We start from the raw sequence: 72,089 nt of genomic DNA, 5'->3' as shown, positions 1-72,089 counted from the left end.
AATGAGCCGGAAAGTCCGTCATGAGATAGACAGAACTAAACATTAGAGAGTACTCGAATGATCAATTGTACACTCAAAACATAGGCCGACAAGGCATACAATCATCCATATACATGACATTTGTCTACAAGTGTAATGACCTGGCTGGTCGTTTTGAGTGTTGTAGCCCCGTTCCCCCATTTACTGCTTATTCTATGCTAAATTATTGTTAGATGACTTGTCGAGGTAGTTGGTTCGGTTCCGGAGATATTTCAGAATGAGTTGAGACACTTAGTCCCAAGATTGGAAGCTTAAGTTGAATAGGTTGACTTATGTGTAAATGGATCTGGAATGGAGTTTTAATGGTTACGATAGCTCCGTTGGGTGATTTTAGACTTAAGAATGTGTTCGAATAGTAATTTTGAGGTCCGTAGTTGATTTAGGCTTGAAATGGGGAAAGTTGGAAAATTAAAGGTTTTGGAAATTGAGAAGTTTGACCGGGAGTTGACTTTGTGATTACCGAGATCGGATTTTGGTTTCTAGAGCTAGAATAGATATATTGTGTCATTTATGACTTATGTACAAAATTTGAGGTCAATCGGACGTGATTTTATAGGTTTCGGCATCGATTCTAGAAGTTGGAATTTTTTAGTTTTCGTTAGGCTTTAATTGAGGTGTGATTCGTGTTTTTGATGTTGGTTGATGTGATTTGAGGCCTCGACTAAGTTTGTATCATGTGTTAGGACTTTTTGGTATGTTTGGTTGAGGTCCCGGGGGCCTCAGGTGGAGTTCGGATGGCTAACAGATCGAAGTTTTGAATTAAAGGATTCCTGAAGTGCACTAGGTCTGGTGCGATAGCACATGCGAAGAATTTGGTCGGAGGTGCGCGACCACAGAAGTGAAAAAGTCATTGCAGGAGTGGATTTAGTTGAGCTGGGGAGTTGCGCAGGTGCGAAGGGAATTTCCGCACCTACGAGTTCACAGATGCGGAAGGAGCATCGCAGAAGCGAAAGGAGGCCTGGTGAGGCAGGTCCGCAGAAGCGAGGCCGCAGGTGCGGATTAGTGACCGTAGGTGCGCATGGTTGGTATCCAGTGTAACTCCGCAGATGCGATATTTTGATCGCAAAAGTGGAACCGCAGGTGCGGTTAAATGACTCGCCGAAGCGAAAAGGGTTGGGAAGTGGTTAAAACTCGAGGGTTTCGTGATTTCAATACAAGAAAGTGAGGATACAGCGACATTTATTTAGTGACATTTGAAATAAATGTAGGAAAAAAATAAATTTCTTGACATTTATGAACAAATGTCATAAAAATAATGACATTGGATACAAAATGTCGTAAAATAAGTGACATTTGATACAAAATATTATACAAAACAATGACATTTGATATAAAAAGTTGTAAAAACAATGACATTTGATACAAAATATCGAAAACATTATGACTTATATTTTAAATATCATATTAGTAATTGGTAACTAACAATATTTATATCTAATGTTGGAAATTTTACTATATATTTTAATTGTTAAATCGTACTTTGTACAAGAAAAAAAGTCATTTTTTATATTTATTTAGTGATAGTAAATGTCGATAAAAAGCTTGTTTAAAATATTGACATAACAATAACGACAGAATAGTGTAAAAACCGATAACAAAATTTTTGATTTTGATCTTAAATCACAATAAAATACAATTTAGTGACATTTAGAACTAAAAATGAAAAATTTACCGCATTTTTAACTTAAATTTGATAGATGGATATTAACGAAATTTTAAGACTATTACTGAAAAACAAAATTAGGAACTCTTAATAAAGGCCTCACTCTAATTCTTTTCTCTCAAAACCCTAACCGCCTCTCACCTTTCCTCAACCCTTTCTCACGATTGATTTGGGATTCCTTGAAAACATCCAGATTTCCATTTTGCAAAAGCCAAGAAAATATGAAATTGGGGAAGGACATCAACAAGGTATTCTGAATTTTAGGATTATTATCAACTTGTCAGCTATCTTTTTTCTCAAGAGGGGAGTATTATTTATCTTTTTGTTTGTTTATGTTTTAACGAGTTACAGGTTTAACAAGTTTGGATTTATAGATCAGTGACCTAGATTGTGGTACTGGATACACAACTTGGGTGACGATCTGTTTCAAGGAAGGCTTCTAGCTAGCCGATCAATCAAGACCCCCTTTCGATGTTGTTCCAGTGTTATGACGGAAAGTCGGTTATTTTGGAAGATTTGGTTTTGAGTAATATTCTCCAACACGGTACGAGCAAGATAAAAAATGCTTGAAACTAAGTTTAGAGAAAGTTCTTGCCCCCTATTGCTGATTATTATTTTCTCAGACTATAGACAATCTTAACTTATTTTAGAGATGTATAAAGAAAATTTACATTTATTTGAGAACAATTATCTATTATTACATTGCTTACAATATTTTGATAATTACAGTTTGTAGTTCTTTACAAAAAGAGTATGCATAAGTGGCTATTTGTTTCATTTTTGTGATGTATGATGTTCTGAAATATCAAATGATTATTTCATCATGAAGAATTTTAAAATTCATTATATTATTTTAATATAAAAATCAAAAACAGAAAAACTATTGACGAGACATATTTTCCGACATTTCTATATTATGTCGCTAGCTAGATGAGTCGAGAGTACATCTTATTGACATTTGACAACATGTCGTAAGACAAATGTCACTAATTATTTTACGATACTAATGTAAATGTCGGAAAATTCCCGACATTGAAATTTCTGACATTTATTTTAAGTGTAAAATAAATGTCGGTTAAGCATTTTGTGACATTTATGTGATCTATGGCGATATTTTGTCATAGCCTTATTTTCTTGTAGTGTTTTAATCATTTTGGACATTTCAAGCTCGGACTAAGAAGATTTTTGAGACGCTTTTTGAGGGGTTTCTTGAGGTAAGTCACTCTTGATCATTTTTATTCAATAATATTATTTTTCCATTGAATTTTCCACCTATATTGTGTGTTTGTGAGGTGGAATTTTGGGAGTTCTAGGCTAGGGATTGGTGAGTTAAATTTGGGGATTCGAGTGGCGATTTGATGTCAGAATTTGGTAAATTCTGTATGGTTGGACTCTTGGATTTTGTAACATTTATAGATTCTGAGACGTGGGCCCGGGAGGTGACTTTGAGTTGATATTTTGACTTTTTATTAAGAATTTATCATTTTTCATATGGAATTGATTCCAATAGTTTGAGTTGATTGTATCGAATTGTTTGTGGCTAGATTCGAGGCGTTTGAAGGCTGATTCCAATAGCTTGAATTGACTGAATTGTTGTGATAGTCATGTGCTTTTGGGTGCGCATACGCATGAGGATGAGCCCATGTGCGAGCAACGGGACTATATATTCATGTTTGGGTTGTGCTCGGGCTCTTATAAACCTAGAAATGACTGTTAAGCTTTAAGCTTTGATATCTCACATGTTTTAATGGTTTATATGGTCTAACTGACCCGTGATGAGGCTACTTAGAGGTTTAACCACTAAACGAACTTGATAAATGCTTTTCATTGATGAAATTGTCGGTTTGAGCTACGATAGCACACTTTGGACATGCCTACACTTTAGCATATCACTTACACCATTCCAGGGATATGAGAATCTTATTTCATTCATTATATACCTGTATACTTGCTTTATTGTTTCTGTATGATATGTTTGGACTGGGGCCTTCGGCTATGCCAGACATATTATGTTATTGGCACGTGAGTTGTCCGTGCGGATCTATGTATTGATATTATTGGCACGTGAGTTATCCGTGCAGATCCATATATTGATATAATTGACACGTGAGTTGTGCGTGTCGCACGTGAGTTGTCTGTGAAGGTTCTATTATTAGCACATGAGTTGTCCGTGCAGTATATGGAACTTGTATTTTCTTGATCATTTATTTGATTTACTTTTTTCCTTCCTCTATATGCCATAATACTGTTTGAGCGGGGTATTTGAGAAACAGTGCACATGCACACACGGATATTCTTCTCACGAAGCCTTATGAGTTAGTTTTAAATATTGTGTTGTTCTGGCCTAAAAAGGCAGAATTACACCGGAATAACTAGTATCCTCAATAATTTAAGTATCTCTTACCTTTCCTTGTCTATTTCGATACTTATTAAGTTGGTTTTACTTACACTACACCCTGCACCTCATGTGCAGATCCAGACATTTTCGGGCACGGTGGTTGTTGATCGTGGAGTTTTACCTCTTCGGAGATTATCGAGTAGCTGCTTTGCCGTCCGTAGACCTTGATTCTCCTCCCCTATCTCTCCATTTTGATTATTCTGTTCTACTTTCTTAGACAGTCTATTAGACTGTGTTACTATATAGATGCTCATGTACTCGGTGACACCCAGGTTTTGGGAAAAACTTTTGTAATAAGTTGAGGCGTTTCCATCCAGGTTTATGAGATTTTCACTTATTTAAACCTGTTTTAGTATATTTTTAAATTGAAAGTGTTGGTATGTGTGAGTTGTCGTCTTGCCTAGTATCATGATAGGTTCCATCACGACAGGTTGAGATTTGGATCGTGACAACAAGCCTCTAAGAGTACATTAGCATCATAAAGGCCGGGACAGGGCCCCGCCATACCTATCAATACATGTCCAAAGCATACTGACCAAATAGGCAATTCCGAATCAAGTGGAGTGCACCAACACCTTCCGCCGAGATGATAGCCTACTAGGAGGACTATCAACCTATCTATTAGGACCTGCGGGCTTGAAACGCAGCATCCCCAGGCAAAACAAACATTAGTACAAATAAAGTACCAAGTATGTAAGGCATGAAAATCAGTATATAAAAGACATGAAAGAAATATGGAGTAAAGAACTCAACCTGTAAGTCTGAATAGCTCAGTGAATCATGAAACCTTTATAGTATTATGAATTTGCGTATAAATGTCATATCATGTATAGGTATATGCATACATAACATCCTCAAGTCTCTGAGGACATCCCATCATATCACACAGGCCTCAGTGGGGGAAGTCATCAACGTATTCCAATTGATCTGGTGGTAGTGTGTATATAACGCCGTAACTTTTTCCCGTACCCCATATACATATAATATACGCATATATAATGCCATCCAGTCATAGTTCAATGTAAATGTATAAATGAATGCAATGCATAAAGAAGTAAGTTTATAAGATCTCTCTAAATGTCATAAGATAAATATGCCTTCGGTTAATATCATGAAATAAACTTTATCAACTTACGATATCATGAAATAAACTTTATCAACTTACGTATTTTATGAGACCCATGAACAAACAATATTAATAATAGGACATATGGGAATCAACAACATAGGCATCACTAGTACTTCTAAGAATATAGTCATTTGTGAAAGTTCCGTGTTTGCTCATTTCGTTTGTATCATATGGATCATGTGAAAAGGGGAGAAGGGATAGCCTTAATATACCTTATCACAACCTGTCCAATGACCACGTTGAACTCATCTCGTCGCACTTTAACCTACAACAAATAATACTATTGTTAAGCTACGAATGATGCAACTATCGTACAACAAATGACAAGCTTATTTTATATTAAAACAGACAATATCTCCCATGTTTTCCTTGCTTTCCCCAAGTACATCAAAACAACAAGAACATGTACAACATTCAACTATATACTTTTAGCACCACAACACACCCAACAGCCAACCAACACAATTAACTCTACACAACAACAAGTGCACAAATGTCACCAACAAAACTACTATTAAAAAATGACGGGCGGGAAGCTTGGATTGCATCTAAACTCCAACTCTTTTTCCCATCTCCCCTGTACTTACAACACCATCAACAGGTCCAGCATATAAACATATATATTGACATGATATTCCAACCTTATATCCATCATAAAAGTAACATCAAACAACCCAACAAGATATAACAACATGGACAACTTCTAGGTATTGTGTGGTTGCATCTTCGCCTAATTACAAACATCATCAATATCCTCAACATTTTGAAAAGCATAAAAATAATAAGAAAATTTTAACCAAGCTATTCCCCATGATTTTCAGCCATATGAAGTCATATACATAACTCCAAAATAGTCCAATAAGAGACAACAACTTCTTATACAACTTCAAGTTCTATCTTGTAATTCTTCATCCAAATAACTTAACCAACATGTAGATAAGATTAAGCCCAAGCAATAGGGTGTTATAAATACCTTAAATAATGAGAACAAACTCAAATGGGAGTCTCATTGGGTGTTATACATACAAAACAATGAGCCGTCCAACCCTTTTAAAATGTTCTAGGGTCGTCCACCGCCTAAGTGAGTCCCATTGGGAGCTGCTTGCGCGGTCTCGCAAAAATACAAATACCTCTCTACTCCAATGTCGTATCAACAAACGGTTAAATGAGTTAGAAACTAGAATCGTAGATCTTAAATTTTGTAGGTATATAATCGCGTAATTCCAAGAATATATGTATAAAAGCTCAGCTACATTTGACCTAAATTTTAGCATATTTATAAATGTAACTTGTGATGACCTTTGCCAACTTTTATTCCACAACTCGCTTGACTTCAAAACATAACACACGACTATCATACAACTAAAATAACTCATAACGTAAACCTTTTTATAATGTTAAGCACCATAGTCTCATCACAAAAGTATATGTTATAACATTCCAACTTGTCGACATTCAACGAAACTTATTTTCTTCAATTCGTTTAGCTTCTAAGCCTTCCAACCCTTTTGGTACTTGGTATTCATGGTCTTAAATATTTTTAACCTCCACGGTAAAATTATTAACTTAAAACCTTTCAAATATGATTTCATTTCTAAGCTTACATCAATTGACTTACGACGTACTCTTACGTACGAAAAACATGGGGTGTAACATCATGACCCCCTTTGGAACATTCGTCCTTGAATGTTGACTGATGCACTTATCAGTCACATAACCCATAACTCTTATGAATATTTTAATAGTGTCCTTGCCATCTAGGCAATTGTTCTATGAATAAATCCAAAGGCAAGGGCATTCCCCCCCTTTAGGCCTCTTTCTCACACCAAGACTTGTTGTAGGAATTCTTCCAATCTCGTAACTGTTGCTAGCTTGTGTCATGCAGCCTGGACGACTCTGACCTTGTATATGTGCCTATGCGACTCTTCTATCCTTTTTTCTCCAGCTTTTAGCCAATCTCTAGGCCTCACTTTGTGAACATATACAGAACTATGACAAGCTGTCCCTCTGGGAATCTATAGGTGTACTGAAGTTCTTCGTTCTGTACTTGTCAAACTTACGACTATTGCTATCTTGTTTCATAGCCTCGGTTATCTATGCTTATAGATTTACTACATCTAGGTAGCTTATACTATACCATAACACTTACTTCGATTTATTATTACCAAGGTCTGCTACCCTACTCCAGGTTACTCTCTTGCTGCTTATCCTATACGTATAAATCTAAGTCCCTTAATGCTTCCTCATTACTGTTCATCTTAAGAATGACAGCCTAATCTCATCTCATACTTTGGAACTTTCATCCATCTATTGTTGATTCACCTTAATGTTGATCTATAATCGGCCACTGATAACTTGAAGCCTCTTATGTAATATATTGTCACTAGGGCTCACGTCTCATCGAGGAACATCTGGAGTTATTTTTCTGATCCACTTTGGGACAATACTATACTTCAACAATAGTATTTCATAGCATCCCAACGTGATTCACCTTATGGGGGTATTTTAATCCTGTACAATTCATGAAATCCCCTTTCTTTGAATCATTACCCAATCAAAGGCCTAAACGTCATCCTCTTATCTATCGCAATTACACCTTTATTCTACCACTAGGGAAGCATTCCATCTATTTTAAATGCTCCTAGTCTTAAACTCCTCTGAGTTCATTCAGGCTATACTGAGCTTTTTATAACATACGTAAACCATCAGCTCTCTTGTTGTGATGGGTTTAATACTGTGGACTTACCAATTCTCGTCATTTTCTCACTCACCTTTTCTTAACCTTACTCCTATCTACCTAAAACCTTGTCGCCCTACCATACTTTATCTTGCGACCTACACATATCAATTTATACTACTCGCAACCTTCATTTAACTTGCTAGCACTATAGATTTCCTTATGTTATTCTGGAACCTAAAGAGAGACATCACGCCATCTCTAACTCTTGTTTACCCTTTTAACTAAACCTCTCAGTACCTGGAAACTATAGGGTGGAAGATATGCTACTGACGACACTATTATCATTTCTGGATACTAAATCACAACACTTCTAGCCCTCTATCTGAAGCATACACCATTCATAACCTTCTACCCTTGGGCATCTCATACCTTCTTCACCTTTACTTACTTACCTTTAAATCTCGCATCGTATCTTGTATATTTTTCATAACCTCCCTTACACATATGTGTAATTCACATCCACACCTTAAAGCTCTACTATAATACTTGTACCTCTAGTGCATACACAATCCAGCGGAAGCTTCATACTGACTTCTTTTGAGGCTGGTACTCTTCTAACTAGATGTATCGTAGAGCCACTATAGAATATGGCCATTGTACTATCTCTTTTTTAACTCTAATATTTAGAGTGATTCTATAATGTTCTTAATCAGTATTATTATAATTATCTGGGTCTAATAATCTGACTCTTGATTCACTTAGCTAATGTAACTCTTTAGTTTCCTTTTCTCTCTCAGCCTTTAAGTAAGCTTAAGCTATCTTCCGATCCGCGGCTTAGGGTATTAGTCATTACTTTAGCCTTTCGTGGACACTATGTAACATCCATGATATAACCTTCTAACAATTCAAGCCTTTGTCTGTGACACAGACTCAATTCTTTCTTTTAACTTATATCGAAGTCTCCTATAGCTGTATAAATGTCAACATATATGCTGCATGGATAACACTCTGAATTCTTAAGTGCTTTCATAATGTAACTAACTCTGGGTCATTGATCTAGTAATTCCTTCTGTGCCTTCTTAATTTTCTTTAAAAGTAAGCAATTACTTTTCCAGGTCGTTCTGCCACTTGTTGCATGAATACTTGGCTTATCTTAGTGCCCACATATATTGGAATTTCGTGCAACCCATATGATCTCGAATGTTAGTTTTGATTTTACTTCCCGTTCATTAATCACAATAGGTGCCACTTTCTTATGGAGTGCATATGATGTTGTAGTGAGACTGTTGTTACGAGACCATTATTTCTTTAGGTCACTATACTTAGGTTGAAGCCTTCTTCCTTATTTCCTCAAGTATTCTTTCGTTGTAGTAATTAGGGGAGCCCTCTAACTCTTGTAAATCTGCGAGCTTATTACATCGTATACTCGGCGGAACTTTTGATGTTCTTACTCGCTTATAAATATCCCTAGTTACATACACCCATCTCCTGTGCTCATAGGGTTACTTCTGAACTCAAATTTTGATGGTCTCCTTAGTGGGACTCTCTTATTTTCGTAAAATGTAAATGGTACCTTTAACTACCGCAACTCCTATCTGAAAAGTTTTCAAGGATTGTGATCTCGTATCCGCTAGATTGAATTCCCTATGCTGGAGTTCACTACGTTTATCTTGAATGATCTGTTGATTTATCTGTATCTTTATTTCTAGACATAACTAGACTCTTCCTAAATCAACTACTAACTACTCGTTGGTCCATTCTCATATCTATATTTCGCGTAATCTCTCTTGGGATATTTCCTTTATATTAACTTACCTCTCGTACTGGCTCCTTACGTATCAAGTATTCATTCACACTTATTTATCAATAACATTTGATATGGGAACCCTTACTGCCTCTCCCAGGCGTCGTGCTTGCATAATGTTGTGGAGTCGTAACATATCTATATGGTCTAAATAAATACAATCTCATTCCTTTCACCTTTTTACCGAATTCTTCCTTTTCTATTCCATAGTTACCTCATCATTTTTGGCATCTTTTCATATCTTCACTAACATCTTACTCGCCTTGCGGTAACCCTTATGTACCAAGGATAATTGAATATCTTACGCATGACGGTGACACCTAGTGTAACAGGCACACTTAGTCCCTTAAGCTTAACTCTGCTCATAGTACTTGCTTTAGGGAAGCATATTCCTAAATGACCTTTAAAGGTTATTCTTTTGCTATCCATTCTATTATTACCGGAACGCTATCTCTGAAATTCTCACGATGCCGACTATTATCAAGTCTTCCGATCAGTAATTCATGTTCAGTTTATCTTGTTCACTAGCCCATACTAATTTCTATTGCTCCGGGGGGTCTAACTTAGCCTTCTGGTAATCATGTTCAAGTCACCAACTCATTTCTCGGAATGAGGGAATGACTCTAAGTCTTATACAATTTTATTGTCTCAAGGCCTGTCACCTCTTGTGTTTTCCTTCACTTGACTATAGACTCTGTCATTCTGTCATATTTCGATTTACCGTTATCACCCATTTATCACATCTTACTCATAATGCTTCATTTACTCTCATCTTATTCTCTGGCTAATATTTCTGTCTATCACTTTATTCTGAAAACTTCAACAAAACATTCTTTCACTTTTAACTCTCCTTGCTTCATTTCATTGGCTCTTCGGGACGCCTAACATTCTATCCTTTTTTTACTAGGGGCTGGAGTCATACTAAGGTAAATATTTATCCCTTCTAGGATTCCACTGCCTATCTTCTAAAATTTCTGAATATTCTAGTATTCATATCTGACTATACTATTCTAGAGTGCACCATCTGGGTGTCTCACAAGGAGATCTATTACCACGTTTGCACTATCATTCGAAAATGTTAGCTAATGATAACAATCCATCAATTATTTTGGATTACTCTAACCCCAGCTGGATACTAATATCCCATCATTCACTTAAACTGTATCTGTTAGCTCTCATAAGGCATAACTGAGATGGGTGTTGTCAAGTGTATATATCTCTGTTACTGTTGAAGGTAACTCATAATACTTATATTTCTCTGCCTGAATTGTAACTGATAATCTTTACTAAACTCTTCTTCACCTTGCTCCTTTTACTTGTTGAAACTTTTATCTACCTTCTGATAATCTCGTTGCTTTTTTTTTTCCCATATGGGTGGATAGATATTCAGGCCTTAGGGTTCCTTATCAAGAAGCTTACACATCTTAGTATACACTTGATCTGCTAAAGACCTAACATTTACTCATCATAAGCATGATGCAAAATTGAGTTCCTTGTAAGGCCCCATAAAAATTTTCCTAAAAACCGGGGTTCCGTGATGCCGGGGTTCGGACTTTTTGGATTGAACAATGCGTTGGGGAGTTGAAGGAAAATATTTTGCAGAAATAGGTATTTATGCGGCCGCAGAGTGAAGCAGCTACTTGGGCCATTTTTTATGTCAATTTCGCGGCCAATTATGCGACCGCATAACTATTTTGCGGGCCGCACTTTTGTCGCACAATCATCCTTAGAATATTTGCGAAGGGAGATTCTGCGGAGCATTATGTGACCGCAGAACAGGTCTGCGGGCCGCATAACTGCCGCAGACCAAGGCAGATGTTTTCCAGTTTTTGGCACTGAATTATGCGACCGATATGCGGATTGCATATCCATTATGCAATCGCTTATTCGACCGCATACCCTGTTCTGGAGCTTCATTTTTGGGTTTTTATAACCCAACCCTACTTCATTAAGTAGACGATTTGTACCATTTTTGAGGTAAAATCTGATATTTTTAGAGTGAGAGAGTGATCTTCAACAAATTGTCCTTCAATTCTTTCTCGAAACTTTGAAGATTAACAAGGAAACTCACTAGGTCTTCATCCTAAAGGTAAGATTCTACACCCTAATCCTCAATTTTACATTTTGTCTAGAATTGGGTAATTATTAAGTTAATTTTGGGCATGTGAGTTGTTCATCTTGCATGCATATGTTATCAAAGGGTGTAAGAAGGTTGTGAGCTAAAAATGGTAGAGACTGGGTTAGGGAATGATGGAATCTTTCACAACAAGGGCCTTAAAAACATTAATGCACACGTAATGTTTGATAATGTGCTCAAATGAGCTATAATCATGATCATATTCCTAATTTTGGTTCAACTTGTTATATTTCTAAAATAGATTGAAGTTGCTAAGAATTCTGAAATGTTTTAAAAGTTTAGGGAAGCTCAATTGAGGTATGTTGGTTAAACCCCCTTCTTCTTAGAATTGAATCCCATGGTGTTCATGTAATTGGTGTAAGTTCCAAATTTATCATAATAGAATTGGCTATTCTGAATGTGCTTGTGTTGAAGGATATATACTCAATATGTATTTTAAATGCTTCATCATATCACCTTATCCTTGAGGATGTGTTCAAAATATGGAATATGTGTTAAAAATATTAAGACTTAGAGTCAAGATTGAAATAAAGGTTGTTATGCCAAATTGTATGAAAAGCCTCTATGTGTCTAAGATTCCCAAATTGCTCATATATGAATTCAATATCTTGAATGGGAAGCCTTAATGTTTTTGATAATGATAATGATGTTTGAATGTGGAAAGGGGAACTGGAATTATGAAATACGACCAAGTGCCAAGAATGACTTTATAATTGTGGCCACTAGTGCCAATGAATTGAAAGGATGTGAAAGAAGTATGATGTGATATGATTGACTAAAAAAGGTAATGTCTCGGGTGAGACGGCCTAACCGATCGGGTCGTGATCGAACGCCATGCCGCACACATGGTGGTGACTGTGTTGGAAATTATAATGAAATTGTGGTTATGGTTGATGCCTCAAATGAGACGACTTAGCCGATCGGGTCGTGATCGGACTCTGTGTAAGAACACGGTGGTATTATGAATTATGGTATATCGGCACTATAGATCACCCAACATAAAAATATGGAAATTGACTTGAAAACTTATGTGATCCTTAACTTGATATTTTAGTATTATTTGAAGATCTTATTGAATTCTTGACTGTTCCCCCGTGTATTATTATTCATTCTATTGAGATGGTGTTTCGTTTTATATACTAGTACTATTCGACAGTACTAACGTCCCTTTTGCCGAGGGCGCTGCATATTTAAATAGATGCAGGTGATTCCATAGCAGGCAGTGTTGATCAGCGATAACAGTACACCTTCTTCCTAGCAGACTTGGTGAGCCCCACCTCATTCCGGGGTCATGTATCTTTTATACATTTTGTTATCATGTTTGGAGGTATAGCTAGAGCCTTGATGCTGGCAATATCATTGTACTTATTTGTATCTTTTAGAGGCTCCGTAGACACTGTGCGGGTTGTATGTCAGTGTTGGGGGAAGTCAAACAATTCATGTTTATGTTTGAATGAATTACTTGTTCCACTTTAGCCTATAAAAAGGTGTGAATTTTGAGATATTAAAGATGAAGAAACTAATAGTAAGGTTTTGGTATTGTATTCATGATCTCCCTATTGTCTAATTAATGAATATATGTCACCTTTTTTTCCATGAGTGAGTTTGGGGTAGAAAGTATCTAGTAGGCTTGCTCGGCTGGGTTCACTCGGTTGAGCGCCGGTCGCGCTCCCCGAGTTTGGGGGTGTGACATTCCTCTGACTCAACACTTCCACAGCCATATTCAATCTCTCACCATCTATCTTTCTGGATGTAGGTATCATTGTATTACGAATAAAAATTGAATTTAGGAGTTTGAATTCTTACATGTAGCCTCCTACTTATAAGTGTGGTACACAACACATTCATAAATAAGACTCTACTAGACACAACTTGTACACTCCCTAGGACAGAACTGCTATAATACCATTTTTGTCATGACCCAAACCGAAGGATTGTGATGGACTCCCGGTGCCTAACTTAACCGAGTACCAACGTGACATATCTTTCTTATCATACTATCATGGGTAAATGAGCCAGAAAGGCCATCATGATATAACCGGAACTAAACATAAGAGAATACTCGACATAAGATGACTCAACATGGTATACAAACTTATACATATATCTGTCTCAAATGATGGAAGTTAGTGAAAGTGTAAGGTATGGTTGAGAAAAAATACGTCAAATCAGTGGAAGATGTACAAAGCTAGATTGATGTATCTCTGAAAAGGATGGTGGAGTCTGGACGATGGTATGAGTATAAGGATGGCCATAAAGACCGAAATGAGTATGCGTGTTTTGAAAGGTCCAAGGTTCAATACAAGTCAACCAGAGTTTAGTCAGATAGATAGCACCTAATAATGGATAACAAACAGTATGTACATGTAACAAGTAAAGGATACATAACAATGGCAGGAAAAGAATATATAACAAATATACCAAGAATATGCAGCAAGTAAATGATATGCAAGGATTAATTCAGCTAAAGCAAGCTGCAAGATTGTGTGTATAGTAACCTAGGAATTCTAAGAGTACATTTACCTAGATTCGGACATGAGTTAAGGACAACTGTGAGATGATACACAGTTAACCTTGCCTGCCAATCTCTGAAACTAGAGAGTTTTGAAAGAAGGTTCGGAGGGCCGAAAAGACATCCCTCGCGTGACATGTGTGTGATTGTGTACTACCAAATATTGATAGAAAAGTTATGACAATTCAATAAGGCAGCACCAAAACATGTGACAAAGAATATAAAACATGAGAATGTATGAAAGCATATACAATATGTGCATGTGTAAAAGCATATACAACACGGGCATGTGCAAAAGCATATACAATATGAGCATGTGTAAACACATATATAACATGAGCATGCCAAAGAATATACGACCTGAGGTACGAAACAGAGAATACATGACTTGAAGCACGCAACAGAGACTATGCGACTTGAAGCACGCAACAGAGAATATACAACTCGAGGCAAATGACAAAGAATATACCACTTTAAGTGCATTAAAAAGAATACACCGCCTGAAGTGCATCTCAAATAATAGACTAATTGAGGCATGCGGCAAAGTATATACAAATGGAAGTAAGGAATATACAGCTTGAAACAAAGAGTATAAAACATGAAACGGAGAATATACGAGTTGAAACATGTGATGGAAAGAATAGAAGTTAGAGTATTGGACAACCTGTGATCCCTCAAATAATTGATCAAATCCGTCGTGGTAAGAACCTAAAGTGTCCCCAGCAGAGTCGCCATGTGAATGCTCCCTATTTTGCAAGAGACAAAACAAACTACAGCTTATAGTACTCTATAAGGTTAATTAAAGTTTAGAGTCGCCACCTAATGTTCAAGGTACACTAAGATACCTATATTATACTACATAATGTACACTTCGACTATGGTCTACGAAATCGTTGAGATTTAGAGTAAGGGTTCAAGTTATCTCGAAGGGAAAGTGTTAGGCATCCCTCAAGATCTACAAAAATGTGATTCCTTTGGACTCGATCAAATAAGGGAGGGAAGGTTCAAAGATAATTAACAAATACTCACAACTATTGCAAATAATAAAAGAATAATTAAAGTGTACTCGAATGGACAGTAATGATATTAAATATGTAATGAATTATGTGCAGATGAAGTATGCATGTATTTTTGAAATGAAATGAGTAAAATATATTGGCTCGTATGAAATATATATAAAGTGGACAAGGGAATCGTATTCCAAAAGATAAGTTGAGTATAAAGTGAGTTCTACATAAGAATAGGAAAATATTTGTCAAAATATGTGCAACAAAATGTAGTATGTGAAAGAATAAAAAAGGATATTAAAGAATGGTATTTTAGTGTAAATTGAATTATATGAAAAGAATTGCACTTAAAGAATGCATATTAACTCAAAGTGTTTGAATAAAATCTTGGACTTATAAGAATAAGCTTTAAGAGAAACGACTCACAATTAGAGTTTAAAAGTTTAGATGGATGACTACAACAAGAAAATATAATATTAAAGGATTGAGAAAAAAGGGAAAGAATATTTATTTGCACTTGGATGAATAATTAGCAAGGAATTTGATCAAAGAATGGAGAAAGAGACATTCTCAGATAATCTTAGTGAATAATAAGCAAGGTGAAAGAATTGATTTAATGAATAAAGAATTGATTTAATGAATAAAGAATTGATTTGATGAATGAATGTGATGTAAGAGAATGCCTCAAAATATTTATGACATAAGAAACTTACCATACCAATATAATAAGAAAATATTTATATTTGGTGAAAGTGATCATATAATAAGCAGCTAGAGACCATCTTTAGAGCCACGGTCTTGAAACACCACTTTTGGGCCAAGCCCAAATAATTATAAGGCCTAAGCCTCTCAAATAACTAACTACCTCACAAAGAATTTTTATTAAAGAGTAGCCAAGGTAATTGTCACATAGTGAATATTTGAAGCACAACTATCCCATTTATAACAAGATATGTATAATAAAATGTACAAAGCAAATTAATAAACGAAAATCTTTTTGGAGTTTGATTGGAAGAATTGGATTCAAAAGAAACTATAAGGAAAAACCTTGACTTATAATTTGAAGCTAAGTGATTTAACTATACAAGATTAGTCCTAGTTGAATACATATAATGAGAGGTAACAAATTATCTATGAATAAAAATAGTCATCAATTAACTTAAAAGAAATAACCAAGTAAAGTAGAAGAAGTTAACTGTAATGACCCAACAGGTCATTTTGACTTTCAGAATCTCGTTCCCCCATTTAGTACTCAATTTATACTTTATAATTATTATGTGACTGACCGGGGTGGTTAGTTCGGGTCTGGTGAGGTTTTTAGAATGGATTGGAACTTAAAACTTAAGTTGAAAGGTTAGCTGAATGTCGACCTATGTGTAAACGACCCCGGAATAGAAATTTGATGATTCCAACAGCTCCGTATGGTAATTTTGAACTTAGGAGCGTGTTCGGAATTTTATTTGGAAGTCCGTAGTTAAATTAGGCTTGAAATAGCTAAAATAAGAATTTAAGTTTGGAAGTTTGACCGGGGAGTTGACTTTTTGATATCGGAGTCGGAATCCAGTTCCGAAAATTTTCATAGCTCTGTTATGTCATTTATGACTTGTGTGCAAAATTTGAGGTCAATCAGACTTGATTTGATAGGTTTCGGCATCGAATGTAGGAGTTAAAAATTTTAAGTTTCGTTAAGATTGAATTGGAGTATGATTCGTGGTTTTAGCGTTGTTTGATGTGATTTGAGGTTTCGACTAAGTTCGTATGATATTTTAGGACTTGTTGGTAATTTTGGTTGAGGTCCCGAAAGACTCGAGTGAGTTTCGGACGTCTAACAGATCATTTTTGGACTTTGGGAGATAGCTGATAGTTGCTGGTATTTTTCTTCTGGTTTCCTTGTACGCGATCACATAGGTTCATCCGTGATCGCATAAGCTAATTTAGGGCAGAGGCGACTTTAATCTATGCGATCGCGTGAAATGGTTTGCGATCGTGTAGGCTTGTTTGGGACAATGATGATTTTTTTCTTCGCGATCACGTGAAAAGGGTTGTGATCGCGTAGCTGCGGGAGTTTGTTATTCGCGAACGCGTAAAGAAGGTCGCGTTCGTGTAGAGTAAGTGGAGCAGAAGTGGAGGTCACACATTTGTGCTTCGCAATCGCGTAGGCCTGTAAGTTTGAGCTTCGCGATCGCGTGGACAAGTCCGCGATCGCGTAGGGTTAATTTGGGCAGTGAAAAAATTGTGCTTCGCAATCGCGTGAGAAGGTTCGCGATCGCGTAGAGCAAATGATTAGGCAGAGAGTTTAAGTTCTGAAAATGGGACTTCATTTTTACCGATTTGGAGCTCGGATTGAGGCGATTTTCGGGAGATTTTCAGAGAAAATAATGGGGTAAGTGTTCTTAACTCAATATTGGTTAAATTACCCGAATCCATCACTGTTTTTATCATTTAATTGGTGAATTAAGTTGGAAAAATTAAAAACCCTCTTGGATAAATTTGAGGATTTGAGGGCCGAATTGTTATCGGAATTTAGTAATTTTGGTATGGGTAGACTCGTGGTTGAATGAGCGTTCATATTTCGTAACCTTCGCCGGATTTTGAGACGTGGACCCCACGAATGAGTTTTGAGTTAATTTCGGATTTTTATTTAAAAATATAGTATTTTCTTATGAAATTGATTCCTATAATTTTTGGTGATTGTATCAAATTAGTTTTGCTAGATTCGAGCCATTCATAGTTGGAAAATCCAGGAAAAGGCCTATTAGTGGATTAAATTAGAACAAGTCAAAGTAAGTCTCTTGCCTAAGCTTGTAAGGGAGATATTACCCCATAGGTGATTTTAATGCTAATTGTGGGGGCTATGTACGCACGAAGTGATGAGAGTCTGTACGTAGCTACTATTTATGCTAAAGTCCGGGTAGTTTAGGACTCAAATCATGAATTACATGTTTTGATTGTATCCTTTATTTAATTAAAGTATTTTAACTATACTGTGAATTGTTAGGGAAAATAGTAAAAGATTGAAATCTCATATACTTGAATTTTTGTATGAATTAATTAATTGTTAAAAGAAATTGTACACCCTCATGTATTAATCTCATAATATATATATTCTCATTCCGGAGGTACATAAGAAAATGACCTCATTTCTTGTGGAGCTGGCTGAACGCCTCGGTGGTATAGATGCATCTATGGATCGCACCGCACGTCCCTCGACAGTGTACACGACACTCTAGATCGGGTTGTACGACCTCGGCAGAAATCATGCTTAATAATAATAATTACACGATACCTTGATATTTTAATTGCAGGTTGTGAAGTTAAATAAATTAGGAATTGTCGTATTTGAAGGAATTTAATTATTTCTGCTGGTTAAAGAAAATTATTGTTAATTTTATAAATCATGTTGATTTAAATATTTATATTTTTATTTATTATTATTGACCCTTAGTGAGTGTCAAAGTCGACCTCTCATCACTACCTCTTCGAGATTAGTCTTGATACTTACTGGGTACACGTTGTTTACGTACTCATGCTATACTTGCTGCACTTGTTTGTGCAGGACCTGAGATAGGTGCTATAGTTGGACCTATCAGCGCACACCCACGTTATCCGGAGGCTTAGTGGTGAGCTGCCTTTCTGAGCCGTTCTGCAGCAACTAGTGCCTCTTCTTGAAATTTTATTCTGTCTATTTCATTTCAGACAGTATTTAGAATTTTTGTATAATCTACTAGATGCTTATACACTTGTGACACCAGGTCTTGGCACACACTAGTAGAGTTTTTGGATTTAATTATGTTCCTGTATTTTTTTTATTTACCAGATCTTTTTATATTGTCTTAATTCTTGCAAGTTATAAGAGTTTAATTACTCGGTTAATTTTTAAAGAGTTGAATATGTGTTTAAATCACTAGTTGGCTTGCCTAACTGTAGTGTTGGGCGCCATCACGACCTATAGGTGAAATTGGGTCGTGACAACATGGTATCAGAGCACTAGGTTCACGTAGGTCTCACAAGTTATGAGCAGGCTAATAGAGTCTTGCGGATCGGTACGGAGACGTCTGTACTTATATTCGAGAGGCTATAGGGTGTTAGGAAACTACCTTTCTTCATCTTCCATCGTGCAATTGATGTAGAACTAAATATCTTTCTCTTACTCTCTCACAGATGGTGAGAATGGGCTGTAATGAGATTCCAGACCAGGGAAGAGCTACTCCCCCTGTTGTTAGAGGCCGAGGGAGGGCTCCAGCCCGTGGTAGGGGACGAGGACGTCCCAGGATTGTTCCAGTTATGCCACCAATGGGTCCAACAGAGGATCCCATTATTCAGGAACAGGGTGAGGTGCCCGTGGTAGAGCCAGCTCTGGTGGATTTCATGTCTGCACCGGGATTCCAAGAGGTCATGGGCCGTATGCTGTGGTTCATGGACACTATGATTCAGACCGGTTTATTTCCGGCAGACCCAGCCACATCTCAAGAGGGCGGGGGAGCACAGACCCCTATCGCACAGGCTCATGGGCAGGCAGCTGCTGTATATCAGATCTAGGGTGCACTACCCGTGGGTGGAGCCCAGCCAGTGGCAGCAACTATACCTGAGCCCAGGCAAGCTGTGACCGCCGAGCCGCAGAAACTATTGGACAGATGGACTAGATTACATCCTCCTGTCTTTGAGGGTGAGCGACATGAGGATCCCCAGGACTTCATTGATCAGTGCAGGGACATACTACACAACATAAGGATATTGGAGTCTCATGGGGTAGACTTTGCTACTTTTCAACTAGAGGGCAGAGCCCGTAGATGGTGGAAGTCTTATCTTCTTGGCAGACCGGCAGATTCTTCTCCAATGACTTGGGACAAGTTCACTCGTATTTTCCTGGACAGGTATATTCCACCCTCCCAGAGGGAAGAGTTGCAATTTCAGTTTGAGCAGCTACATCAGGGTCAGATGTCAGTGACCTATTATTAGGCGAGGTTCTCTGAGTTATCTCTCCATGCACTTATGATACTCCCTACTGAGGCGGAGAGAGTGCGGAGGTTTGTTGCGGGTTTACATACTGGCATTCAGGCCACTATGGCCCGAGAGGTTGAGATGGGGACTTCTTATGACCTATCATTTTGACTTTCAGAATCTCGTTCCCCCATTTACTGCTTAATTTATGCTATATAATTATTATGTGACTGACCGAGGTGGTTAGTTCGGGTCCGGTGAAGTTTTTAGAATGGATTGGAACACTTAGTTCCAAAGCTTGAAACTTAAGTTGAAAGGTTGGCTGGATGTCGACCTATGTGTAAACGACCCTAGAATAAAATTTTGATGATTCCAATAGCTCTGTATGGTGATTTTGAACTTAGGAGCGTGTTCGCAATTTTATTTGGAAGTCCGTAGTTAAATTAGGCTTGAAATGGCTAAAACAAGAATTTAGGTTTGGAAGTTTGATTGGGGAGTTGACTTTTTGATATCGGAGTCAGAATTCAGTTTCGAAAATTTTAATAGCTCCGTTATGTCATTTATGACTTGTGTACAAAATTTGAGGTCAATCGGACTTGATTTGATAGGTTTCGGCATCGAATGTAGAAGTTTGAAATTTTAAGTTTCATTAAGCTTGAATTGGAGTATTTTTTTCGTGGTTTTAGCGTTGTTTGATATGATTTGAGATTTCGGCTAAGTTCGTATGATATTTTAGGACTTGTTGGTATTTTTGGTTGAGGTCCCGAGCGACTCGGGTGAGTTTCGAACGGCTAACAGATCATTTTTGGACTTTGGGAGATAGCTGATAACTGCTAGTAATTTTCTTCTGGTTTCCTTATACACAATCGCATAGATTCATCCTCGATCGCGTAAGCTAATTTGGGGCAGAGGCGACTTTGTTTTATTCGATCTCGTGAAATGGTTTGCGATCGCGTAGGCTTATTTTGGGCAGTGATGATTTTTGTTCTTCGCGATCACGTGAAGAGGGTTGCCATCGCGTAGCTGCGGGAGTTTGTTATTCGCAAACGCGTGAAGAAGGTCGCGTTCGCGTAGTGTAAGTGGAGCAAAAGTGGAGGTCACGCGTTTGTGCTTCACGATCGCGTGGATAAGTTTGCGATCACGTAGGCCTGTAAGTTTGAGCTTCGCGATCGCGTGGACAAGTCTGTGATCGCGTAGGGTTAATTTGGGCAGTGGAAAAATTGTGCTTCGCGATCGCGTGAGAAGGTTCGCGATCACGTAGAGCAAATGACTGGGCAGAGAGTTTATGTTCTGAAAATGGGACTTCATCCCATTTTCCATTTTTATTGATTTGGAGCTCGGATTGAGGCGATGTTTGGGAAATATTCAGAGAAAATAACGGGGTAAGTGTTCTTAACTCAATATTAGTTAAATTACCCGAATCCATCAGTGTTTGTATCATTTAATTGGTGAATTAAGTTGGAAAAGTTGAAAACCCTCTTGGATAAATTTGAGGATTTGAGGGCCGAATTGTTATCGGAATTTAGTAATTTTAGTATGGGTAGACTCGTGGTTGAATGGGCGTTCATATTTCGTAACTTTCGCTGGATTCCGAGACATGGACCCCACAGATGATTTTTGAGTTAATTTCGGGGTTTTATTGAAAAATGTAATATTTTCTTATGAAATTGATTCCTATAAATTTTGGTGATTGTATCAAATTATTTTGGCTAGATTCGTGCCATTCAGAGTTGGACAATCGAGGAAAAGGCCTAATAGTGGATTAAATTGGAGCAAGTCGAGGTAAGTCTCCATGTCGCGTCAATGTTGACGGGATATTAAATTTAACCGGACTTGATCCGTATTTTGAAATTAATTCTACTGGCTTCGATGTAATTAAATAGAAATATTCTACGAAATAAAATGCTCCATCCGTTTCAATTTATGTGAACTCACTTGACTGGGCACATAGTTTAAGAAAAAAGAGAAGACTTTTGAACTTGTGGTGTAAAATGAGGCACATATATTTTATGTGGCTATAAATCATTGCATAAAGGTAAATTATTTCTAAATAAGAAAAGAGGTCATTCTTTTTGGCACGGACTAAAAAGAAAATAAGTTCACATAAATTGAAACGGAGGGAGTATGATTTTTTAATTAGCATATCGTAATGTTTGAAAAATAGGATAATTATCAATAAATTATTTGATATTTATAAAAAAATGCACAAAGCGGTAGTATTTAACTAATTGCAATAAAACGATAAAAATAACCATATTTTTTAAAAATGAGAGTAATTATCAATAAATTGCGTTAAAGTTAAATAATGTGCAAAAACTATATTTTTATCATTTTTGACTAGGAAGCCTGCAGAAGTTAATTTTTAAATACGGAGGGTCAAAATTGACTGTCAACAAACGTAATACACGACTATCATATGACTAAAATAACTCATATTATTACCTCCTTATCATGTTAAGCATCCTAGTATCACCCAAAAGTACATATATAACATTCTCAACTTGCCGATATTCGGCGAAACTTATTTTTGTCAATTTGTTTAGCTTCTAAGCTTTTCAACCCTCTTGGTACTTGTTATCCATGATCTTAAAGATTTGTAACCTCCAAGGTAACATGATTAACTTACTTTATGTACTTTCAAAGACGATCTCATTTCTGAGTTTACATCAATTGACGTACGACGTACTCTCACGTACGAAAACATGGGGTGTAACATGATTGTAGCCTGGTTACCCATCCAAGAAACAATAGCATCCATGTCCCTCCACTTTCTCGAGCATTTGATCAATAAAGGTAAGTGGAAAGTGGTCTTTCCTTGTTGCATCATTCAGCCTTCTACAATCAATGCACATTCTCCACCAGTGACTGTTCTTGTGGGAATCAATTGATTGTCTTCATCCTTCACCACTGTCATGCCCCATTCTTAGGTATAACTTGCACAAGTCTAATCCACTAACTATTAGAGATGGGGAAAGTCACTCCGACATCTTGCAATTTGATGATCTCCTTGTGCACTACCTCCTCCAGATTTTTATTCAGCTTGCGTTGGGGATGCACCACTGGCTTGCTATTTCTTTCAGAAGAATTTTATGCATGCAAATAGCTGGACTGATTCCTTGAATATCGGCTATGGTCCATCCAATGGCCTTTTTATACTTTCTCAGCAGCTCCACCAGATTTTGCTTCTGTGTACCTGACAAGTAATCAGAAATAATAACAGGAGAATTGTTAGTTTGAAGGAAAGCATATTTCAAGTGAGGGGGGAGGATTTTCAATTCCACATTAGGCTTAGAAGCCTCCTTTTCCAATTCATCCTCATCAACCACTTGATCCTCAGTCTCAAGAGATCAGCCTCTTTCTTTATTTCGGGATCTTCATCCTCTACGGTACTAGACTGAGTAATACACCTCTCTAAATTATCCCCCACAAACATGTCAAACTTGTATTTTTCAGCCAATTCCCTAACAACATCTAGCTTGAATCGCGTGTAGGCAGATACCTCATCATTGGGGTATTTTATCATTCACTTCATCTGGAACACCACTTTCTTATTGCCCACTCTGAGCATTAGCTTCCCCTCGTAGATATTAAGGATAGCTCTGCCTGTACATAAAAATGGCCTCCCTAGAATTAGATTATTCACCTCCATATCCACCACAATAAAGTCTACAGGGAACACAAACTTGTCCACCCATACTAGAATATCCTCAATGATTACCTCTGGCAAAATGGTGGTCTGGTCAGCCTATTGTAGGAACACTGGTATTGATTGGATCACTCCAAGCTCACCTTCTAGTTTCCTGAACACAGACAAAGGCATTAGATTTATAGAAGCACCAGAATCACAGAGGGCCTTGTCGAATTTCTCACTCCCTAACGAGCATGGTATGGTGAAGCTTCCTGTGTCCCCATACTTTTGAGGAACTTTATTTTTCAATATGGCACTGCAATGGGCATTCAGCTTGACCACTGTTGTCTCCTCTAATTTTCTCTTGCTGGACAAGATTTCCTTCAAGAACTTAGCATAAGCAGGCATATGAGTGAGTGCCTCTGTGAATGGAATGTTCACATAAAGTTGCTTGAGCATCTCCAAGAATCGCCTGAAATACTTATCAAGTTTTCCCCACTTCATCTTTTGAGGGAATGGTAGAGCTGGCATATGTCTACTTTCTTCCATCTGCTTTTTTACCCCACCACTGTGGCATTTTTCTCTTCACTCTTTTTCTCTTCCAGTGTCTCAGTTTCCTTGTTCACCACCTCGGGCCTATCTTTCACCACTGGGTTAACCAATGTTTTGCCGCTTCTCAAAGATACATCTTTGATTGTTTCCTTTGGGTTCTTTTCAGTGTCAGGGGGTAGAGTCCCAGGAGCCCTCTCGGATAACAAATTTACAATCTGTCCCATTTGTCTTTCTAAATTCTGGATGGTCGTGCCCTGTTCTCAGATGGTTGTGCCTTGAGTCTCAAATTTTTAGTTTAATTTATTGATGAACTCCTTCATGAGATCTTCTATACTAGACTAATTTGACTGTTGTAGCTGGTACTGTTGCCTCTGCTAGTTCTCAAAACATGTGGTCCTTGACCCTGGGGTCTGATATTATTTTGTTTCCATGAGTTCAAAATCCCACTAGGTGAACTCCACGAAAAACCTGGATGTCTTTGACCCATAACATTATAGTTGTTCCAACCTTGGTAGTTTCCTATATTATAGTTCCCCACAGTGTTGACTTCCTCAGCTGAAGCTTGAAACTCACATGTAGGGTGTCCCGTTCTACAAAAGTCACATGCTGCTTGCGGCTCATTTTGTACCTTGGCCAGTGTCAGCTTTCTTATCTCCTTTGCCATGGTGTCTAGTTGGGCTTGCATGGATGTGTTAGAGTCCACCTGGTGAACCCCAACTGATTTTCTTCTATCATTACTCTCAGTAGTCCACTGGTAAGCATCCTCAGATAATTCATCAAGGAATAAGACAAGCTCCTCCGGATATTTCTTCATTAGTGGACCTCCACATGCAGTATTCAGAGTTCTTCACAAGGAAGGTGTCAGTCCATCTCAAATATCCTGAAGTTGCATCCACAAATCAATTCCGTTGTGCTGACACATTCTGACTATCTCGTTGAATCTTTCCTAAGCTTCGAAAACCATTTATGTCTCCTTTAGGTAGAAATTGTAGATTTCCCTTCTAAATTTTCCTATTTTTGCAGCTGAGAAGCACTTATCAGGAAACGTTTTGGTCATATCTTCCCATGTCCTTATCGACCATGTGGGTAAGCTACGAAGCCAGTTCTTCGCATTATCTTTCAATGAAAAGAGGAATGCCCTTAAGTAGACTGCATCTTTTGATACTATATTGTACTAGAACGTGTTTACGTTTTCTTCAAAGTCCATCAAGTGAGTGTTAGGACCTTCATTCACCTTCCCTCTAAAGATTCAACTGTTTTGGATGGTTTGAAGCAAGCCTTGCTTCAACTTAGATTTGTTTGCTGCTATGGGTGGAGGTTTAACACTTAACAGTCCTTGATTGTTGACTGGTCTGTCATAGTCACCCAATGATATTCCAGGTTTGGGTGCTGCATTCTCGAACTGGTCTTCACTCAAGGGTCGGTTTAGATTGAATCTTTGACCCCCACTATCTTCGATAGTCTCCTCGGTAGCTTTGAGGGCTGCTTCAGCTGCTATCTGTGCAGCTTTTTGTTGTGCTGCCTCTCTTACAACTAAGTCTACTCCATCAATCTCTTTGTTTGTCATGTTATCTTGAGTCGAAGTATGACCAAAAAAATTTTCTGTTAATTCTCTTTCTTTTCTCAGCTGTCGCAGGTGTTTCTCCAACTCTGGTTTGTAGGGTATCACTTCCTTTGAAGAAGATCGAGCCATACACTAGAGATATCAAACCTATATCTTGCACGCAAGTGAGAAAATATGAATACACTAAAGTAAAAATTGGTTCCTAAATTAGTACTAAAACTATTTTAAACACTATTGATTGCCAATCCCCGACAACAGCGCCAAAATTTGATGAGCACAAAACACGACACGAAATTATTGCTCGCTAGTCAAAGATAGTATAGTCTAATTATCGCCTACACAGGGATTGGATTTAAACAGTGTTCGAATAATCCACAGTTGATTACTATCCGGGAGAATTAACACTTGATTTGATGATTACCAACTACGATTAACTACTAAAAATTAAGCAATTAGAAATTGATCACAAAAAATAGCAAATGAGCAACGCAGAATATCAATGAGAGAAATAAGGGGAATTGACTAGACAGGTGTAAGATAATTGATTCGGGATCCAATTCTTGAGTTAATTCACTCTATAATATTGTTGGTTCTCACGAATTCAACAGATAATCCGATTACACTTGAAGTTAATGTTCCTCTTTCGATTAAATGTTATTTTCAATAATTAATCCAATTAAAGCACGATACACAATCGCAACAATAAAATGATGGTTATGGTCTAAAGGGTAACTTCTCATGAATATTTCCCTATTTTCTAGTTCAATTAACAATTCAAGAGGCTCTTTTGATTACCTGTTTGAATCATGAATTTATACTAGAGCATAAGATAGCAAAGAAATTCAATATCAAACTCCTCTTTCAATTAAGCAAAATAAGGAATAACTCCACAATACGAATTAAAACTCCATCAATTAATTCCAACAATTATCAAGAATCAAATCGCTAATCAAGTTATCAAAACACTGTATCTTCCAAGCCGAAACTGGAAATACCTCTGACAAAATTGTACACCCATACCGCCCCCTCACCGCGCTAGTGATGATATTTAGAAAACAGACTTTGTTGATAGGCAACCACTTTTACACAACCACACCACGCCATGCAGTGCCTCGTGCAGCGCGGCAGTGATGTTTTCTTAGAGTAAATTATTTCATCAATGTTTTGGTATCCAGACTTGGTCCTCGACTCCCGAACGTGATCGCGACTTAATTTCTTGGGCTTCTACTCAGACTTCATGTGTAACAATCCGGTCGGTCATTTTGAGTGTTGTAGCCCCGTTCGTACATTTACTGCTTATTGTGTACTCGATTATTGTTATGTGACTTTCCAGGGCGGTTGGTTTGGTTCCGAGGATGTTTCAAAATGAATTGGGACACTTAGTCTCAAGGTTGGAAGCTTAAGTTGAAAGAGTTGATTGGATGTTGACTTATGTGTATACGACCTCGGAATGGAGTTTTGGTTTTTCCGATAGCTCCGTATGGTAATTTTGGACTTAGGAGTGTGTCTGTGTATTGATTTAGAGGTCCGTAGGTGTATTTGGCTTGAATTGGAGAAAGTTGGAAAATTAGAAGTTTGGAGAGTTGAGAAGTTTGACCGAGAAATGACTTTGTGGTTACCGGATTCGGATTTTGGTTCCGGAAGTTGGAATAGTGTCATGCCCCGACCTCGGGGAGCACGACCAGTGCTCAACCGAGATAACCCAGCCAAGCAATCCTGCTAGATTTACTTCTTCCCTACTCACCCATAAATAAAGAGAATATAAACTTCATTAATTAACACTAAGAGGGTTCATGAACAACACTAATTCTATCACCATTATTTACTTCATTTATAAAGTCTCAAAACATATGCACTTTCATAGTTTGAAGTGGAAGATGTATCACACATACAACATTACTATCTTGACTTTTCCAATACCAATACACAACCCACACCATGTCTACGGAGCCTCTAATAGATATAAAAGAGTACAATGATAGTGCCAGCAATAAGGCTCCGGCTAAACCTCAAAACATAATACACACGGAACAAAGGATACACGACTTCGAATGAAGTGGGGCTCACCAAATCTGCTGAGAAGGGGGTGTACTGCTATCAATGATCAATGCCACCTGCTACGGAACCACCTGCATCCATTAAAGATGCAGCACTCCCGGCAAAATGGACGTTAGTACATATGGAATAGTATAGTACTAGTATGAATGACTAAACACCCTCTCAATAGAACAAATGATAACACAAAGAAGGATAATCATAAAATCAATGGGAGCCTCAAACAATACCAAAACATCAAGTTAGGAGCAAGACAAGTTTCAAGTAAATTTTCATATTTTAGGTTGGGAGATCTTAGCACCGATATACCACCGTGATTTTAGCACGGAGTCCGATCACGACCCGATCGGCTAGGCTATCTAACCCAAAGACATCAACCACAGTCACAATCATTATCTCAATCTCAATCATTATTTCAATAATAATCACAAGCACAATCACCACCATGTGTGCGGCATTGTATCCGATCACGACCCGACCGGCTAGGTCGTCTCACAACAATTCCATGTGGAACGACATCACCCTTTTCTAGGATTCTTCTCATACTAATAAAGGGGAATATTCTCATCACATCAATCTCATCCCAATAAAGGGGTACAATCAGAATTCACTCCTACACCGGCACGTGTAGTTTCAGGGTTAGGTTATTTCAACCTACCCTTCCTCGGTGACTAACGATACTCCCATGGTGTTTATTTATTTAAAGGATTCACAACTCATTCATTATCTTTTATATATCATTCAGTTCATTGGCACCGATGACCATAACACAATGTCACTCTTGGCACGTTGGCCGTATTTCATATTTTATATTCACCTCCTTTCACTTTCAACATTATCACAAATCATCAACAACAAAGCATTTTTATTCAAGACTTTAAGTCCACGTATTGAGCAAATAAGAATGTTAAGAACATTAAGATTTCTTACACATTTTGACATAATAGCTTTCATTTGAATCACGAGTTAAAGATATAACATTTAGATATGCAACCCATGCTTCGAGCACATTTTCAACTAGAATATAACATAAAAAGAACATCGGAACACCCGTTGAACATATATCTTTCGACACAAGGCTTATTCGGAATATTCAATTTATAATGAATAACTGGGGACTTACAAGGATATTGTGGGGTCAATTCTAAGAGAAGAGTTTAGCCAACATACCTCGCCTCGAGCTTTTTAAAATACTACAATGATCCAAAATTCTTATCAACTTCGATCTATTTAGAGACATAACAAAATTGAACACAAATTAGGAAGATATTTATGGTTTCAACTCATTTGAGCATTTTATTAAACACTAGGTGTGCGAATTTGATTACAAGGTTCTTTCATAAGATTTCCTTCACTCCACAACTAATTCAATACCAAGATTTTACTTATACTAGTTAAATTACCTCCCCACCATCCTCATAGTTACATGCATGCATAAATAACAACTCTCATACCCAAGAGTCATACTCCTAATTACACATCTTCTACCCAAACTCTAAATTGAAGACTAGGGTTAGAACCTTACCTCTTGAAAGAAGACCTTAAGAGTTTTCCTTGTGAAATTTCCAAGTCTTGAACAAGGATCTATGAATAATTAGCTTAGGGTTTCCTCCTCTCTCTCTAGAACACTCTCACTTCTCTCTAAAAATATCAGATTTTGGCCATCAAAATGACCCCCTAAGGCCTTATATCAAAATAGGGTCGGATTAGAAAATTTTCAAAAATGACCCCCGATGCAGATCTGCTATCACATATGCGACCGCAAAATACTTATGCGGTCCACAAAATGGACCGCACAATGGCACTCCGGAATTGGGCAATTCTGCCCCACTCTGCGACCGGTCCACGGTCCGCAAATCTATTCTGCGGTCACATAATGCGCCGCAGAACTTCCCTCCACAATTGATTTCTGATGGATCTATGATGGGTTTGCGGCCCTAAAAATGATTATGCGTCCGCATAATGGACCGCATAATGGTCCAAAAATTTGCCCAAGTTTCTGCTTCAGTCTACGGCAGATCTGCGGTTCGCAGATCAATTCTGCAACTGCAGAATGGACTGCAAAAATGCCCTGAACTTCCAAAATTTTCCTTTAACTCCCCAACATACTATTCAACCCATAAAGTCCGTATTTCTACAATGGTCCACACATAAGTCCACTTCGGCACCACGAAATCCCGAGTTTTAGGTAAATTTCTTACGGGGACTTACCAATAGTTATGTTGTGTCATCTATGACTTGTGTACAAAGTTTAAGTTGGATTAGGTCCATTGTGTCATTTATGACTTGTGTGCAAAATTTGAGGTCAATCAGAGTTTATTTGATAGGTTTCGACGTAGAAGTTGGAATTCATTAGTTTGTATTACGATTGAATTTGGGTGCGATTCGTGTTTTAATGTTATTTGATGTGATTTGAGACCTCGACTATGTTCGTATCGTGTTATAGGACTTGTTGTTATGTTTGGACAGGGTCTCGGGGGCCTCGGGAATGATTCGGATGGGAATCAGATTGGAAATTGGACTTAGGAGGATTATGTTACTATTGATGTTAGTCCCATCACACCTGTAAAGTTTTGGTCGTAGGTGCGTGACCACAGAAGCGAATAAATGGTCACAAGTGTGGTTTGGGCGAAGTTGGGCGGTGCTCGCAGGTGCGAGGGTTTGTCCGCACCTGCGAGGTCGTAGATGCGGAGAGGGGTCGCAAGTGCGAGGTCTGGAAAGGGAGCGCGGGGGCGCAGGTGCAGACGGATATCTGCAGATGCGGATGTGCATCTGCGCATAAATGATCGCAGATGCGGAAGTGGGCTGGAGACTGTGGATCACAGAAGCGTTGGGGAATCCGCAAAAGTGGGACCACATGTGCAAAAGGCCCTGGGCAGATTATATTCGAAGGGTTTCCGGGAGTTTTGTCATTTTGGACTTTAGAAGCTCGGCTGGAGGCGATATTTGAGAGGGGTTTCACGTGATTTCTTGAGGTAAGCCACTTTTGATCATTTTTATTCAATAATATTGATTACCCATTGAATTTCTCACCTAGTTTATGTGTTTTTAAGGTGGAGTTTTGTGAGTTTGGGGCTAGAGATTGAAGAGTAATAATTGGGGATTTTAGTGACGATTTGGTGTCGGAAGTTGGTAAATTTTGTATAGTTGGACTCGTGGTTGAATGGGTGTTCGTATTTTGTAAATTTGGTTGGATTCCAAGACGTGGGCCTGGGGTTAACCTTTGAGTTGACTTTTTAACTTATGATTATGAACTTAGCATTTACATATGGAATTGATTCCTATAGCTTGTGTTGATTCTATCGAGTTGTTTGTGGCTAGAATCGAGGCATTCACAGGCCGATTCATGAGGCAAGGGCTTATTGGAGTAGAGATTTGAACGGCTTTAGGTAAGTAACACTTCTAAACTTGGTTCTAGGGTATTATTCCCTGGATTACGTGTATGTGGTTGGTGTTGAGGTGACGCACATGCTATGTGATGGGTGTGTGGGCATGCACCATAGAAATTGTGACTCAATCAATTTTGTGGAGTTGTGTAGTCAAATACTCTTGTCATTATCCATGTATTCTCCATGTATTAGAGAAACTGAGATGTGACTCATATTAGAAATCATGCTTAGGCTATATGCTAGTATTATTTGGACCCACAGAGGTCGTGTTGTTGTTGAATTACTCGCTAAATTTGAAATTACGTGCTCAATCTCACCTATCAGTTGTATATCATATCTCAGTCTCTATTGCCATTTATTGGCACATCATATCATCATTGATTGGGCTTATTGTCATGATACTTGTGAGACCGAGAGACTGGAGAGATTGATGACTAAATGAGGTCGAGGGCCTGATTGTGAGGATTATTATGGGATCGGGCTACTCGCTAGAACATGCTCTATTGATTCATGCCATGATTGGCTTATTTTAGCGCTTGGGCAGGATCCGCCCCTCTGGAGTCTTACTCACCAGCAGTGAGTGCAGGTACCTACTGAGTGCGAGTTCTGATAGCGAGTGCCGAGAGATTGGGAATATTGAGTGACTGTGAGGATTGTGTGAATGGGAGGACTGAGTGAATTGATACTCTGAGAGTATGCATATGATTTTGTCACTGTTTTGCATTACAGTTGGCATGCATAATTGATATGTAGATATAGAGATGTATCATCCCTCATTTCAGTCAATCTTGGCATATTTTATCTATTTGATCTTAAACTATTGAACTTGAAAGCATGTGTACATTTCTGTACTGTTATTTATGTATTTGGATTGTACCTGTTGAGCTCGTCACTACTTTCAGCCCAAGGTTAGACTTGTTACTTATTGAGTACATTGGGTCGGTTGTACTCATACTACACCATGCACTTCGTGTGTTGATCCAGGTACTTCTGGGTACGGCGGTTGCTGATTTTGGAGCTTTATTAGTTCGGCGATTCTCGAGGTAGTTGCTTTGGCGTCCGCAGACCTTGACTCTCCTCCTTTATCTTTTAGTTTTAGTTATATTATTCTACCTTACAAGATAGTGTTTCAATAGTCAGACCATGGTATCGTATAGATGCTCATGTACTCAGTGACACCCGGATTTTGGGGGAATATTGTATTGAGTCACGATATTTTCGTATCAGTATTTATGAGATTTTATTCTTAAACTTATTTTGTTATGTTTTCAAACTTAAAGATTGTATGGTTTATTGTGGTTGTCAGCTTGCCTATTATTACGTTAGGCGCCATCATGACATGTGAGATTTGGGTCGTGACAAGTTGGTATCAGGGCCTAGGTTACATAGGTCTCACGAGTCATGAGAAGGTTAAATAGAGTCTTGCGGATCGATACAGAGACGACTGTACTTATCTTCAAGAGGCTGCTGAACCATTAAGAAAACTTCACTTTCTTGTATTCTTGTTGTACGAAGTTATTAAATCTGGAAACTAACTTTTTGTTATTCAATTCTCTCATATATGGTGAGGAAACATGCTATCGGACCAGGCGGATGACCACCAGTACCACCAGCTAGGGCCACGAGAGGCCGGGGCCACGGTAGAGGTTGAGGTGCAGCTAGAGCCGCACATGCAGACCCACCAGTTGCTCCAGCTCAGGAGCAAATTCTAGATGTGGTTGAGCCGGTTGGACCAGCTCAGGCACCAGCTGTACCCATTGTTATTCCAAGCCTTCAGGAGGCTCTGGCCCAAATATTGATGGTTCTCACTAGCTTTGCTCAGAAGGTTTCAGTTCCAACCGCGCCAATCACTTCTCAGGCTAGGGGAGGTGCTCAGACTCCCGCCACCCGTACTCTAGAGTAAGTGATGCAGGGACTTCAGACACTGGGGGGTATTACCAGCCCATCTAGTTGTAGTTGCTTATGCCAGGTGGGTCCTATCATGAGTGATGAGGATCAGAAGAGACTAGAGAGGTTTGGGAGGCTGAAGCCTCCAACATTCAGTGGGGCGGAGTCTGAGGATGCTCAGGACTTCTTGGATAGGTGCCATCGGATTCTTCGCACGGCCGGTATTCTAAAGAGTAGTGGGGTCTTATTTACTACTTTCCAATTGACGGGGGCAACCTTTAGATGGTGGGATGCCTATGAGCGGAGCAGGCTAGCTGATGCTGCACCACTTTTATGGCACGAGTTCTCCGTTCTCTTCTTGGAGAAGTTTGTGCCACCGACCAGCAGGGAGGAGTTGCGTAGGCAGTTTGAGAAGCTATACTAGGAGGGCATATGTGTGACCCCGTATGAGATGAGATTTTCATAGTTGGCCCATCACCCGATTTGGTTTTTTCCCATAGAGAGGGAGAGGATTATGAGGTTCATTGATGGCCTCAGCTATCAGTTGCATTTTGTTATGACTCGGGGAGAATGCATCAGGTGCTAGGTTTGACTAGGTGGTCGATATTGCTCGGTGGCTAGAGTTTGTCCATAGTTTGGAGTGTGAGGAGAGGGAGGCCAAGAGGCCTCGTGGTTTGGGTGATTTCAGCGGTGTTCGTTTTGGGGGACAGTCCTACCACAGTAGGGGTGGTTTTTATAAGCCCGCTCAGATGGCTCGTCCGGTTCACCATGTTGCATCAGCTAGCCACGGTTCATATAGTGCTCGTCCGGGTCAGTTATCTCTCAGTGCTCTCCCAGCTTAGAGTTCATCCCGTGATCCATCGGTTCAGGGTTCATCTCTGTCGGACCTTCTAGCAGTTATTCTAGTTCTCGGTGCCAGATTAGGGCCCCACCACCAGCGGGGAGGTACTTTGAGTGGTGGGAGCTCGAGTATGTGTGGAGACAGTGTCCCCATCACTTTGGAGGTTTAGTTCAGCAGAGGAGTCAGGCGGTGACTTCCCCATCAGTTACTTCACCACCCACCCAGCCAACTCGGGGTGGGGCTCAGGTAGCTATTGGTTGCCCTAGAGAGGGAGGCCGATCAGGTGTCGGCCAGGCTCAATTTTATGCTATTCCTGCCAAGCCAGAGGTTGTTGCTTTATATGCATTGATCACATGTATTGTTTCAATGTGCCACAGAGATGCTTCCACATTATTTGACCCTGGTTCTACTTATTCTTATATATCATCTTATTTTTCTTGTTACTTGGACATGCCCCGTGAGTACTTAGTTTCACATGTTCATATATCTACGTCGGTGGGCGATAGTATTATTGTGGACCATGTATATCAGTCGTGTGTTGTGACCATCGGAGAAGTGGAGATTATAGTTGATCTCTTATTACTTAGTATGGTTGATTTCGACGTGATTTTGGGTATGAATTTGTTGTCTCCATGTAAGGTTATTCTGGATTGTCACGCTAAGACCATGACATTGGCGATGCCGGGGTTGCCAAGGATCGAGTGGAGGGTTCTATGGGAAGGGGTGTTCATCTTATTTGGACTTTGTGAGAGATGTTGGTGCTGATACTCCTACTATTGATTCTGTTCCAGTAGTGCGAGACTTTTCGAATGTGTATCCTGCAGACCTGTCGAGCATGCCACCCAATAGGGATATTGATTTTGGTATTTCCATGGTGCCTGGCACTCATCCCATTTCTATTCCTCCGTATCGTTTGAACTTTTTGGGTTGAACAGTGCGTTGGAGAGTTGAAGAAATGTTTTAGAAGTGTAGGGGATTTCTGCGGTCGTAGAACTAATCTGCGGACTGCATATCTACCGTGGACTGAAGGAGAAACCTGGGCAAAATTTCAGACCATTATGCGGTCTATTATGCGACCGTATAATCGTTTTGCGGGCCGCATAACCCATCGCATACCCAACATGAAAATTTTTGGAGGGAAGTTCTGCGGTGTATTATACGACCGCATAATAGGTCTGCGGACTGCAGATCGGTCGTACACTGAGGTAGAATTGCCCGTTCCGGAGAGCCATTATGTGGCCCATTTTGCGGACCATAGAAGCATAATGTGGTCGCATATGCTACGACAGATCTGAGTCGAGGCTTCATTTTTCTAATTTGTTTACCCGACCCTATTACGATATATTAGAATAGAGGGCCATAGAGTGATAGGGGAAGTTCCTAAGCTCATCATTCATTAATTCTTGCTCAAAGTTGAAGAATTTGCAAGAAGAATTCACAAGATTTTCATCCAAGAGGTAAGGTTCTAACCCTAGTCTTCAATTTCGAGTTTAGGAAGAAGATGGTTAATTGGGAGTATGATTCTTGGGTATGAGAGTTGTTATGTATGCATGCATGTATTATCTAGGGTTGTGGGGAGATTGTTGAGCTCAATTAGGTAGTGAGATAGAGGAATCCACCATAGGAGGACCTTGAGATCATAATGGCCACCTAGTGTTTGATAAAATACTCGAATGAGTTAGAATCATGAACTCCTTCCTAATTCGTGTTCAATGTTGATGTGTCTCTAAATAGATCAAAGCTTCTAGGATCCCCGAACTGTGTAGTGAATTCAGGAAAGCTCAAAGCAAGATATGTTGGCTAAACCCCTCTTTTTAGAATTGAACCTCTCAATGGCCCTGTAAGTTCTGCGATGCTTATTATAAATTGATTATTTCGAATAAGTCGTGTGTAAAAATAAATATGCGTGCAATATGTACTCCAAAGATTCTTGTTATGTTGAGTTACCGTTTGAGAATGTGGTTTAAGTATGGGCTGTGTGTTATTGTGTTATAATTTAAAAACGTGTTTCTAATGAAAGTTATCATGTCAAATTGTGTAAGAAATCACATGTGCCTAAGACCCTAAATTACTCAAATATGTGTTTAAAGTCTTGATATGGAAGGCCTTGTTGTCGATTATCCACAATGATATTTGAAAGTGAAAGAAGAGAACGTGAAATATGATGTGCGGCTAACGTGCCAAGAATGATAGTGTGTCATGGACATTGGTGCCAATGAATTGAATGATATACAAAAATTATGAAATAAGAGGTAGATCCTTTTAATAGTAAATGCTTTGGGAGTATTGATTAGCCACCAAGGAAGGGTAGGTCGAAATAACCTAACCCCGAAACTACACGTGCCGGTGTAGGAGTGATTGGGGGGTAAATCCCCATGATAATATGATAAGATTGTTTCCCCTTAAATGGGATGAGATTATTGCTAGCGATATGTGATGTGATGTCGACCCACATGGCATTGTGGTGAGACGGCTTAGCCGGTCGGGCTGAAATGGGATGCAATGTCGCGCACATGGTGGTATTGTGAGTGTATGTCTCGGGGTGAGACGGCTTAGCCGGTCAGGCTGAGATCAGAATCCGTGCTAAAACATGGTGGTGTATCGATGCTAAAGATCTCCCAACTTAAAATATTGAAACTTACTTGAAATGTACTTTTCCCTAACTTGACACCTTGATACTATTTGATTCTCTAATTGATTTCCTGTTTCCTTCTCTGTTTACCGTTCTTCACTATATTGAGAGGGTGTTTAGTTTTATATACTAGTACTATTCCATATGTACTAATGTCCCTTTTGTCAGGTGCGCTACATCTTTAGTGGATGCAGGTGGTTCCATAGCATGTGGTATTGATCAGTGATAGCAGCACACCCTCTCCTCAGCTGACTTGGTGAGCCCCATTTCATTTCGGGGTCCTGTATCTCTTATCCTTTGTACATAGCATTTTGAGGTATAGCCGGGGCCTTGTTGTCGGCACTGTCACAACACTCTTTTTGTTCCTGTTAGAGGCTCCGTAAACATAGTGTGAGTTATATCTGGTTTTTTTGGGAAGGTTAAACTAAAAATTCTATAATTGTATCATCTGATCCACTTTAACTATGATTGTATAATGTACTGTTTTGGAGACTTGTTAATGACGTAACTAATGGAAATGAACTGGTGTTATTCACATGACCACTTACTGTCTAATTAATGAAATGTATTCCTCTCTTTATTCATGGGTGAGTTGGGTAGACGGCGCTGTGCAGGCTTGCTCGACCGGGATAACTCTGTTGAGCGCCAGTCGCGCTCCCCGAGGTCGGGGCGTGACAAGTAGAGTTGAAGGAATTGAAATAGCAGCTTCAGGAGCTTCTTGATAAGGGGTTTATTAGGCCTAGTGTGTCGCTTTGTGGTGCACCGGTTATGTTTGTGAAGAATAAGGATGGTACTATGAGGATGTGCATCGACTATATGCAGTTGAACAAAGTTACAATCAAGAACAAATATTCTTTGCCGCAAATTAATGATCTATTTGACAAGCTTCAGTGAGAGAGGGTGTAATCTAAGATTGATTTGAGGTCTGGGTATCACCAGTTGAAGATTCGGAACTCGAATATTCTAAGGACGACATTAAGGAACCGTTATGGTTACTCTCAGTTCCTTGTGATGTCTTTCGGGCTAACCAAGCAACATTTATGCATCTGATGAGCAGTTTATTCTAGCCTTACCTTGATTCATTTATCATAGTATTCATTGATGATATCCTCGTGTACTCACGTAGCCAGGAGGCGCATGCCTAACATTTGAGGATTGTACTACAGAGGTTGAGGGAGGAGAAGCTTAATGCCAAGTTATCCATGTGTGAGTTTTGGATCAGTTCGGTGGCGTTCTTGGGGCACGTGGTGTCTAGTGAGGGGATTAAGGTGGATCCAAAGAAGATAGAGGCAGTTCAGAGTTGGCCCAGACCATCTTCAGCCACAGAGATTCGGAGTTTTCTCGGCTTGGTCGGATATTATCTTCGCTTCGTGGAGGGTTACTTGTCCATTGCAGCGCCTTTGACCAGGTTTACCCAAAAGAGTGCTCCATTCAGGTGGTCGGATGAGTGTGAGGAGAGCTTTCAGAAGCTCAAGACTGCCTTGACCATAGCTCCAGTTCTAGTTTTGCCTTCAGCGTCATGTTCTTATATAGTGTATTGTGATGATTCTCAGATTGGTATTGGGTGTGTCTTGATGCAACAGGGTAGAGTTATTGCTTATGCTTTGTGCCAGTTGAAGCCCCATGAGAAGAACTACCATGTTCAGAATTTGGAGTTGGCAGCCATCGTTCATGCATTGAAGATTTTGAGGCATTATCTCTATGGTGTGTCTTGTGAGGTATTTACGAATCATCAGAGTCTCCAACACTTCTTCAAACAAAAGGATCTAAATTTGAGGCATCAGAGATGGTTGGAGCTGCTAAATGACTATGATATTACCATTTTGTATCATCCCGAGAAAGCCAATGTGGTGGCCGATGCCTTGAGTAGAAAGGTGGTGAGTATGGGTAGCCTTGCATTCATTCCTATTGGTGAGAGACCTCTTGCATCAGATGTTCAGGCCTTGGCCAATCAGTTTGTGAGGTTAGATGTTTCGGAGCCCAGTCAGGTTCTAGCTTGTGTGGTTTCTCTGTCTTCCTTATGAGGCTTTATATGGGAGATGGTGTCGGCCTCCGGTGGGTTGGTTTGAGCCAGGTGAGGTAAGATATTGGGTACTGACTTGGTTCAGGATGCTTTGGACAAGGTTAAGTTGATTCAGGATCGGCTTCGCATGGCGTAGTCTAGACAGAAGAGCTACGCCGATCGGAAGGTTCGTGATGTTGCTTACATGGTGGTGGAGAAGGTACTACTTAGAGTTTCGCCCATGAAGGGTGTCCGTGCGGTTGTGATTAGAAATGTGGTCACAAGGTGCCATGAGCATATGATTTGTGGGTTGAGACTCGTGATTTGTGATTATGAGATGAGGTAACTCGGAGTAATTTTGTGGCGAAACTTGTGTTAGAATGGTTTGATTAATTGGTTTTCATTTGTTTTCCTTATTTGGTTTTAATGGTACTTTCACATCGTTCTTATTACTTTGTTGTTTATATACATGTTGATTCTTGTTGCCATTTACTTATTCCTACTTTCATTATTAGCTTTATACTTCTATACTGCAAATGTCTTTTAGACTAGTAGGTGTCATGACTTGTACCTCGTCACTACTCCACCGAGGTTAGTCTTCATACTTACTCGGTACCGATCGTGGTGTACTCATACTACACTTCTGTATTTTTTTGTGCAAATCCAGGTATTGGAGATATCGAACTCATGCACAGTTAGCTCATTGATCGCGAGGATTCAAGGTAGAGCTCCTTGGTCATTGTAGTCCCTTGGAGTCCTTTCCTTTTATTATACTGTCAGCTTGTCATTTGAACAATATTGTATTTCGATCCTTGAGATCATGTATGCACTTAGAGTTCGTGACTCTGTATTACCTAATCTTGGGAGGTTGTAGTGATTATTGCCGCATAGGCTCATTTCACATTTATTTCGGTATTTATATAAATCTCTTATTTACATTGTTAAATTGACTTAATTGGTGTAAGTAATCAGCTTACCTAGTCTTAGAGACTAGGTGTCATCACGACGCCTAAGGTGAGATTTTGGATCGTGGCAACTGGGCTCCAAAACATTGTGAGAAAAAGTAACTAAATTATAAAATAAGAAACAAAAATACAGCAGTTGTCCCAGCTTGAATTAGGTCTTAGATGATCCCTAAACTCACGTTTGATAAGTCCAACATGATCCTTGCGAGATTACACCCAATATAGCCTCTTGAATCACCCACTTTGGCCTTAAAATGAGGGAGATATGATATTTTGAAGTTTTAAAAGAAATCTGAAAATTCCAGGGACATAAATGGTATTTTCGTAATTACTTACACCAGGAAAAACCAACAATAAAATATCTTTGTTTTAGCACCCAAAATTCATTCGGAACCTCCCGGACACAAACAATATATGCATTTCAATCATAAAATACACTACGCACTTGCTCGCGCACTCAAAATACCGAAATGATGTCATCTTGACCCGATATTGACCATAGTCAAACTTTAAATCCTTAACTTAACTAGCTTTTAACCAATGATCCAAAACACACTCGAGCCCGTCGGGACCCCATCCAATCATACCAATAAGTACAAATACATTATCCAAACTTATCCAAAGCCTCAAAACACCGACGTAAACATCACAATAAAGAATCGAGACTCAAACCGAATAAAATTTCTCTTAAGTTGTTAAATTTTTATTCTTTAAAAAGATTGTCTGAATCACACTTAAACACTTCGGATTACTTTCAAACTTTGCATACAAGTTCAATTCAACTATATAGACTTATCCAAATTCTCACAACACCAATTGGAGTCCAATAACATCAAAGTCAACTCTTGGTCAAATTTATGAACTCTTAAGTTCTTTAAATTGCCAACTTTCGACAAATAGTGTCGAATTCTTCTAGGAACCTCCGAAACCAAATCCGAACATACGTACAAGTCCAATATCATCATACGAACCTATTGAAATAATCAAAAACCGATTCCGAGTCCGTTTACCCAAAGGTCAAACCTTGGTCAACTCTTCCAACTTAAAGCTTCTAAAACGAGAATCGTTCTTCTAAATGAATCCTGAACCGCTTGAAAACTGAAACCAACCATACACGCAAGTCATTATACATAATATGAAGCTACTCAAAGTCTCAAAACAATGGAATGGAACACTAAACCACAAAACGACCGGTCGGGTCGTTACATTCTCTCCCACTTAAATATATGTTCGTCCTCGAACGTGACAAGAGTCGTTCCAAAGCCATCAAATCGCCGTATAAACTTGACATAGATATACCCATGAGAGATCCCACATCTCCTCAACCTATATAAGTCCGACAACACAACCTAGTTGAAGATTCTTACTGCAACCTTAGCTCATAAATTTTAGAGTTAAATTTCCAATATTCAGATTCTATTACAACACCCAATTCTCACATCTATGCGATGTGTAAGTATCAAAAGCCAAATCAAGTTGTAGTCATAACCCAGAATGTAGTCACATGATATACCACATAACTATGATACTCATAGTAGTAGCTTCCGACCACAATAACTGCTCAATGACAAGCCTTGTACCGGTAACAAACTTCATATCAAATAAAACCTTATTCTAACCCTTCGTACACTGCCAATGATGGAGGAAACACGCATAAACTCTTAACCACTCAGCAAATCAACAAGTCGTGGAGCTCTTTTACCCCACAAGAACCTTAGCCAAAATCTAAGCTGACTAGTGACATTATCCTTGCAACATACCTTAATCAAGTCTGATAACAATGATTCCAGGTCAAAGAACCTCACCACATCTAGTACAAGCTGCTCTACCAACATGCCACACAAATACCACCTAAAGCCGTAGACTATGCAATTTGTGCACCGTACAAGCAACAACTCGAGTGTTCCCAAGGACGAAAAGAGAATCAAATGAGATAATCATCCCACAAGCTCAACATGTACCACCACAAGCACAATGATATGAACCCATCACACAAATGAGATCCAAAACACGCGAAATCAACAAAAAAGATCATATACCAACATAACTCCACTGCAGTGCCTGACCCAATCCAAACACCGGTCCACATGAAATATATCAAGCCATAATGCTCAAAATCCACAACCATATGCAAATCAACAACAAACACACAAAGTGCATGACCATATCCATGGAGAAACTGATGCAAAATATACGGGTATGAGGGTTGGCGTGAAATCGGCCATGAAGTCCGCTAAAATTTGAGACTTGATGGCCGTCCGGGGTTGATATTTTATATCGTACCCACTGAGTTTGACGGCCCATTTGGCCAATCGGCCTGATAGTTCGGTCTTGTACAAAATATTACGAAGTGGGTAAGTGGTTAATACGCATATGGGGTGACATTGAAAGTATGGTCTTAACTTTCTAGAGGCGCTTATCAGCGCAAGTACCAATTTCTCTAAGTGTGGATATCTAGTTTCTGCTTCCCCTAAGGTTCGACTTACATAATAAACGGTAAATTGCGTACCTTTCTCTTCACGAACTAGGAAACCACTTACCAATATTTCCGATACCGCCAAGTACAAGTAAAGTTTCTCATCTGCCTTCGGAGTGTGAAACAGCAGTGGACTCGATAGGTATTGCTTCCATTCCTCTAATGCCTGTTGGCATTCTGGGGTCCAGACGAAATCGTTCTTCATTTTGAAAAATCGGTGGCTTCAATCCGACGACTTCGAAATGAATCGACCTAAGGCAGTTATCCTTCCGGTTAGCATGTGCACTACTTTTACATTGTTTACGGTGGTGATGTCTTTGATGGCCTTGATTTTGTCGGGGTTGATCTCGATTCCCCGATTTGATACCATGAAGCCAAGGAACTTGCCCGAACCGACCCCAAAAGCACATTTCTCGGGGTTGAGCTTCATGTTGTATTTCTTTAAGATTTCGAACGTTTCCTGCAAATTAGCTAAATGGTCGTCTGCGCGTAGGGACTTAACTAGCATGTCATCAAATATAAACTTCCATCAATTTACCTATTTGCTCTTCGAACATTTTATTTACTAGGCGTTGGTAAGTAGCTCGTGTATTTTTTAGCCCGAAGGGCATTACATTATAACAATATATTCCATACTTGGTGATAAATGAAGTTTTTTCTCGGTCCTTCGGGTTCATTTGGATTTTATTATACCCGGAATAGGCATCAAGAAAAGTAAGGATCTCATGGACGGTCGTGGCATCGATCATGCGATCGATGTTAGGTAGCGGAAAAGAATCTTTGGGGCATGCCTTGTTTAGATCCTTATAATCTACACATATTCTAAGTTTTTTCCCTTTTTAGGGACTTCAACTACATTGGCTAACCATTCGGGATATTTCACTTCCCGAATGGACCCTATTTTGAGAAGTTTATTTACCTCGTTCTTTATTAATGCGTGCTTTACCTTAGACTGCGGTCTTATCTTTTGCTTTACCGATTTGAACCTAGGGTCCATACTTAGCCGATGCATCGTTATATCCGGTGGGATCCCTGTTATGTCTAAATGGGACCAAGCAAAACAATCTATGTTATCAATAAGAAATTGAATAAGCTTTTTCCTGAGTTCGGGGGTTAATCCCGTTCCCAGGTATACCTTTCGCTCAGGTAGGTGCTCGATCAATATAACATGCTCCAGCTCTTGGACCGTTGATTTGGTAGTGTCAGAATCTTCGGGAACGATAAAAGTTCGAGGGGTCAAAAAATCCTCCTCTTCTTCTTCTACCTCCTACTTCCTCGATTCGGTAGAAGCTAGTGGCTGTGATTGCTATTTGACTTCCTGTTTACCTTCGATGTTTGACCTTTCCGAGGTTGACAGTTTTGATATCGGTGTTACCTCATCGACCGCAAACATTTCCTTTGCAGCATGCTGCTCCCCGTATATTGTTTTTACACCGTTGACGTTGGGAATTTCATCATTTGGTGGGGAGTCGAGGGGACTTCCCTCATATTGTAGATCCAAGGCCTTCCGAGTAGGGCATATTACCTCATGTCACCCTCGATTACATGGAACTTGGTAGCTTGAATGGTTCCAGCCACGTTCACCGGTAAAGTAATCTCCCCTTTAGTTGTTTCACCGGCCATATTGAAGCCGTTTAAGACCCGAGCTGAGAGCACGATTTGATTTTGTATGCCGAGCTGCTCCACGACCCTTGATCGAATGATATTCATCGAGCTACCTAGATCCACTAAAACACGTTTAACTTGAACTTTATTTAGTAAGATAGAAATTACCATAGCGTCGTTGTGGGGCTGAGAAATGCCTTCTGCTTCTTCGTTGTTGAACGATAAAGTGCCTTCGGGCACAAAATCTTGGGATCATTTTTCCCTAGTGATTGATACCTTAGTTCATTTGAATATGGATCCATGTGGAATGTCGACCCCACCGATGATCATATGAATGATATGTTGAGGTTCCTCCTGTTCGTTTTTCCTATTGGCGTCCCTTTCTCTGAAGTTTCTATTCGATCGATTGTTGAGGAACTCTCGAAGGTGGACCTCATTGGATAGACGTGCTACCTTTTCTCTTAATTGCCTACAATCTTCGGTCTTGTGACCATGCGTGCCATGATACTTGCACATCCAATTCGGGTTTCTTTGGGAAGGATCAGTTTGTATGGGTCTGGGCCACCTAGTATTGCCGACACAATGTCTGATGCATCGATGCTAAAGTTATATTTCGATAACTGAGGTGCTTCCATAGGATCGGCATACTTGTCAAAATCACTTTTTCTCATAAGCCCCCGAGAATTCTATACTCAATCACTTCTTCGATTGTTCCGGGAGGAATTACGTTCTGAACCATTGTTCCTTCGATCTGCAGTATACGGTTGATATCGGTCTCTGTTCGACCTTGAATCCCTGGTGACGTCCCTCTGGTTTTTGACTATTGACCTGTTTGGATGTACTAAACCGAAAGGGGCTCCTAATTGGTTGTCCTTGACCCTGATCTTCGATTGATATCGGTTGTGCACATCTGCCCAAGTTATAGCTGGATATTGGATCAAATTTTGTTTCAGCCAACGTGATGCTACCGAACTCCGCTCGTTCAATCATTGGGTGAAAGCTTGAATGGACCAATCATCTGTGACCGGTGGCAATTCCATGCGTTCCATTTGAAATCGGGACACGAATTCTCTCAGCATTTCATTATCCCTTTGTCTTACCTTGAAAAGGTCCAATTTCCTCGTTGCGACCTTTATCGCTCCTGCGTGTTCTTTTACGAAAGAGTCTGCTAACATGGCGAATGAGTCGATGGAGTTTGGTGGTAGGTTGTGACACTAAATCATTGCTCCCTTCGAGAGGGTCTCTCCAAATTTTTTCAACAACAGAGATTCGATTTCATTGTCTTCTATATCGTTACCCTTGATGGCACATGTGTAAGAGGTGACGTGTTCGTTGGGGTCGGTCGTTCAATTATTTTTAGGAATCTCGGGCATGCGGAATTTTTTGGGGATCAGTTTTGGAGCTGCACTTGGTGGAAAAGGCTTTTGCACGAATTTTTTGGAATCCAACCCTTTCAATACTGGTGGTGCCCCCGGGATCTGATCGACCTTGGAGTTATATGTTTCTACTTTTTTATCGTTTGCTTCGATCCTCTTTTCTCCTGACTCTATTCGTTTGGTCAGCTCTTCGAACATCTTAGTAATTTTGGGATTATTCCCCGATTCTTGCTCATTTGAGCTTACTATAGCTGGCTCCATTCTATGGGTGACTTCTCGGGGTGGACTAGGCTCCGGCCTGCTCGGTATCTGGGTTTGACTCTGCAGCTGAGCTATCGCTACCTGTTGAGCTTGCAACATTTCAAAAATCATACGCAAGCTGATTCTATTTTCCTCAACGTTATGGGTGTCTCGAGCTGCAGATTGAGTATCACCATGAATTCTATTTTCAGGTTCAGAACGTTGGTTTGTCCCAATGGCTATATGCGAATTAATGTCTAATGGTACTTCGACTCGAGCTCCAACGGCGTCGATAAGTGGCCTTTCGGCCGTGTGCATCAATTTGTTGTTCTCACCTTGAAGGCCAGCTTCGTTGTCTATAGGTAAGGCCATTTTAATTATGAACTCGTCGTTGCTAATCCGAAATCAAAGATACTTCCGAAAACAAGCGTAAAATGGTGTGTTTTTGCAGATTCGTATCAAATAATCACTATTATCCTTAGCCCCATGGTGGGTGCCAAACTGTTTACCCAAAAAATGGATAGAGTTGAATTTGTACGTAGTTCTAAGGGTATGTGGTATAACTTGACACAAATGATAATGATAAATAGAAATATTGAATAGTGACTGTAAATGATGAAAAATAAGCAAAGTTGAGAAGAGGATAATTTATGGATTAAATAAGATGAATCAATTTATGAAGCTAAAAAAGGGATAATTCTTCAATATGAGAGTATATGATATCTGAGTTACAATGTATGCCAAAACTTCCTGCTTTACATAAATATAGCCATCCCTTTTATAGTGGGGAGATCCTACTTTAGATATAATTAAAAATACATAGTGGGGAACCCATGATAAATCAGTTTTTACCTAATTTCTGCCGAGATTCTCTCCCTTAGTGCGATTGTAACGGCTCTTGTCTATGAGCTTGATATTGATCGGACTCAGTATTGGTCGGTTTTCAGTTTTAGAGCTCGATGCGAGTTTGAGCCTGATGCCGACTCGGGGTCCGGTATTGACTTGGGCTCGGTATTGGTTGGCCTCTGGTTCTTAAGCTCGATTCCGTCGCTTCTCAGTATAGTTCGATTTGGACTTGAGCTCGATAATGGCGTCGAGCTCGGTATTTAATCTGACTCCGAAACTCGAAGCTTGTCCGTGCCTTCTTCAAATCTCACCTCGATATTATGAAGATGCTTCTTCGGTCCATCTTCACCAATTGTACGAAGGTTGAAAACGGTTTTGATCGTATACAATTTATGACTTCCTTTGTATTTCTTTATCGAGATCATCGAATACAAGGATGACAATGAAGTCTATCAATAAAACAAAATTATTATGGCACTGTTTGTTGAGACCTAACGAGAGAGTAAAGTTTGTTCTGAAAGGGATAGAGGATGAATCTTGGACCATACATTTATTAAAGTAGAATAAAATAGAAAAAGAGCGAAGGACACCATAGGACTTTTCGTTTTTTTTCTTTTTGTATGAGCACATTCATTTCCTATTGAAGTAGCTATCGTACTTGGTGCTGAATTTTCGGAGGATCTTATTTCAAATGTAAATGCAATAGTACAAACATACTGCCAAAACTCCAGAGAGTTTTGATTCCTTCATCAAGGTCCAACTAATCTTTGAAAAGGAAAAACAAATGTAACAGTTCACCCTATTTTTTCCATAATTAAAAACATTAAAAAGAGCCTCGAATTAGCAGGACATTCGCATGGTCTTGTATCACCTTCCAAGCTATGTCAACATGCCTATAATCAGTAAGAGAAGCACCAATGGCAAATCGAATAATATAAATTCCTCCAACAACTCCATGAGTCAAATAGAGTTTTCCAGATGAATTAATCAACTCCACCAACTTAGTGTTGAACTTGTTCACTTCTTCCTCATCGAACGTTGTCGAAACTCGACTTATTACTGATGGAGAAATCCTAAAACACACCATAGCAAACTTTCTAGGCACAAATATTTCAAACCTTTTGTCCATAGCTATAAGCCCTTCAAAATGCTTAGCCATGTTCACATGACTTCTTATCAAGTTTCTCAAATTAGCTACTCCATAATTTCTCAATACTAGCCATAGTTTCAAAGCCCTAAATCTCCTGCTCAATGCAATTTGCCAGTCCTTATAATCAATCACTTGCTTTAACTCTGTGGCTTTGTTTCTTAAGCATTCAGGATTAGTCGATAACGCTTTTGTAAGTGCACTTGGATCCTTCACCCAAAGGCAGCAACAATCCAAAGTGGAAAAGAACCATTTATGTGCATTGAGACTGAAAGAGTTTGCATTTTCAATACCATCAAGGAAGTGTTGAAATTCAGGGCAAATGCAAGCGCTTCCCGCATAGGCTGCATCCACATGCACCCAAATCCCATATTCCTCAGCAATTTCACAAAGCGGACGCAATGGATCAACAGAAGTTGTTGAAGTTGTCCCAATTGTCGCGCACAGGAATAAAGGTACCATTCCTTCTTTAGTGTCTTTCAAGATTGCTAAACGTAACGATTTTGGGCACAGGACATACTCATTAGCCTTTGTTGTTGGGATAACTCGAAAATTCTCGGGGTCTATCCCAGTTATATGGGCAGCCTTCTTGAGAGAAAAATGTGTCTGATCAGATGTATAGACCACCAACTTGCCAAAATTCTCTCTACCAATTTTCCTCAGCATTTGATCTCTAGCTGCCACTATAGTGCACAACATGGCTTCACAAGTTGTACCCTGTAGTACACCCCCACCACCCCCAGAGAATAAGAAAGAATTGGGAAGATTTAACATTTTCCCAAACCAATCCATCACAATGCTCTCAAGTTCAGTTGCAGCAGGGGATGAGATCCAATTGAACCCTACCACATTAAATCCAACACTAAGCATTTCGCCTAGGAATCCAGCAGTACTTCCTGAAGAAGGAAAATAAGCAAAGAAATTAGGACTTTGCCAGTGAGTTATCCCTGGAATGATATCTCTTTTGACATCTTGAAGAATTTTTTCAAGTGGTTCAGGGTTATCAGGTGCAGAATTCGGTACAAGCTTTTGGAGATAGCCTGGATTGACTTGGCTACAAACTGGATATTTTTCAAGGTTTTGATAGTAATCAGCAAGGAAGTTCACAATCATGTGACCTTGCTTTCTGAATTCTCCAGGATCTAAAGGGTTTATGGTGTTGAAAATTTGGTCATCAAGTTCAGGGTTGAGATTGAGGCTACCCATTGTTTCAATTTGTGTTGTCCTGGCAGTAAAGAAATGCTTGGTACGTTTTATAGGCTTAAAGAATTGAATTATGCATTAAATTATTCTAGCAGCTTGATTCTTTTGTGGGCTATAGTAGGTTAGGCCTACAAAATAATTTAGACACTTAGTTACTTTCAAGAAAGTTCAAAACACTGGACCATCTAGCTCTTGAAGAAGTTGGTCTCAACTCTCAGGTATGTGTCAATTGAGCTCGTAGTTTAACTTCCACCTACTAACTAATTAATTCACCTCCTAATTATGATGATGTTACACTAGCTTTTGATGAAAAGTATTCCAGGAATTCTCTATCCAGAAAACGAAAGCTAAAAACAGCAATTAGAGGTGATGATTGGAGCCAGCGTGACATAACCATGAACGAAGGCAGGATAGGAGACAACTCATACAAAAAATACTACTCTATCCGCTCCACTTTAATTAAATTTTTTGGTTGTTTTCACACATGCACTTTTTAACATTATGTATACGGCCGAAGTCGAGGTCGACTTCAACTTGATAGATTAGGTTTGGAACATGGCGACCACGGACTGAAGATCGACCCCGAATCTCACCGAGCTAGAACCCAAGGTCGGAAAACCTGCCTTCGAGAAAAATTGAGTTCGGTGTCGACCTTAGACTCGAATGAGCTCGAGGATAACTAATAGAAGACCGAAATATCCGCGACTGTACAGATATTACGGCGAGAATCTCGGTACGTATCAGCAAGGAACCAGTAATCAACAAATCAAGAGATTTTTACCTTATATAGAAATATACCTAGAATTGGACTCCTCTATTATATAAAGGGGGTCTGATAATTCATTAAGGGGATGTTATTGTAACACGCATCCCTAAGCAATATACTGTTATTTCTAGTTCATATTATCTCATCATTCTGTTGTGGCATCTATTAAAGCATTTCTGACTCAAAGGTGATCAACCTTCAAGGCTAAGATTGTTCAACTTGTGTGGTTTGCATTTACCTTATCATCGTTTATTTCAATATTAATCTGATTTCTCATTTTGTATCAAGTTAGATTACGTATCCTTAAAACCACGTATAAATTCAATTGTTATTCGATCTTGAGGGTAAACAGTTTAGCGCCCACCGTGGGAGTAGGGATAATAGTGGTTATTTGATACGAATCTTCATAACACACACTACTTTACACTTGCTCTTTGAAGTGTCTTTGATTCCAGGCTAGAATACAAAATGTCAAACTCTCAATCAACACCCTGCATGTTAACAACGAGTCCGATCATCAAGGTAAAAATAACAACATAGCGTCCGTAAACGAGGTACCACTTGCTGATCCCATTGGAGTTCCGATTGTAGACTCGATTGACGCTAATTCACATGTGGCTATCGATGCAAACTTGCCTACCGACCCCGAAAATAGCATTCGTGGTGGAGCCCGGTCGGCAACTCGAAACACACAAAACGTTGAAGGAGACGGGATTAGTCTACGTTTGATCTTCGTAATGCTGCAGGCTCAACAAGCGGCAATAGCTTAATTACAGAACCAAAGCCGTACACCGAGCAAGGTTGAGCCCGATCCGCCTCGAGAAGTCACCCGCAGGGATGAACCGGTCATAGAAAGGTCGAATGAACATGAATTAGAGGCTAACCCCGATATTATAAAGATGCTCAAGGAGCTGACAAAGAAGATAGAATCAGGGGAGAAGAAAATCGAAGTTAACGACAAAAAGGTGGAGCCCTACAACTCCAGGGTAGACCAAATCCTAGGAGCACCTCCCATATTGAAAGGACTGGATTCCAGGAAGTTTGTGCAAAAACTTTTTCCTCCGAGCGCGACTCCGAAGCCGATTCCCAAAAAATTTCGTATGACCGAAATACCTAAGTATAAAGGAACGACTGACCCAAACGAGCATGTGACCTCTTATACATGTGCCATCAAAGGGAATGACTTGGAGGACGACGAGATCGAGTCTGTTCTGCTGAAAATATTTGGGAAGACCCTGTCAAAGGGAGCTATGCTATGGTATCACAATTTACCTCCTAATTCTATTGACTCATTTGCTATGCTTGCAGACTCTTTCATAAAAGCACATGCTGGTGCCATCAAGGTCGAGACTAGGAAATCAGACCTTTTCAAAGTCAAACAGAGGGATAACGAGATGCTCAGGGAATTTGTGTCCCGGTTTCAAATGGAACAAATAGATCTGTCGCCGGTCGCTGATGATTGGGTTGTCCAGGCTTTCACTCAGGGACTCAATATTCGAAGCTCGGTGGCTTCACAGCAGCTGAAGCAGTACCTGATAGAATACCTGGCCGTTACATGGGCCGATGTGCATAACCGGTATCAATCGAAAATCAGGGTCAAAGTTGATCAACTCAGGGCCCGTTCAGGGTCTGTCTATCCCATCAGAACCCTCGACAGAGTCAAGAGAGACATTGACCGTGATTCGAGGCCAAACAAGGATCGGTACCAACCATATAATGGAGATCGAAACTCCATGAGAAACGAAAGGAGGAATGACCGAGGTCAAGGCAACCGGGGTCTCATGACCAAAAATGCCTTCGACAGGTCCATTGGGCCTAATGAAGCACCCATGCTATCAGAATACAACTTTAATGTCGATGATGCCTCCATTGTATCAGCTATCGGGCGCATCAAAGATACCAAATGGCCTCAGCCTCTATAGTCCAATCCAACCGAAGGGGATCGTAACCAGATGTACAAATATCATGGCACTCATGGTCATAGAACGAAAGATTGTTGGCATCTAAGAGAGGAAGTAGCCCGTCTATTCAATAATGGGCACCTTCGAGAATTCTTGAGCGACCGAGCCAGGAATTATTTCATAAACAGGGACTCTAACAAACAAGCAGAACAAAAAGGACCTCAACACGTCAATAACATGATCATCGGTGGGGTTGATATCCCACAGGGCCGGCGTTGAACTGCACCAAAGTATCTATCACTAGGGAGAAACGAACTCGAGACTACATACCAGAAGGAACTTTATGTTTCAACGACGAGGATGCGAAAGGGATCGTGCAGCCCCACAATGATGCACTGGTAATATCTGCACTTGTAAATAAAATTTGGGTTAAACGTGTGTTAATTGGTCCAGGTAGTTCAACCAACATCATTCGATCAAGGGTCGTGGAACAACTCGGTCTACAAGATCAAATCATGCCTGCAGTTCGATTTCTAAATGGATTCAACATGGTATGTAAGACCACTAAGGCGAAATAATGTTACCGGTAAATACCGTCGAAACCATCTAGGAGACTAAATTTTATGTGATCAAAGGAGACATGCGGTACAACGCTTTATTCAGGAGGCCATGGATCTACAACATGAGGGAGGTTCCCTCGACATTGCACCAGGCACTGAAATTCCCAACACCTGGCGGAGTCAAAATAGTTTACGGTGAACAACCGGCTGCAAAATAAATGTTCACGGTCGAGGAGGTGATACCGGCGTCTGCAATCTCAACACTGAAGGATCCGAACCAGATAGTAAAAAACGGGGCCAAATAGCAATCACCGATACCATCTTCGGCAGATTCGGACAAAAAAGGGAAATCGAGGATGATGATTATGAGGTTCCTAGATCTTTTATAGCCCCTGATGATTCCGACGCCACTAAATAAATGGTCGAAGTGTTGGAACAAGTCATACTGTGAGAACACTTGACCGATCGAAAGGTATACCTGGGCACCGGGTTAAGCTCCGAGCTAAGGGAAAAACTAATTCAATTTCTTATAATTAACAAAGATTATTTCGCTTGGTCTCACCTTGACATGATAGGGATCCCGCCGCAGACAACCACTCATAAGAGGAGCCTAGACCCAAAGTTTCACCCGGTCAAATAGAAGAGGAGACCCAGTCTGAGATTAAGCATGCTTTCACCAAGGATAAGGTATCTAAACTTCTTAAAATAGGGTCTATTCGGGAGGTTAAATACCCGGATTGGTTAGCAAACTTAGTGGTAGTCCCTAAAAAAGGGAATAAACTAAGAATGTGTGTAGACTACAAAGATTTGAATAAAGCATGTCCCAAAGACTCATTTCATTTTCCTAACATCAACTGTATGATCGATTTCACGGCCGGACACAAGATCCTCAGTTTTTTCGATGCCTATTTCGGGTACAACCTAATACGGATGGACCCAGTTGATCAGGAAAAAACTTCCTTCATCACTACATATGACACATACTGCTATAACGTAATGTTGTTTGGATTAAAAAATGTCGGCGCCACATACCAACGCCTTGTAAATTGGATATTCGATGAACAAATAAGATAATCAATGAAAGTTTACACTGAAGACATGTTAGTTAAGTCCCTCCGAGCAGAGGACCATTTAAAACATTTGCATGAAACCTTCAGCATACTGAAGCGATACAATATGAAGCTGAACCCGAAAAAATGTGTGTTTGGAGTTGGGTCGGGTAAGTTCGTCGGATTTATGGTATCCAATCGGGGAGTCGAGATCAATAACGATAAGATCAATGCCATCGAAGATATCATGGTCGTGGACAACATGAAGGTCGTTCAAAGGTTAACCGGGCGCATAGACACCCTGGGGCGATTTATTTTGAGGTCATCCGACAAGAGTCATCTATTCTTTGCACTATTGAAGAAGAAGAATAACTTCTCATGGATCCTAGAATGCCAACGAGCTTTGGAGGAACTCAAGAGGTACTTATCGAGCCCACCACTACTTCACATACCAAAAACAGATGAATAATTGTACTTGTACTTAGCGGTCTCGAAGATAGCAGTAAGTGGAGTCCTAGTTTGGGAAGAGCAAGGTACGCAATTTACAATTTACTATGTTAGCAGAACCTTAGGTGAGGCCAAAACTAGGTACCCTCACCTAGAAAAACTGGCGCTCGCTTGGTTAAGCGCCTCTAGGAAGCTAAAACTGTACTTCCAATGTCACCCCATATGTGTCGTAACTACTTACTCGTTGAGAAACGTTATGCATAAGCCCGAACTCTCGGGCCGGTTGACTAAGTGGGCAGTAGAAATAAGTGGGTATGATATTGAGTACCGACCTCTGACCTCCATCAAGTCTCAAATCTTGGCAGACTTTGTGGCTGATTTTACGCCGGCCCTAATACTTGAGGTCGATAGAGAGCTATTGTTTAACTCAGGAACTTCCTCGGGAATCTGGACCCTCTTTAAGGACGGTGCCTCAAACGCAAAAGGGTCCGGACTTGGCATCGTACTAAAGCCACCAACATGTAATATAATTAGACAATCTATTAAGACTCTGAAATTGACTAACAATGAGGCCGAATATGAGGCCATGATTGCAGGCCTTAAACTAGCCAAAAGCCTGGGGGCAAAGGTGATCGAAGCCAAGTGCGACTCCCTCCTCGTGGTAAATCAAGTAAATGGAACATTCGAGGTCAGAGATGAACGAATGCAAAGATACTTGGACAAGTTACAGGTAACATTACATCGATTCAAAGAATGGACTCTGCAGCATGTACCTTGGGATCAAAATAGTGAGGTCGATGCCCTCGCTAACTTGTGTTCGTCGGTCAAAGACGACGAGTTCAACTCGGGAAAAGTCATACACCTTATGAGATCGGTGGTGGAAGAAGGCCACGCCGAGATTAACTCAACGAGCCTAACTTGGGACTGTAGGAATAAGTACGTAGAATATCTCGGGACCATTTGCAACATGTCTAGGGCCGGGGATACTGAGTACGTTTTGATGGAAATTCATGAAGGTACCTGTGAAAATCACTCGGGCGCCGAATTGTTGGTCCGAAAAATAGTTAGAGCCGGTTACTATTGGATCTACATGGAAAAAGATGCAAAGGAGTTCTTTCTAAAATGTGATGAATGTCAAAGACACGCTCTGATGATTCATCAACCCGGGGAGCTGCTGCATTCGGTTTTGTTGCCATGGATGTTCATGAAGTCGGGAATGGACATCGTTGGCCTCCTTTCATGGGCGCCCGATAAGGCTCAATTTATATTGTTTATGAATGACTATTTTTATAAATGGGTGGAAGCCCAGGCATACGATAAGGTCAAGGAGAAGGAAGTCATCGATTTTATTTGGGACCACATCATATGTCGATTCGGAATGCTGTTCGAGATTGTATGCAATAATGGAAAACAGCTCCTCGGCAATAAAGTAACCAAATTCCTTGAAGACCACAAGATCAAAAGGATACTATCAACACCTTACCACCCTAGTGGGAATGGAAAAGCCGAATCTACCAACAAAACCATACTCCAAAACCTTAAAATTTGGTTAACCTATGCCTAAGGGAGATGGAAGGAAATACTACCCGAAGTCCTATGGGCATACCGTACGATCTCGAAGTGCAGTACCGGAGCTACCCCGATTTCTTTAGTTTATGGAACCAAAGCTCTGATTTCGGTCAAAGTCAGAGAACCAAGTATCAAATTCCAATACGCAATGAAAGAATCAAATGACGAAGCTATGAGTACGATCCTGGAGCTATTAGATGAAAGGCGCGAAGTCGCCCTTATCCGGTTGGCCGCATAAAAACAGCGGATCAAAAGGTATTACAATCGAAGGGCCAACCTTCGACACTTCAATACTGGGGACTTGGTACTAAGAAAGGTCACACTGAACACCCGGAAGTCGAACGAAGGGAAATTGGGACCAAACTGGGAAGGACCGTACCAAATTATCGAGATCACCGGAAAATGATCCTACAAACTTAGAACAATGAGCGGCGAGAAACTACTGAACAACTAGAATATAACTCACTTGAAGTGATATTACTGCTAAGGTATGACCCCATTCTTTCTTTTATTTACATCTTAAACTAACGCTTGTAGGTAGCCAACAAGGGACGATACGAGATTTTAGGTCTGATAGCACGCGTTGAACTCTTTTTCCCTTGAACCGGTTTTGTCCAAAATGGGTTTTACGGCAAGATTTTTAATGAGGCAACAAGTGAATCGTGCTAACTTAGAATCGAAGGATGGTAATGAATCGGTGACGATGATCACAACATCATTCGAGGACTCTCTTCGATCAACCCCGAGCACTGGGGGGCGTTACCCTCTGATATCGTCTTTAGCATGAAAAGAGACTTCAAGATTGAAGGGTCTCGATCGATAGGATTCAATGTAAGGGCCAGATGATCAAATTAAACGTGCCCACATTGACTGATCGAACCCTGACACAAATCATGTACACATGTATTACTATTATGCACAAGAATAAAGAGAAGTCTTTTCTTTGCAAACATCCTGTCCTTTAAAATTTTTTCTTTGCATTTCTTAAGGAATTCCCTACTTCCGATCCCCTAAAGGTTTCGAACCCAAGGGCCGCGTTAACATGAGTTCGAACAATCACTCGGGGACTGCCATCCGAAAACAAACTCGGACGGTCCAAGCTATTTGACCTAGGGAGCATAAGACCTATAAGGCAACCCCCGAATTTCAAAGGCCATGACCGCCCCTACTCGGGGACTGTTATCTTAGGCAAGCCCGGATAACTTGGGAAAGCAAGCCCACTGGGTTTCACCCGAACTAAAAAGGTTACGGCCATATTAACATTGCTCGGAGACGTTCGAGATCCGTAACAAAAACAAGGCCTTCGAAAATATTTTTCATAACGTGTTATAAAGGGTACCCTCGGCAGACTATAATCTAAATTGCTTACTTTGGGAGAAAGTCTTCGGTAACACTGAACTCCCAGGATGCCTTAAAACAGAATAATGTAAAGGCAAGGTTTGTTTGAACCTTCGAACATAACATAATTATTTCATGCTAAGGCGTTTCGATCTTTGTGAATACAAATAATAAAGCAAAGGGAAAAATTCAAAAGCTTTGAAAGGGAAAGAAAGCCTTATATATTTATATCAAAAATTCTTTATACAAAGGCCAAATGGCCCCGATACCAAAATTTACAACAGCCAAACAGCCTTAAAAAGCAAAAGACAAAAACATCCTAAGTGGCCTAGTCTTTGTCGGAGCCCGCATAATCGCCTTCGGGGTCTCCGTCACCTTCAAACTCACCCGAATCTTCAGACCCCTCGAAATCTTCCTCCTCGAGGAAAGTCAGCTTCCTGGCCTTGGCTTCAAAAACCTTAGCATTCTCGATTTCAGCCAATAGGTCAAAACCCCGAGCATGAACTCCCTCGAGAGCTTCCCTTTGGGATTGCCACTTCATATGCTCCACAACCTTAGCCGCCTCGGCATTAGCCTTGTGCTGGGCCATCCTATCATCATCCTCGGCCTTGACCACGACAACCTCATACTTGGCCGCCTCAAGTTCCTTGGCCAAATTTTCTTGACCGGAGACCGCCGAGCTTAGTTGTGTCTGGAGCTCCTCGATCTCTTTGGCTTATACCGAGGCCTTTTCCTTTGTAGCCCAGAGCTGGACCTCATTCGAAGTCAATTTTTCCCGGACAGTCTCCTTTCTCGAGGCCAAGCAGTCCATGTTTCTTTTCCATTCCTCGGCCTGAGCTTTCATCGTATCCACCTCCTCCTGGAGCTGCTCGATCTGGTCAAGTTTCTTTTGAACCTGCGGGTTTGGACCGTTATTCATTGTGTCTAACTTATCATCACTAACTTTGAATACTCTTCTTACCTACTCGACCAAGTTGGCATGCTCCTTCCGATTCGCTTCTAGCTCGGCCTGGAGTTTCTCACTAAGAAGCTTATAAGCATCCCTCTTCTTAGTAAGCTCTCGAGTTTCAGCTTCATGATGGTTTAACTCTTCTCGATATAAGAGAAAAGTCTCGTGATGAAGCACCGAGGCCTACAAGCACAAAGAAAAGAGCTACAATTGTTTGCAAATTAACCTAAGTACGTAATAAAGAGGCGTTCAAAATTACCCGATTTAATGCCTGTTGTGCTTCATTGAAAAGGCAGCGTGCTTCCACCTTGTCCATCTTAGCTTTATCCTCTTTGGTCACCATGCACCAAAGATAACTGGAAACCCCTATGGGGGAAGAGAGAATCCGGGCATCCTCCGGAATAGACATGATAATCGACCACTTCCGGTCAGGATCTGCACTCGGAGCTGGGAACCCGTTTACTAGTCTCGGACTTGTAGAAGGCCCTCTAGTTTCCGAAGGCGGTCTCTTCTTTGGTACCGGTAAGTCTCCCAACCCAGTGGCGTCCTCCGAGGCGGTAGAATCTAAGCGATTAATGAAATTGTTAAAGTCTGCCACCCCTTGGGGCCCTTCGCTGAGGTGACCTTTCAACGTTTGGGCCTCGTTGATCATAGAGTCAGTAAAAGAAGGCGAATTAGAGAGATTTATCACTCTAAGTGCATCCTTCGGGGCACTGTCCTCTGCCCGATAAACACCGGCTGCAACCTCCTTATCGGCCTCCCTAACTTGAGGCAAAACGACCTCACCCCTCTCTGGTTCCGAGGCCTAGGCCACTGCCTCTCCATTGCCCCCCTGGTTTGGGGTAATTCGGTGCCACCCCTCTCTGATTCGGGGCCCTCTCGTCCCTCAAACAGCGGTCGCACGCGGGCCACCATTTCAGAAGCTTCTTCTTCATCTTCGGACTCATCCCTCCACCGATGGAGTGAGTCCGATGGGAGATCTCAGGCACCAGTACTTTCATCGGATTAGCGCACTAACCTTCTCCTTGATTTCTTCTTCTCGGAGCTCGTTTTCTTTTCTTCTCTTTATCCTGCCTCGAAGCAGATGGTTCGGGGAGGATATCTTCATCGCCAGATGGGCCCCTCATTGCAACGTCCTTAGGAAGACCTACAACAAAAATGAGAAGAATTAAGGGCTCGACTGCATGGATGAAACGTAAATGTTGTTCAGTCGAGAGCTGAATCTTACCCTGAGAACGGGCCTCCCACCAGCCCTTTGAATGTTCGCGCCATACGCGCTCGGAATATGGTTTATGGGACACGATGTCCTCGACCCACTCCTTGAGTCGAGGAACTGTATTCGGCATCCGAGCGACAGCTATGCCACCAAAAACAATTGGTGAGAATGGAAGAAAAAAGAAAAAGCGATAATCAAAGTCTTGAAGGCAAGGTTATACTTACGTTTCATGTTCCATTTCTCGGGAAATGGCATATCCTCGGCCGGGATTAAATATAAGGTCTTCACCCGAACGAATCGGCCTAACTAGCCTCGATCCCGATCCTCGTCGATGCTCGAGAATAGAGCCTTACTAGCTCGACGGGCAAATTTTATTAGCCCCCCTCGATAGAGTCGGGGACTATACAGACGCATAAGATGATTGATGGTGAAAGGGCACCCTTCGATTTTGTTTACGAAGAAGCGAAGGAGAATTACTATCCTTCAGAAAGAGGGATGAATCTGACCGAGGGTCACCTCGTATCTCTTACAGAAGGCGATGATGACCGGATCCAAGGGGCCCAACGTGCAGGGATAGGTCTAAACACTTAAAAAGCCCTCCACGTGGGTAGTAATCGCTTCCTCGGGTGAAGGAACCACCACGTGCTTATCAGCCCAGTTGCAGTCATCCTTGACCTTGGAGAGGAAGTTGTCAGTGACCGAGCATATATATCTCGAGATCGGTTCACACCGACTCGGAACCGAGGAAGTTTTCTCGACCTTGAAATCGGCACTGGTTAGGAACCCCATAGGAACAAACATCTTTAGAGGAGGTTCCGGTGCCGGTTCCTCAGCGGCAGCAGATGAAACGTTTTCCTCTACAGCCGATCGCGGGGCAGAGGAAGTTTCTTTTTGGGGAACGGACTTTAAAGTCTTCACCATTTCTTTGATAGGTGGAGGAAAGAGAGGAAATTTAAAGATTAGGTTTGATGATTGGGAATAAAAATAATTCTGAAGTTCTTGTGAAAGGATTTCAGAATAGCTAAAGATTTAATACTGAAAAAGTGTTGAAAATTCTAAGAAACAAGAGTAGAGAAGATTTGGATGTAAAAGGTTTTAATGAATGAAGAAGGGGATATTTATAGCTTCCAAACGAGGGTTCAAAGCAGTAAGTGGCCGACCAGCGGCTAACTAGCATTTAATCCAATGAAGATGTGACTGACGAGACATTTCGTTCAATTTGTCATTTCTAACGAGGAATACCGAGGAGAGATATCGGAGGCTCATATCGTTTCTCATAGATTATTCTCCAAAAAATGAGGGGACTATCTGTATACGGTCGAAGTCGAGCTCAACTTCAACTTGGTAGATTAGGTTTGGAACATGGCGACCATAGACTGAAGATCGATCCCGAGTCTCACCGAGCTAGAATCCGAGGTCGAAAAACCTGCCTTCGAAGGAAATTGAGTTCGGTGTCGACCTTAGTCTCGAACGAGCTCTAGGATAACTAACAAAAGACCGAAATATCCGCGATCGTACGGATATTACGGCGAGAATCTTGGCACGTATCAGCAAGGAACCAGTAATCAGCAAATCAAGATATGTTTACCTTATATAGACATATGACTAGAATATGACTCCTCTACTATATAATAGGGGTCTGATAATTCATTAAGGGGATGTTATTATAACACGCATCCCTAAGCAATATACTATTATTTCTAATTTATATTATCTCATCATTCTATTCTAGCATCGATTAAAGCATTGCTGACTCAAAGGTGATCAACCTTCAAGGCTAAGATTGTTTAACTTGTGTGGTTTGCATTTACCTTTTCATCGTTTATTTCAATATTAATCTGATTTTTTACTTTGTATCAAGTTAGATCACGTATCCTTAAAACCACGTATAAATTTAACTGTTATCCGATTTTGAGGGTAAACACATTAATCAATAATAAAATTGATCATATTAACCTTTACTATCTCTTTAATTTGTTCATTAGAAATATAACCGATACTTCGAGGCTCTTTACTCCAAAGACAACTCTGAATAAAAGAAGTTAATTCCTTCTTGATATCTGAAAAAATTAAATATTGCATATCACAAAAACAAAAGGCAAAAAAATCAACTAAAGTAGACCGGAGGGAGTACTCCTTATGTCCCGGCACACTTTCCCTTTTTAATATTTTTAAAATGAGTGATATATTTTGATATTTAGAAAGAATTTATTTTTAAACTTTTCTTATTACCCTTAATGAGTGGTTTATAGCTACATAAATATTTATGACTTGTTTTAGACAATAAACTTTACAAAAAAAAAAATTCTTAAATTTAATTTTCGGCCAAATAACGCCATATAAATTTAGACGCATAGAGTAATATATAATTTCCCCAACTGAGAGTCAAACTCCCGACCTACAACATAGGGAACAAAATAAGTTATTGGCAAATGACTTTTTTCTTGCAATGTCATTGCCATTATGTTGGAAGCTTTTCTTGTGTTAATAATATTCAATAATGGAATAACAATATATATATATATATATATATATATATATATATATATATATATATATATATATATATATATATATGGGTCTTACTAAGGTAGTATGTTAGCCATATATCCATTTTTACTTTACCTAAAATGCCCTTACATTTAACTTACTCCCTCCGTTTTAATTTATATGAATCTATTTGACTGGGCACGAAGTTTAAGAAAAGAAAGAAGACTTTTGAACTTGTGGTATTAAATGAGGCACGTATATTTTGTGTGGCTACAAATTATTGCATGAAGGTAAATTTTTTCCAAATAAGGAAATTGGTCATTCTTTTTGGCACATACTAAAAAGGAAATAGGTTCACATAAATTGAAACGGAGTGAGTATTCAATAACTGTGGGGGGTACTTTGGTCTTTTTAATTATAACACATCTAATTCCTCATTCTCTCTATCATCTCCCCTCTTCTTCCCCCGTTCGAGGAGATCAACCTCATTTCGAGGATTCAATCAGTGACACCCGCAATGACGGGAATGATGCCACGCCGGTGCATGACAGGCAGTACCCTCGACAGGTTCGGGAGACAACTCCCGATGATGCTGATAAAGAGCATGTCGTGGATGTGGTAAGGGTCCTGCAAGAGTAGCATGCGATCATTCGAGGTCATCTCACACGGCAGGATAAGGTTATAATAGAGCTGAAGCATGTGTTATCGAGGGCTTTGAATAATGCAAAAAGACGAGATCCAATTCCTCCCGGGGACGAAGTTGGCTCCAACGAGGCTGGGGGGAGCAGATCCGATCTCAACAACGAGAACTACCCATTCAAGAATGAACTTTTATGGTTTATGAGGGAAGTAAACACCCGCATAGACCAAATCTTGGGCGTGCCACCAGTATTGAAAGGCCCAGACTCGAAGAAGTATATCAATTGCCTTACAAGCATAGTGCGGCACCAACTAATCCCAAAGCGGTTCAAAATGCCTGAAATGCCAAAATATGATCGGACTTCAGACCCACAGGAACATATTACCACCTACACAACGTCGGTAAAAGGAAATGATTTAGCTCCTCACGAAATTGAATTTGTGTTGCAAAAGAAATTTGGAGAAACTCTCACGAGGGGAGCTCTAATGTGGTATTCATTATTACTCGAGCATTCCATAGATTCCTTTGAGATGCTCGCAGATTCTTTCATCAAGGCTCGTGCCGGGGCCAAAAAAGTACATTCCCGGAAGGCCGACATATTCAGGATCGCACAAGGAGAATTCAAATTATTACGAGAGTTCGTTACCCGATTCCAGAAAGAAAGAATGTTGTTCCCGGCTGTCCTGGATGAATGGGCAGTTGAAGCATTCACCAAAGGTTTAAATCCGAGAAGCTCAGATGCTCCCTGGAAGCAGAAGGAGAGCCTGCTTGAGTTTCATACAACAACTTGGGCAGATGTCCACAACCGGTATGAGTTAAAGATAAGGATCGAAGATGACCAGGTCAGTTCTACATCATAGGCAAAAGGACGGGAGAAGAGCAGAAAAAATCAAAGGATGACTACGGCGCGGACATACGGACTTTGAGGAGCCGATGTTTTCTTTATGAGCGGACCGAAAGCCGTGGCCGAAACTTCCGGGCAGCAAACAAGTTCACCGTTGACAAAGGGACCGATCGTGGTCGAAATAATTGATCACTTCAGGATAAAGAGACGTCAGGGTCTCGGGATCCTTCTTACCCCAAGTTATCAGAATATAACTTCAACGTCAGTATAGTAGAGTTGGTGTCTGCCATGAGAAATATTAAAGAGGCACGATTCCCAAGACCTATGAGATCTGATTCAAGCCAGAGGGATCCCAACTTATGGTGTGAATACCATGGGACGAACGGCCACCGAACAAGGGACTGTTGACACCTTTTCAGCAACAAAGAAGACGAAAGTATCAGTAACTCATAGTAAAAGACTCCGGGAAGACGATATCACTTTTACGGAGGAAGACGCAGACGGATTGCTGTTACCACATAATGATGCACTGGTAATTTCTTTAAATGTGTTGGATTTTAATATTAAACGTGTTCTAGTGGATCCAGGAAGTTTGGCTAATATCATACAATGGAGAGTATTGGATCAAGCTAAACTCAATGGAAGCATTATTCCGGCAACAAAGCTCCTCCCTGGATTCAACCTTGCGAGCGTGACGACCATGGGAGAGATTTTGCTGCTCACGAACGCTGAAGGAGTAATGAAAACAAATCTATTTGAAGTAGAAGATGGTGTCATGGGATATAATATCATCTTGGGAAGGCCATGGTTACACGAGATAAAAGTTGTACCCTCAACATATCACCAAATGCTGAAGCTTCCAACGCCCGAAGGAATCAAGCAGATAAGAGGTCATCAACCGGCAACGAGGGAGATTAATGCAATTTCGGTTTCTAGTAACAAAGGGAAGGAGCACACGTCATAGCAATTACAGGAACCGATACCTAATCCCGAGCTAGAAGAAGTTAGCCTGGGAGCAAAGTCGTTAGAACACTATCAGGTGCCAAGATATTTCCATGTTCTAGAAGAGACGGACGCAACAAAATCCATGGCGGAGGAACTGGAGCAAGTTGCATTGTTCGAAGAATTTTTAGAAAGAAAATTCCATTTGGGGACAGGACTGCACCCGGAGCTCAGGTCTGGTTTTATTGAATTCATTTAATTTAATGCCGATTATTTTTCATGGTCGCACGAGGATATGACACGTATCCCGACAGAAGTAGCCGTGCACAAGCTGAGTTTGGATTCCAACGTATCTCCGGTAAGACAAAATAAATGCCCTATTGCCAAGGCCAAGAATAAATTCATCAAAGAAGAGGTAACCCGCTTGCTTAATATCGGTTCGATCCGAAAGGTAAGATATCCGGACTGGCTAGCCAACGTAGTAGTAGTTCCTAATAAGAACAATAAATTTTGTATGTGTGTAGACTATAAAGACCTTAATAAGGCGTTCCCGAAAGACTCATTCCCACTGCCAAATATCGATCAAATAATTGATGCCACGACCGGGCATGATTTAATGAGTTTCATCGATGCTTATTCCAGGTACAACCAAATTAAGATGAAGCCAAAAGATTAGGAAAAGACTCCATTTATAACGAATTTCGGTATATATTATTACAATGTGATGCCCTTCGGGTTGAAAAACGCCGGAGTCGCCTGTCAACGGCTGGTAAATAAGATGTTTGAAATACAAATAGGAAAGACCATGGAAGTTTATATAGATGACATGCTCATTAAGTCTTTGAATGCAGGTGGCCACCTTAAGCATTTACAATAAACATTCTACATCCTGAGGAAGCATAACATGAAACTTAATCCCGAGAAGTGCGCGTTCGAGGTCAGTTCTGGTAAGTTTCTAGGATTTCTGGTCTCACAAAGGGGAATTGAAGTAAAACCCGACAAAATCAAGGCCATAGAGGATATTCCGGATCCATTGTCGAACGTAAAGGAAGTCCAAAGGCTCACAAAAAGATTAGCAGCTTTGAGTAGGTTCATTTCCCGGTCGTCAAAAAAATGTCATCGCTTCTTCACATTGATCAAAAAGAAAAATAATTTCGAATGGACACCGGAGTGCCAGCAGGGTTTGAAGGACGTGAAGAATTACTTATCAAGCCCTCTATTGCTCTTAAAACCAAAAGAAGGTGAAACATTGCTACTCTACCTCGCGGTTTCAAAAGTGGAGGTAAGTGCAGTTTTAGTACGGGAGGACGAAGGTACGCAATTTCCCATTTATTACGTTAGCAAAATTTTAACAGGAGAAGAAATTCACTACCCACATTTGGAAAAACTGGCCTTAGCTCTCGTAGTCTCCGTTCAGAAGCTGGGGCCATACTTCTAATGCCACTCGATAGCTGTGGTGACTACTTTCCCATTGTGGAACATCCTCCATAAACCCGAGCTCTCGGGCAGATTGGCCAAGAGGGTCATTGAAATAAGTGAGTTCGATAAATAATATAAACCAAGCAGTGCAATTATGTCGCAAGTCTTGGCTGAGTTCGTGGCTGATTTCAGTCCGGGACTACTGCCTCTGGCAACCAAGGAGGCAGTAATGGTGTCAGAATCGACATCGGGGGTTTGGACCTTATTTATGGATGGAGCTTCCAATGTAAAAGGGTCCGACCCGGAATAGTCTTAATCACGCCTTCAGGGGAAATATTAAGGCAAGCCATCAGGACAACCCTTTTAACTAACAACGAAGCAAAATATGTAGCTTTGATTGTAGGGCTCGAATTGGCCCGGGGACTCGATTCTGAGGTTATCGAAATCAAATGTGACTCACAGCTAGTGATAAATCAGGACTACGAGATCTTTGATACCAAAGAAGAACGTGTGCAACAATACGTGGTAAAGGTCCAGGCTCTTTTGGCAGGATTCTGGGAGTGGTCAATTACTCATATCCCAGGGAGGATAATGCAGAACCAGATGCATTAGCAAACTTAGGATCATCAACGGAAATAAAGGGATCAGAGTTCGGGACGGTAGTGCAACTTATGAACTCAGTCTTGGATACAGATAGTTACTCTGAGGTAAATTCGACTAGTCTGGTCTGGGACTGGAGAAATGAAATAATCGACTATCTCAAGCACGGGAAGTTACCCGAAGACCCCAAAGCATCACTGGCATTACGCGCCAAAGTTGTACGTTATAGATTCAAGAGAGGCCAATTGTATAGAAAATCCTTCCAAGGCCCGCTGGCCCGGTGCTTAGGGGCGTCAGAAGCTAATTATATCATGAGAGAACTCCACGAAGGGATATGCGGCAATCACCCGGGCGCAGATTCTTTGGTGCTGAAGTTGGTACATGCAGGATATTACTGGCATCGCATGCAAAAAGACTCCAAAGACTTCGTACGAAAATGTGATAAGTGCCAATGCTATGCACCACTAGTACACCAATCGGCAGAACCCTTCCATTCGGTTCTGTCCGCATGTCCGTTCATGAAATGGGAGATGGACATCGCTGGGCCGCTGCCACCTGCTCACGGAAAGGTAAGGTTTCTTCTAATTATGATTGACTATTTTTCTAAATGGGTGGAAGCAAGTCCTTATCAGAAGATCGGAGAATGCGAAGTGGTCAATTTCCTGTGGGAAAATATAATTTGCAGGTTCGGAATACCAAAAGAGATAGCATGCGACAATGGGCCACAATATATCGGCGCAAAAGTTACAAAGTTCCTCGAAGATTTAAAAATAAAGAGGATCACATCTTCAACCTATCATCCGAGCGCAAACGGTCAACCGGAGTCAACGAACAAAGTGATTATTCAAAACCTCAAGAAAAGGTTGGAAGTAGCAAAAGGCAAATGGCACAGGAGAAACTCCTTTTTCTCTTGTATACGGTGTTGAAGCCTTAATCCCGGTGGAAGTGGGTGAACCCACTTTGAGATATTTTAGGGCACATGACGAATTGAACAACAAAGCAATGTTAGTAAACTTGGAGTTGCTCGATGAACGCAGGGACTTGGCGCATGTAAGAATGGCAGCTCAAAAGTAGAGAATGGAGCAGTATTATAATCGAAGAGCCAACCTCTGTTATTTTAAAGTAGGAGACTTGGTCCTAAGGAAAGTGACTCAAAATACTCGGGAGCTCAACGCGGGGAAGCTATGTCCAACGTGGGAAGGCCCATACCGGGTTTCACCTATCACCGGGAAAGGTTCATACGAGTTGGAGAACCAAAATGGATAAAAGTTGCCCAGGAATTGGAACGTGGCGCACCTCAAAAGATATTATTGCTGAGGAACATTATCCTATCAGAAAGTATGCGCCGCACTCTTTTTCCCTTAGTTCAGTTTTTGTCCCAATTGGGTTTTTATGGCAAGGTTTTTAGAGAGGCAGCAACAGAAAGCATACTACGTAGACAGCAAAAATAAGACCTTTAATAACAAGGCACACAAGCAAAGATCCACTCGGGGACGGTTAGATAATCTTTTGCTCTATAACAAATTCCCATCAGGAAGTTAAGTTTGCTATTGAGCAAAGGTTACCCAACTGTTCGCGAGCACAAACCACTAGAGGGTTGTTAGATAGTCCTTCGCTCGATAACATAAATTCCTAAGGGGAAGTAAAGTGTGTTACCAAGTTGAGGATTATCTAGAAATTCATTAGTGGAATCTTCGAAGATACAAGACTTCCAGTATTCTAATTTGCACTTTTGCATTTGAACACTAGGGGGGAATGATATAAGGATGCCGCAATAATGACTACCACGTCGACCGGGGAACAAAAATCCAGAAACAAAATGCATCATCGGGACCGGGGACTGCGCAGCTAGCCCCGTAGAAACAAGTTGTACACATAGCCATAAGTAATGGCAATTTCTTTTTAGAATAATAAATGCTTGTGTACTTTTGAAAATAGAAGGAATAAAATGATATTCCTTTGTTTTTATCTTGTTTCTTGTCTGAACGATGAATTAAATTTATCATTTGAAAGTTAAACAAGTACTTCAAATGTTAGTGTCGTAATGAACATGAGACGTCCTCTTCAAGAGCACTGTAAACATAAGAGGGCCTTCACTTATAAAAACCATCACGTTAAAGGATTGGTTCCAGAAGAATCTATGCCCAGAATAAAAAAATCCATCGGGAAAAAATACACCCGAAGTCGCATATGAAAAGGACGCAAAAGGAAAACTTGCACAAATACTTATAAAAACCCTCATGTTAACGGGTTGATTCCGGAAGAATCTATGCCCGGAATCAAAAATGTTTTCGTGGAAACTACACCCAAAAGTTTTACATAGTAAGATGCAAAAAAATCTACGCAAAATTCTTAAAGAAAATTCAAAGATTAAAGGCTTGCATATTCTAACGATGAGAAGGCTCAGACAATGCTTGAGCAAAAGATATTTTTATTTACAAAAACATAACAAAATCGTATAGATACAAGAATTGGAAAAGAAAAGAAAAGTTAAACTACACTGTCTCCGGAACCAGGAGGAAGAGAAGTGTCCTCACCCTCGAAAGAAGTAGATGGCCCCACCAATGGCTCAGCATTTTCATTAGTTTGGTCTTCAGCATCATCATCTTTTGACTCTTCTTCAGTTCCCCAAAACTCGGAACCAGAACCAGAAGGTCCAGGTACATCTGACCTCTATGGGAGTCCACTTTTAGTAGCTAACTCAAGCTCGCGTGCCTTAGAAATTTTGGTATCAAAATCATTGACACCAGCTTTGGCTTCTTCCAAGGTTTTTCTCCTCATGCTGTACATGGCATAAGTTTTTTCAACAACGAGAAAATCCTCTCGACGCTTGAGTTCTTCTTTGAGTTGGGTTACCTCAGCAGAAATGTTTTCCTGGGCGGACCTAGAATATTTGAGGTTGACATCATTGTCACGGACAGTTGAACTAAAGAGCCTATTATGCTCGATAGTTTTCCTATACTTCTCTTCTTGTTGGCGTGTTTCGCCGCCACAACAGTAAGCTCTTCAATTTTGGATTTCAAGGTTGCCTCTAAGTTAATCACTCTTTCAGCGGAGGCAGCCTCACGGTCGGTTCCAGCAAGAACGACGTTATGGACTTAAACCTATTTGGCCCTGGCTTCGTCAAATCTAACCCTCCGCGGACTAATTTCTTAGCTAAGGGTTACTACTTCTTTCTCACTTTGTCGCAAATGAGCTTCCATTACAACAGCCTCAGCAGCTTTGGCTTCCAGTTCCGAAAGGTGAGCGACATGTTGCTCCTGCTCTGCCAAAAGCTGATCCCGTGCGGAGGTAATCTCTTTCTTTTCACGAATCAACCTCTGAAGGCCCTCGGAAGCAAGAAAGTTGGCCTACAAAGTAAGAAGGGTAAAATTTAGGACATGCTTACACCCAAAAATAGAAGAAGTAATAAAGGAAGAAGGGAACGTACCGATGCGGCGTTGTGTATGGCGTTATTGAACAAACACTCTACTGAGAGTGCCTGAATCTTTTCCCAGTCTTGGCTTCAGATAATTTACAAGCTCCACCGGTCGGAATAGCAAGTTGCATCCGGTAGAGACCGAAAGAGTAATGTTCCTCCCCTTTTGTGGATATTCAAAAGAGGAAGCATAATTTTGTCCCAAATTCCCATGAACCGGGGACTATGGAAGTGGAACACCTTCTTCTTGGTCAGGTGCGGCCAGTGGAGGTGATGTAGCAATTGCTGGTGGAAGAGTGGATGAAGATGGAAGTGATGTAGCAGCTACTGGTATTGGTGAAGATGGAGATGAAGCTGATGGAGTTGAAGAGTGAGAAGCAACTGCATCAAATGCAGTGCTAGCTATTGGATGCTCGCCAACCAAAGACGGCAAGGACTACTCAGCCCCGCAGTACCGGGCACAACAATTGGGGCCCGAAAATGGGAATTGACATTATCTACCAACAGTCGAGCATCCTATTGAGATGATGAGGATCGTTGTCTTCTATGTAGATAAGCTCCCTCATCACTAGCTTTTTCATCATCATCAATCATCATGGTGTCTATGAACGGACCGGAAGGAGGACTAGTCACCATCGCCACCGGAGATGACTCGGGGGCATCAATATTTGCCCTCTTATTCTTTTCCCCGGCTGCGGAAGAACGTCTTATCTTTGGTTGTTTATCCTTCGGTCAGGGACTCTGTAAAGAAGTGTTTGCGTCCGAAACAGGCTCGGAGATACTTGTTCGAGTAAGTGCCTCCTAAAGCAGCCTCGCTGCATCAGCAAGATGTCCTCCTCAGGGACAACAATAGAGCCCTCAGGTAGACCTAATTTCATGAACAAGTCAGAAGGGTTCAACCAAGTTCTCCATATACAAAAATAATGGAAGCAAGGTAAGTTCAAATTACCATGAATTTTGGCCTTCCACTCGTATTTAAGGGCCAGTTCTTTCCACAAACGAGTTTCGGGAGTCGTGATATCCAAAATCTTCTGAACCCACCGGTCCAAGCCTTCCACCACCTCTGGGATCCATCAAGTTGCTGAAACATGCGAAGGGTCAAGAGTCGATACGACCGTAGAAGAATATTAATTAGTGAAAGAAAATATATTAAATAGAGATCTTGCGAGTGCGGTTCCAAGAGGCTGGAAAAGATAAAGTCGTTGTCGAAATGATATTATTGGTGGCAACTGCAATGAATCATTCCATCCATCCACAGTCGTTATCATCATCCATGCTAGTCAACAGAGCATGGTGACCACGTTTGCAGAGGTTTATCATACCCCCACGAAAAAATTTGGGGGTTAAAGATTCATCATATGAGGTAATGTTAGCTCCTCTCCAGCCTCCTGGCACAAGCATAGAAGGCAAGCGACCGTCCTCCACAGTGAAGGACTTACCTGTGCCAAACACACCTGGTAGCGAAGGAAAAACTCCGCAAACACGGAATCAAGATCTCCACTCAAAGAAAATGCACCCAAAGTAAAGGGATACATGTAAAAGTATGTAAAACCTTCCTTGGGAAGGGTCACTCGCTCCGATAGATCAGGAGCAATGATATCCAACTCATGACAGTGGCAGTCTTCCTTCACAACAAGAATACTGGAAGGACGAATGGAAGAAGGGTACCTACTAACAGTGCATGTACGAGGGTTAGCAGTAGGGAATTTCTCTTCAAAGTCCTTTGCGGTACTGAGTCTTCTTGGGATGATAGAACCTACCGTCGGAGGAGCAACGTCCTCGGCTTTGTTCTTGTTCTTTGAAGAACCGGCACGCTTAGAGGAAGAAACCATTGAATAAGAAGAAGGAAAATATTTTTGTTTGAAGAGAATTAGATAAAGGATGGAGAATAAAAATACAAATCAGAAGCTCGAGAAATTATGAAGTGCAAAGGAAAAGAATGATGCGTATAAGTAAAGTTTTGGCGGCTAAATTCAAGGTCATGATTACCTCGATAATCGGCAAAAGTTGTGCTGAATCGTGGGATGACGCATGTTTGGGGCATTAAATGCGGAGAAACATGCGTCTAATCAACCGTCAGAAGCCTTCAGAGGGAGTTATAGTAATTCCCGCCACAAGAGTGTTTTTACCAACTTCCCGATAACACAAAGTTATGTCTCCGGAGAGCAGGGGGACTATCTGTATAGGGTGAAATATGATATGACATGTGGTCATCAAAAGGAAAGGCACGTGAAACCCAAGACGAGGATAGCTGAAGACCAGACGCAGCCATTCCGCTTGTCACCAGAAGGGATAACATTCATAAAGGTGTATTAAATGTTCTGTGCCCAGTAGCATTTAATAAGGATGATTCTGCTGCATTAAGAGTGATGACCCGTTACAGAGAATTTGGCATTTATGTTCACCGTTACATCTTCATGAATGACCCTCATAATTGACATTAAAGGAGAGCACGATCCTAGAACCTCCTTCCTTAGACACAACTATAAATAGTGAGCCCAGTTATCCAGGTACCTTTGCATTCGTTCTTCTCAGACCTCGAACGTCCTATTAACTTGGTTCACCACGAGGAGGGAGTCGCACTTAGCTTCGATCACATCCGCCCCCAAGCTTTTGGCTAGTTCGAGACCTGCAATCATGGCCTCATATTCGGCCTCGTTGTTAGTCAATTTCACAGTCCTAATGGGTTGTCTAACTACATTGCCTGTTGGTGGCTTCAATATGATGCCATGTCCGGACCCTTTTCCTTTTGAGGCGCCATCCGTAAAGAGGGTCCAGATCCCCGAGGACGTCCTCCAGTTCACCAACAACTCCCTTTCGACCTCGGGTATTAGGACCGGCGTAAAGTCGGCCACGAAGTCTGCCACAATTTAAGATTTAATGGCGGTCCGGGGTCGATATTCGATATCGTACCCGCTAATTTTGATGGCCCATTTGGCCAATCATCTCGAGAGCTCGGGTTTATGCATTATGTTTCTCAACGGGTAAGTAGTTACAACACATATAGGGTGGCATTGAAATTATGGTTTTAGTTTTCTAGAGGCGCTTAGCAAAGCGAGCGCCAATTTCTCTAGGTGAGGATACCTAGTTTTGGCCACGCTTACAGTCCTGCTAACATAATAGATTGGAAATTGCGTACTTTCTTCTTCCCGGACCAGGACTCCACTTACCGCTAATTCGGATACTTCCAAGAACAGGTACAGTCCTTCGCCTGTTTTTGAAG

At 40.5% G+C, this 72,089-nt stretch overlaps 2 protein-coding genes across 2 annotated transcripts; one reads left to right on the top strand and one right to left on the bottom strand.

Annotated features, from left to right (window-relative positions):
- Window positions 1-47,026: 47,026 nt before the first annotated feature.
- On the bottom strand, window positions 47,027-48,777 carry LOC104115885 (phenylacetaldehyde synthase-like). Its single transcript, XM_009626602.4, has one exon. The coding sequence runs from the start codon at window positions 48,719-48,721 to the stop codon at window positions 47,192-47,194; it is 1,530 nt and encodes a 509-aa protein (XP_009624897.1). The 5' UTR covers window positions 48,722-48,777; the 3' UTR covers window positions 47,027-47,191.
- A 14,083-nt stretch (window positions 48,778-62,860) lies between these two features.
- Window positions 62,861-63,451, top strand: LOC138905978 (uncharacterized). Its single transcript, XM_070194492.1, has one exon. The coding sequence runs from the start codon at window positions 62,861-62,863 to the stop codon at window positions 63,449-63,451; it is 591 nt and encodes a 196-aa protein (XP_070050593.1).
- The last annotated feature ends 8,638 nt before the right edge of the window (window positions 63,452-72,089 follow it).

Source organism: Nicotiana tomentosiformis, chromosome 2 (genome assembly GCF_000390325.3).
Source record: "Nicotiana tomentosiformis chromosome 2, ASM39032v3, whole genome shotgun sequence".
Taxonomy (NCBI): Eukaryota; Viridiplantae; Streptophyta; class Magnoliopsida; order Solanales; family Solanaceae; genus Nicotiana; species Nicotiana tomentosiformis.
Note: the sequence above shows the minus strand (reverse complement) of the source record. Positions and strands in the feature narration are given on the sequence as shown.

Coding starts and splice junctions, on each gene's coding strand:
- LOC104115885 (XM_009626602.4), bottom strand. CDS start 48,721: ATGGGTAGCCTCAATCTCAACCCTGAACTTGATGACCAAATTTTCAAC.
- LOC138905978 (XM_070194492.1), top strand. CDS start 62,861: ATGGGACGAACGGCCACCGAACAAGGGACTGTTGACACCTTTTCAGCA.